Below are 72,089 nucleotides of genomic sequence, written 5' to 3' on the forward strand. Positions count from 1 at the left end.
ACCCAACCCTACTCTAAAACCCCCCCAATCCCCCCTTTAAAAAACCTAACACTACCCCCTTGAAGATCACTCTACCCTGAGCCATCTTCACCCATCCGGGCACAAGTGGACCTCCAGAGGGGCAGAAGTCTTCATCTGATCTGAGCAGAAGAGGTCCTCCAAGCAGCAGAAGTCTTCATCCAGATGGCATCTTCTATCTTCATCCATCCGGAGCGGAGCGGGTCCATCTTCAATCCAGCCAACGCAGAACATTCTCTTCAAACGAAGTCCAAGCAAAGAATGAAGGATTGAGGTTGCATTCTATTGGCTGATTGGAACAGCCAATAGAATGCAAGCTCAATCATATTGGCTGATTGGATCAGCCAATAGTATTGAACTTCAATCCTATTGGCTGATTGGATCAGCCAATAGGATTTTTCCTACCTTAATTCCGATTGGCTGATAGAATTTTATCAGCCAATCGGAATTCAAGGGACGCCATCTTGGATTACATCATTTAAAGGAACCTTCATTCTTTGCTTGGATTTCGCTTGAAGAGGATGCTCCGTGTCGGCTGGATTAAAGATGGACCCGCTCCGCTCCGGATGGATGAAGATAGAAGATGCCGTCTGGATGAAGACTTCTGCCGCTTGGAGGACCTCTTCTGCCTAGATCGGATGAAGACTTCTGCCCCTCTGGAGGTCCACTTGTGCCCGGCTGGGTGAAGACGGCTCAAGGCAGGGTGATTTTCAAGGGGGTATTGTTAGTTTTTTTAAGGGGGGGTTGGGTGGGTTTTAGAGTAGGTTTGGGTGTGTGGGTGGTGGGTTTTAATGTTGGGGGGTATTGTAATTTTTTTCAGGTAAAAGAGCTGATTACTTTGGGGCAATGCCCCGCAAATGGCGCTTTTAAGGGCTATTTGTAATTTAGTATAGGGTAGGGAATTTTATTATTTTGGGGGGCTTTTTTTATTTTATTAGGGGGATTAGATTAGGTGTAATGAATTTTTTTATTTTCTGTAATTTAGTGTTTGTTGTTTTTTGTACTTTAGTTTATTTTATTTAATTGTATTTAATTGTAGGTAGTTTAGGTAATTTATTTAATGATAGTGTAGTGTTAGGTGTAATTGTAACTTAGGTTAGTATTTATTTTACAGGTAAATTTGTACTTATTTTAACTAGGTAGTTATTAAATAGTTAACAACTATTTAATAATTATTGTACCTAGTTAAAATAAATACAAAGTTGTCTGTAAAATAAATATAAATCCTAAAATAGCTACAAATGTAACTATTAGTTATATTGTAGCTAGCTTAGGGTTTATTTTATCGGTAAGTATTTAGTTTTAAATAGGATTAATTTATTTAATTGTAGTAATTTTATTTCGTTTGATTTAAATTATATTTAAGTTAGGGGGGTTAGACTTAGGGTTAGACTTAGGTTTAGAGGTTAATACATTTAATATAGTAGCGGCGACGTTGGGGGCGGCAGATTAAGGGTTAATAAATGTAGGTAGGTGTCGGCGATGTTAGGGATGGCAGATTAGGGGTTAATAAAATTTAACTAGTGTTTGCGAGGCAAACAAGTGTGGCGGTTTAGGGGTTAATATATTTATTAAAGTGGCGGCGATGTGGGGTCGGCAGATTAGGGGTTAAAAAATGTATTTAAGTGTTTGCGATGTGGGGGGGGGGCTCGGTTTAAGGGTTAATAGGTAGTTTATGGGTGTTAGTGTACTTTTTATCACTTTAGTTAAGACTTTTATGTTACGGCGTTAGCCCATAAAACTCTTAACTACTGACTTTTAAATGTGGTAGGAATCTTGACAGGAGAGGGTTTACGGCTCACTTCTTCCAAGACTCGTAATACCGGCGTTAGGCAAATCCCATTAAAAATATAGGATACGCAATTGACGTAAGTGGATTTGTGGTATGCTCGAGTCGCGGAAGAAAAATGAGTGGTACACCTTTACCTGCTAGACTCGTAATAAAAGCGGGCGTTAAAAAGCAGCGTTGGGACCTCTCTACGCTGCTTTTTAAGGCTAACGCAAGACTCATAATCTCGTTAATAAATGTATATAGGTGTTGGCGATGTTAGGGACAGCAGATTAGGGTTAATAAAATTTAACTAGTGTTTGCAAGGTGGGTTAATATATTTATTACAGTGGCGGCGATGTCCGGTCGGCAGATTAGGGGTTAAAAAGTTTATTTAAGTGTTTTCGATGTGGGGGGGGGGGCTCGGTTTAGGGGTTAATAAGTAGTTTATGGGTGTTAGTGTACTTTTTAGCACTTTAGTTAAGAGTTTTATGTTACGGCGTTAGTAACTCCTACCGCATTTAAAACTACTAATGCTGTTATGTTACGGCATTAGTAGTTTTAAATGCAGTAGGAGTGTTGACAGGAGAGGGTCTACCGCTCTCACTTCTTTCAAGACTCGTAATACCGGCATTAGGCAAATCCCAGTAAAAAGATAGGATACACAATTGATATAAAGGGATTTGCGGTAAGCTCGAGTCGCAGATGAAAAGTGAGCGGTACACCTGTACCTGCCAGACTCATAATACCAGCGGGTGTTAAAAAGCAGCATTGAGACCTCTCAACGCAGCTTTTTAAGGCTAACACAAGACTCGTAATCTAGCCGTTATTTTGTTAGGGGGATTAGGGGCGCGATCACATATACGGCGCATGTTTCAGCGCAAGCATGGGAACCTGCGCCGCCCATAATTTCACCTTGCACATCGGGGTATTACATATACTGCGCCGTTTTATGCTAAACTGGCGTAAGTAGGACAAACTGGTGATCTTCTGAAATGTGTGCAAATACACATTTTAGTCGTCGCAAATAACTTACCCCAGTATTTTGTCCATGGAAAGTGTCAATAAAGAGTAGTTTTATGCAAATTAGGCTAACACTCGTAAAAATAAACCGCAATTTCATCTAAAAATGAGACACGTAATTAAGCTTTTCAAAATTCATATATAAACCCATGCGTAGCCGACATTTTCTTCAGTGTGCTTGGATGGTTCGTAGAGATACAGCACACTACACTGGAGTGGAGGATTAGTCAGAGTAGAGAGAGCGGCGCAAGTTAGTTAGGTCGCATTGTTGTTTGATTAAGCTTGTACACTTACACATATTTTTACATATTGCACACATTTTTCATACATACATATACAAATACACCACACTTTTTTTTCTAACACCTCACACATTTTATTTGAATTTCACAGTGTGATAGGCTGAGTGTTTGGTTGTGATTGTGTGTGATTGAACTGGGAGTGAGTGTGAGTGTGTGTAGTGTGATTTAGTTTGAGGATGGCAGGGAGAGGTAGGGAGGAGGGGAGGAGGGGAGAGGAGTGGCAGGGAGAGGAGTATTGGAGAGGACAGGAGGAGTGGGGAGAGGGAGAGCTAGAAGGGATGATTAGATGGGAGATGCCCGAGAGCCCCAGAGAGCAGGCACATCTAGGAGAGGGACAGAGGGTGCACATGTGGACAGAAGGGGGGAGGAGGGAGAGGATAGGGAGAAACCCACACTAGGGACATCACAGGGAGGAAGCCAGGTGTCCATGGAGGATGAGAGTCTGAGATGTCCCAACTTCTCATTTAAGGAAAATGTTGCCCTAGTCCAGGCCATCATGGACAATTATAGTGCCCTCTTCAGGCAGGAGAAGGGCAAAGGCATTGCCAAAAGGAGAAAAACGGCATGGTTGGCGGTAGAGGATGCCGTCAACAGTGTGGCCCTGCAGAGGAGGACTGTTGAGGGCCTGAAAAAGCGGTGGAATGACTGCAAGAGGCGGGTCAAAGAAAAGATGGGGCAGGAAGCTATGCACCAGAGGGGAACAGACGGTGGTCCATCCCTGGATATTGAGTATAACACCTGGCAGGAGATGATACGCAGGTCCCTGAGTATCACAGCAGTCCGTGGACTTCCAGGGGCTCGTGACTCAGGGGCTGCAACCACAGCACATCATGCTGGTGAGTAACATCACACACACCAGTATTATATGTATTTGAGATATAACATCCTTTAATATCACACATTCATGTACACAATGAGGAGCATGGTATTTGGCCTACTAACAAAAACATCTACAATTATATTTGTCATTAATGCTACTTAACACAATGCAATTCATGATATGAGGTGGAATAGTGCAATACTAACATGTCTCAGATTAACACAGGACACATGTTATAGAGTTTGACATGAGAATCAGTATAGTTCCTAGCATGTATCAATGTATATTGTATGCCCACGTGGACATATATCTGACTTTACTAATCTCATCCTTTGACTCCTTCACAGAACCTCCTGTCACAAGGATGCAAACATCCATGCCACCACCACCACCACCCTTCAGGCAACCGCAAGAACAGTATGCTCCCAGTCATGAGCATGGTTGGATGGCTTCAGTTGAGGACCCGGGAATGATGCCGCCACTATTGCCATATGACCCCTGGCAAGATTCCTGGCCAGAGGAATATCCTCCCTTTGGCTTTGAGGGGGAGCCAAGACAGCCACAAAGGGTCCATGTATTTACCCCCCCCCCCACGACACAATCTCATGGCAGTCAGGGATTTTACCCACACACAATGTCACAGTAAGTTGCAATTGGACAGGCTGAGTGGTCACACACTCGTCATCATTGGGACTATCAACCAACCATACAAGCTCCACCATCCTCAGCAATTGGACGAGCTCCACCATCCTCAGCAATTGGACGAGCTCCACCATTGGCAGATGGAAATAGAGCAGATTCTACAGCTGCCCCACATGAACCATCAGTTGAAGCTGCCCTGCCCCACATGAACCAGCAGTTGAAGCTGTCCCACCACCACATGAACCAGCAGTTGAGGCTGGCCCTGCACCACATGAACCAGCAGTTGAAGCTGGCCCTGCATCACATGAACCAGCAGTTGAAGCTGGCCCTGCATCACATGAACCAGCAGTTGAAATTGGCCCTGCACCTCAAGCAACAGCAGATGCAGGTGACCCTGCCCCACAAGCACCTAGAAGCCCTGCTGCTCAAGAGCCTGTGGATGCATTGTATTCACCCCTGGGTGAGGAATACATTGCACTCCAGAGGAGGCTCATAGCAAGCACGGAGAACATACAAAGAGGCCAAGAGAGGTTCTTCAGGAACCATGAAAGGTTCATCGGGAACCGAGAGAGGAAACAACAACGTAGCATAGAGCTACAGAGGGACATGGCAGCATCGTTAAGTACAAGTGTTCATAACCAATCACAGATGATGCGAATTCTGTCTGATATGCCGATGCAAATGACAATAGATGGAGAGAACAAAATCAACTCTTGGGTGTGTTGGTTGAGCACTTTACACACCAGCAGGACACTGCCTCCAGCCTATCATCTGTGGCCAGCACACCAGCAGAAACAGCAGAATCTTCACAAACCAGGAGAACAAGGCAATCCACTACAGTCACCTCAGCTCCCTCATCCAAGAAGCCAAAAAAGAAATAAATATTCTTATAGTTCACCATAAATCTTATCCTCTGTTATTTACCATATACTTGTCATCCACATCCATGTGAGGTGTGTTTTACAACACTAATATTGTTAAAACATATAATAAGGCCTGTGTGGAAATGGCAAAAAAAAGGTAATGTTATCATGTTTATGACATATTCTTGTACTATAACTCACATCCACAATAGTTGTTTATGAAGGGTACATATAGTAATATTCACTTCTAAGATGTAAATCAATGTATCTCACATCCAATATAAATTGACACATTGGTATATATAGTAGTGATGTTACTGATAGGGTGGGCATTATCAGGTGTTTTAAGGCTGCAGGTGTGAGGTTGTGGTGTCTGTGATTGGTTTGACACAATTGCAAAGAGGCAGCCTTCAAGAAGGTCTTAGAAATTATCATATGAGCCATCCTAGGTTTTGCTTTCAACTAAGAATACCAAGAGAACAAAGCAAGTGTTCTAATTAAATCTGAAAGTAGTTTGAAATAACATGCCCTAGTTAAAACAGGAAGGTTTTCTTTGGACTTGACTGTCCCTTTATATATTTTTGCATCAATGCCAAGCTGTGTTAGCATTAGAATAAATTACACTCCAGTGGGTTCTAAAGAGATGACGGTAATACAATTATGATTTCCCATTGTTCTCGCCTCCAAGTATTGTTGATTGTTTTGAGAAGAAATTTAAAGTGAATAAGCAAGTATATGTCCGCAATGTGATAAAGTACCTACAAGCTCAATCCATTTGATTATGTTGTGGCTTCAAACTATTTCAAATACACAAATAAAACTTAAAAAACAATATCATGGTATACTGTCCCTTTAACATTGCGATGCTGCTTCAATGTATGTGTTTGTTAAGGCTTCCAGGGAGTTACATTGCTTTTTTAGTCAGTGCAAGGGTTGCTGCGCCTGCAATATGTGGCGAGATGAGAATGGAGTAGATTTTCTGAATTCTGCGCGCATAAGTCCTTACGCTGTATATTGGATACCAAATTGCGCAGCTGTTCTATGTTAGTCTATGGGTAAAAAAAATAAGTCCGAAGGGTGAAATATATACGCGTATAACTTGTATGCTACGCGGTATATGTAATACCAAAATCGCATAAAATCTGGCGGCAGATGATTTTGCGGGCGACGCTGCATATGTAATGGAGGCCTACATTATGTGTAATTAGTTTAAAAATCTTGTAATTTCTTTATTATTTTCTGTAATTTAGTGTTTGTTTTTTTTCTTCTTTAGATAAATGTATTTAATTGTAATTAATTGTATTTAATTTAGGTAATTAATTTAATTATAGTGTAGTGTTAGGTGTAATTGTAACTTAGGTAAGGTTTTATTTTACAGGTAAATTTGTCTTCATTTTAACTAGGTAGTTATTAAATAATTAATAACTATTTAATAACTATTGTACATATTTAAAATAAATACAAACTTGCCTGTAAAATAAAAATAGAACATAAGATAGCTACAATGTAACTATTAGTTATATTGTAGCTAGCTTAGGGTTTATTTTACAAGTAAGTATTTAGTTTTAAATAGGAATTATTTAGTTAATGATAGTAATTTTATTTAGATGTATTTAAATTATATTTAAGTTAGGGGTGTTAGGGTTAGGGTTAGACTTCGGTTTAGGGGTTAATAACTTTATTATAGTGGTGGCGACATTGGGTGGGGCAGATTAAGGGTTAATAAATGTACACCGAGATTACGATTTTTGTGGTAACAGGGTTGCGTGGCATTTTTTTTTTTCACCGCTCACTTAAGACAACGCTGGTATTACAGGTTTTTTTAAAAAAAGGTGAGCGTAGAGCAAAATTTAGCTCCACATCTCACCTCAATACCAGCATTGCTTATGGTAGCAGTGAGCTGGTTAAACGTGCTCGTGCACAATTTCCCCATAGGAATCAATGGGGCAGAATCGGCTGAAAAAAAACCTAACACCTGCAAAAAAGCAGCGTTAAGCTTCTAACGCAGCCCCATTGATTCCTATGGGAAAACAAAAGGTATGTCTACACCTAACACCCTAACATGAACCCTGAGTCTAAACACCCCTAATCTTACGCTTATTAACCTCTAATCTGCCGCCCCCGACATCGCCGACACCTGCATAATATTATTAACCCCTAATCTGCCGCTCCGGACACCGCCGCCACCTACATTATACCTATGAACCCTTAATCTGCTGCCCCCAACATCGCCGACAACTACCTTTTATTTATTAACCCCTACTCTGCCGCCCCTAATGTTGCCGCCACCTAACTACACTTATTAACCCTTAATCTGCCGCCCACAACATCGACGCCACTATAATAAAGTTATTAACCCCTAAATCTAAGTTTAACCCTTACCCCACCTAAATTAAATATAATTTAAAATAATCTAAATAAAATTACTACAATTAAATAAATAATTCCTATTTAAAACTAAATACTTACCTATAAAATAAACCCTAAGCTAGCTACAATATAACTAATAGTTATATTGTATCTATCTTAGGTTTTATTTTTATTTTACAGGCAAGTTTGTATTTATTTTAACTAGGTACAATAGTTATTAAATAGTTATTAACTATTTAATAACTTCCTAGTTAAAACAAGTACAAATTTACCTGTAAAATAAACTATAACCTAAGTTACAATTACACCTAACACTGCACTATCATTAAATAAATTAACTAAATTACCTACAATTAATTATAATTAAATAAAATGATCTAAAATACAAAAAAAAAACTACTAAATTATGTAAAAAAATTAAATAATTACAAGAATTTTAAACTAATTACACCTAATCTAATCCCCCTAATAAAATAAAAAAGTCCCCCAAAATAATAAAAATCCCTACCCTATACTAAATTACAAATAGCCCTTAAAAGGGCTTTTTGCGGGGCATTGCCCCAAAGTAATCATCTCTTTTACCTGTAAAAAAAAAATACAATACCCCCGAACATTAAAACCCACCACCCACACACCCAACCCTACTCTAAAACCCACCCAATCACCCCTTAATAAAACCTAACACTAACCCCTTGAAGATCACCCTGCCGTGAGATGTCTTCACCCAGCCGGGCTCAAGTGGTCCTCCAGAGGGGCAGAAGTCTTCATCCGATCCGGGCAGAAGAGGACCTCCAGATGGGCAGAAGTCTTTATCCAGGCAGCATCTTCATCCATCTGGAGCGGAGCGGGTCCATCTTGAAGCCAGCTGACATGGAGCATCCATCCAGACTGACGAGTACACGACGAATGACGGTTCCTTTAAATGAAGTCATCCAAGATGGCGTCCCTTGAATTCCGATTGGCTGATATGATTCTATCAGCCAATCGGAATTAAGGTAGGAAAAATCATATTGGCTGATCCAATCAGCCAATAGAATTGAGCTCACATTCTATTGGCTGATTGGATCAGCCAAATAGAATTTTTCCTACCTTAATTCCGATTGGCTGATAGAATCCTATCAGCCAATTGGAATTCAAGGGACGCCATCTTGGATGGATGAAGATAGAAGATTCCGCCTGGATGAAGACTTCTGCCCGTCTGGAAGTCCTCTTCTGCCAGGATCGGATAAAGACTTCTGCCCCTATGGAGGACCACTTGTGCCCGACTGGGTGAAGACGGCTGAAGGTAGGGTGATCTTCAAGGGGTTAGTGTTAGGTTTTATTAAGGGGGGATTGGGTGGGTTTTAGAGTAGGTTTGGGTGTGTGGGTGGTGGGTTTTAATGTTGGGGGTATTGTATTTTTTATTTACAGGTAAAAGAGCTGATTACTTTGGGGCAATGCCCCGCAAAAGGCCCTTTTAAGGGCTATTTGTAATTTAGTATAGGGTAGGGATTTTTATTATTTTGGGGGGCTTTTTTATTTTATTAGGGCGATTAGATGAGGTGTAATTAGTTTAAAATTCTTGTAATTATTTTTTATTTTCTGTAATTTAGTGGAGGTTTTTTTGTACTTTAGTTTATTTAATTTAATTGTATTTAATTGTAGTTAGTTTAGGTAATTCATTTAATGATAGTGTAGTGTTAGGTGTAATTGTAATTTAGGTTATGATTTATTTTACAGGTATAATTGTCTTTATTTTAACTAGGTAGTTATTATATAGTTAATAACTATTTAATAACTATTGTACCTAGTTAAAATAAATACAAAGTTGCCTGTAAAATAAATATAAACCCTAAGATAGATACAAATGTAACTATTATTTATATTGTAGCTATCTTATGGTTTATTTTATAGGTATTTAGTTTTAAATAGGATTAATTTATTTAATTGTAGTAATTTTATTTTGTTTTATTTAAATTATATTTAAGTTAGGGGGGTGTTAGACTTCGGTTTAGACTTATGTTTAGGGGTTAATAAATTTAATATAGTAGCGGCGACGTTGGGGGCGGCAGATTAGGGGTTAATAAATGTAGGTAGGTGTCGGCGATGTTAGGGACGGCAGATTAGGGGTTAATAAAATTTAACTAGTGTTTGCGAGGCAAACGAGTGTGGCGGTTTAGGGGTTAATATATTTATTAAAGTGGCGGCGATGTGCGGTCGGCAGATAAGGGGTTAAAAAATGTATTTAAGTGTTTGCGATGTGGGGGGGGGCTCGGTTTAAGGGTTAATAGGTAGTTTATGGGTGTTAGTGTACTTTTTATCACTTTAGTTAAGACTTTTATGTTACGGCGTTAGCCCATAAAACTCTTAACTACTGACTTTTAAATGTAGTAGGAATCTTGACAGGAGAGGGTTTACGGCTCACTTCTTCCAAGACTCGTAATACCGGCGTTAGGAAAATCCCATTAAAAATATAGGATACGCAATTGACGTAAGTGGATTTGTGGTATGCTCGAGTCGCGGAAGAAAAATGAGTGGTACACCTTTACCTGCTAGACTCGTAATAAAAGCGGGCGTTAAAAAGCAGCGTTGGGACCTCTCTACGCTGCTTTTTAAGGCTAACGCAAGACTCGTAATCTCGTCGGTGGTTAGGTTGCGTGACATTGGGGGCGGCAGATTAGGGGTTAATAAATATAATGTATGTGTCGGAGATGTTGGGGGCAGCAGATTAGGGGTTCATAAATATAATGTAGGTGGCGGCAATGTCCGTAGCGGCAGATTAGGGTTTCATAATATAATGTAGGTGTCGGCGATGTTGAGGGCGGCAGATTAGGGGTTAATAAGTGTAATATTAGGGGTGTTTAGACTCGGGGTTCATGTTAGGGTGTTAGGTGTAGACATAACTTTTATTTCCCCATAGGAATCAATGGGGCTGCGTTAGGAGCTAAACCCTGCTTTTTTTCAGGTGTTCGTTTTTTTTTTTCAGCCGGCTCTCCCCCATTGATTCCTATGGGGAAATTGTGCACAAGCACGTTTAGCCAGCTCACCGCTAACATAAGCAGCGCTGGTATTGAGGTGAGATGTGGAGCAAAATTTTGCTCTTGGCTCACTTTTTTGCGGTTAATGCCGGGTTTCTAAAACCCGTAATACCAGCGCTGTCTGTAAGTGAGCGGTGAGCATAAACTGCTCGTTAGCACCGCACAGCTTCTAACGCAAAACTCGTAATCTAGGTGTGTATTTCTTTCTCTTTATATATTCCCTCAGTATACAATAATTTATATACTGCCTGAATGCCACTTGTGTGTTTTATGTAAGTGTACAAGCTGGAAACTTCCATTGTAAATAGAATACATTTCTTACTTTGTAGATCTATTTCTTCCAATTTCTTTTAAAATCATAGGTATCTTTGATATAAGAAGAAGACTTTGTAACAAAGGGTTGTAACACTTTATCCAAGAATGTGGCCATATTAGTTAATATTGACCCCGATCCAGCAACTATGGGCCTACCAGGGGGTTTCTGTTAATGTTTATGTATTTTAGGAAGACAATATATGACTGGTCTAATAGGACAATCTACCTTCAAACATTCCTTCAAATCATTAGATATTATTTTATCTTTAACTGCCTTTTGTAGGCTATTGTTAATTTCTTTACAGATTTTAATAGTTGGATCATATGACAATGCTTCATATACATCTGTATCGTTTAATTGTGACTCAATTTCATTTACTTACTCCTTCTGATCTAAGATAACAAAGGCTCCACCTTTATCCGCCCCTTTGAAAATTACATTTTTTATTTTTCAATAAAGGCAAGTGTAACATATCAGTCTTGTGTTGATAGTATTTTTTTTTAACTCAAAATCTTTACATTGAAACATTTTTTTCTATATCACTCAAAACAAGATTGCTAAAAGTATTAATTTAACACTGTGTTCATTGACATTAGGGTTAAATGAGCTTTTTTGTCTCAAACCCATTTTCAGGTGAAAAATAAGTAAAATGTCATTTTCAAAGGGGCAGATGTTAAATTTTGTCCTGTATATTGTATAATAATTTTGAATATTTTTAATATGATTTTTATTTTTTTTAAATGAATTATGTAATAGAGCATATCTAATATGATATATTTTCACTAGAATTTATATTTTTCTGCACAATTATATATATATACACTTTATTTAAAAAAAAAATCATATTTAAAAAAAAATGTCTGCACTTGAAATTGTAAAGGGATGAACGATAATCATGTATACCACTAGAGGGAGTGTATGTTACAAAATGTCTACTCTACGAAATACTATTCATGACTATTTATAAGTATTTATAAGTATATTTTTTACATACCCACTAGGTGACAGCATTGTTTTGCCACATTTTGGAGTTTTAATATTCAAATGCTCTATTTAAGGCATTGTGTCAGTAATGTTTGTTTAAGCATGAATAAGGGCTGATTTATGGGACCCTGCATTGTTAAATAAAGGTCTTTTTATTATACTAGCAGCTGGAGGATCTTTTCTTCTTTTAAATATTTTGGGCATGGTAAACTCACTCCGTGGACTGCTTAATTGAGCTGTGCGTTTTCCTCATATCCACATTTGTAAGTGCTATTTAGCACCCAGGGCTGTGCATTTTGCAGGGTCATCAAATGTGTACACGGTCCAGTCTGAGAGTGCAGTCCACATCCGTGTTATATATATATATATATATATATATATATATATATATATATATATATTATATAAAAGGCCAAGTGTGTTTGTCCGAAGCTGTCAAGCGCAGTAGAGACCACACAAGGACAAACACACCTGGCCTTTGAGTCCTACTCCCTAGCTGATCTCATCTGAGGCAGAAGTGGGCATGAGCGGGGACGTGGCCGGCGTGAATGGGGCGTGGCCGGGGCATGAATGGCCGTGAAAGGGCGTGGTCGGACGTTAAGGGGCGTGGCCGGGCGCAGTCGCGAGATAGAGAAGGTAGAGAGACAGAGAGGAGGGGAGAGAGGGCGGGAGAGAGAGAGAGGAGAGGGGGGAGAGAGAGAGAGGAGAGGGGGGAGAGAGAGAGGAGGGGGGGAGAGAGAGAGAGAGGAGAGGGGGAGAGAGAGGAGGGGAGAGAGAGAGGGGGAGAGAGGAGAGGGGAGAGAGGGGGAGAGAGAGGAGAGGGGGAGAGAGCGCAAAAGAGATGGGGGAGAGAGAGAGAGCAAAAGAGAGGGGGGAGAGAGATCAAAAGAGGGGGAGAGAGAGCACAAAAGAGAAGGGGGAGAGAGAGCAAAAGATAGGGGGGGAGAGAGCGCAAAGGAGAGGGGGAGAGAGAGAGCACAAAAGAGAGGGGGAGAGAGAGAGAGCACAAAAGAGAGAGGGGAGAGAGGAGGGAGAGAGAGAGGGGAGGGGGGGAGAGAGAGAGAGGAGGTGGGGGAGAGAGAGAGGAGGGAGAGAGAGAAAGGAGGGGGGAGAGAGAGAGAGAGAGGAGGGGGGAGAGATAGAGAGGAGGGGGGAGAGAGAGAGAGGAGGGGGGATAGAGAGAGAGGAAGGGGGAGAGAGAGAGAGAGAGAGAGATAGATGGGAGGAAGAGAGAGAAGAGAGGAGGGGGGAGAGAGAGAGAGAGAGGAGGGGGAGAAAGGGGAGGGAGAGAGAGAGAGAGAGAGAGAGAGAGGGGGAGAGAGAGTGCAAAAGAGATGGGGGAGAGAGAGGGGGAGAGAGAGAGCTCAAAAGAGAGGGGGATAGAGAGCGCAAAAGAGATGGGGGAAAGAGAGAGCTCAAAAGAGAGGGGGAGAGCGAGCGCAAAAGAGATGGGGGAGAGAGAGAGAAAGAGGGGGGAAAGCGTGCAAAGAGAGGGGAGAGAGAGTGCAAAAGAGAGGGGAGACAGAGAGGGCAAAAGAGAGGGGGGAAGAGAGAGAGAGCAAAAGAGGGGAGAGAGAGAGCACAAAAGAGAGGGGGGAGAGAGAGAGAGAGCAAAAGAGAGGGGGGGTAAGCGCAAAAGAGAGGGAGGGAGAGAGCGCAAAAGAGATGGGGAGAGAGAGAGCGCAAAAGAGAGGGGGAGAGAGAGAGCATAAAAGAGAGGGGGAGAGAGAGAGCAAAAGAGGGGGGGGAGAGAGAGAGCAAAAGAGGGGGGAGAGAGAGAACACAAAAGAGAGGGGGAGAGAGAGAGGGGGAGAGAGAGAGAGAGAGGAGGGGAGAGAGAGGAGAGGGGGAGAGAGAGAGGGGGGGGAGAGAGCTCAAAAGAGAGGGGGAGAGCGTAAAGGAGATGGGGAAGAGAGAGAGCTCAAAAGAGAGGGGGAGAGAGAGCTCAAAAGAGATGGGGGAGAGAGAGCGCAAAAGAGATGGGGGAGAGAGCACAAAAGAGAGGGGGGAGAGAGAGAGAGCAAAAGAGAGGGGGAGGGAGAGAGCGCAAGGGGTGGGACACCTGTACTGCAAAAAATGGCCCGTGTGAACGGGCTTTAGGACTAGTATATATATAAATATATATATATAAATATATATATATATTTATATATATATACTGTATATATAATGTATTTGATAATGTTAGTGAAAATTATGAGTTCTTTCACACACAGCACAGGCCATGATGCACCTAATTAAAATTGTTTTTGTGTGTTCAATATCGGTCTTTTTAAACCTTGCATGTCTTATTGTCTTGGTTCACATCACTAGATTTCTTCTGAAATGTTTTTTATAAGAAAGTATTTAAATCAAGAAGGGTTTTGCTTTGATAAGCTCTAAGTCTGCATGGGACACAGATATCATAAGTTCAAGTCATCTACTTCTCCTTTTATCTTTTTTAAGAACAGTTACTGACTTGGTTTTATACATATTGATAATAATAGTGGTTAAGATGATGAATGTCTCTAAAGTTCTTTAAAATTCAAGAGGTAAAAGCAAAGAATGAGTGAATAGTTACTATTCCATTTCTTATAAAAATGAAAGCACAGCAACAGTAATTAGATCTTTTCACTTGCATATTGCAAAGGATCTTTTTATATATATATTTTATGTCACAGATTTTATACCTGGAACACTAGTGTCCATGACATTTAGGTAATGCATTTAAAGGGGATTCATAAAAAAAAAAATTATATAAAGGAAAGTATACTTTTTTTATGAAAGGGGATTCACATAAAGATAAAATTTATATATGTAAACTTTTGTGGCATTAGCCAGTAATATGTTGCTTTTTAGTGACAAAAAAATGTTCAAATGATTTAGGCATTGCATTAATATGTGATAAAATAGGATACAAGAAAGAAGGCGAGGACTCAGGAACTTGAAGCCAGGTGACTTTATTCGATATACAGGGTGAGTAGCACTAACACAGGTGTGCTAGATTTGACGCGTTTCGCGCATGCTCACATGCGCTTCATCAGAGATCTCTGTGATAAAATAGCTATATATATATATATATATATATATATATATATATATATATATATATATATAGTAAATAGAAACATAAAACAAATAAAACATAACTGAATATACAGGTATTCTAAAGATTTTAAATCAATACGAATATTTTATATTTTATATTAATAAAATAAAATTGATGACTATTTATACATTGCATTTGGAAAATGTAACCCCCAACTTACATTTTAACTTCATTTGATAACAGGTTGTGTGATAATAGTAACAAACGGCTAGATTACGCTGCTTTTTTACTACCGCTGCTATTACGAGTCTTGTAGGTACAGCTGTCCCGCACACTTTTTTTGCCTTACCGCAAATCAACTTATAGTCTTTTTTCAATGGGACTTCCATTGCGCCAGTATTACAAGCTTTTTTTGAGGCCAAAAAGTGAGCGGTACAGCCTAACCCGCAAGATTTGTAACGCATTCTAAAGTCAGTATTTATGAGTTTTACACTACAAAGCTGTAGCATAAAACTCATAACTAAAGTGCTAAAAAGTACACTAACACCCATAAACTACCTATTAACCCCTGAACCAAGGCCCTCCCGCATCGCAAACACTAAAATAAAATCATTAACCCCTAATCTGCCGCTCTGGACATTCTGCCCGTCTGGAGGACCACTTCTCCCGGCTTCGATGAAGACTTCTCCCGGCTTCGTTGAGGACTTCTTGCCGATTCGATGAGGACTTCTCCTGGCTTCATTGAGGATGGATGTCGGATCTTCAAAACTGTAAGTGGATCTTGAGGGGATTAGTGTTAGGTTTTTTTAATGGTTTATTGTGTAGGTTTTATTTTTAGGTTAGGACTTTGTGCTGCAATAGAGCTAAATGCCCTTTTAAGGGCAATGGGGAGCTTAGGTTTTTTTAGTTAGGGTTTTATTTGGGGGTTGGTTGTGTGGAGTTTACTGTTGGGGGGGTTGTTTGTATTTTTTTTACAGGTAAAAGAGTTGATTTCTTTGGGGCAATGCCCCGCAAAAGGCCCTTTTAAGGGCTATTGGTAGTTTAATTTAGGCTAGGTTTTTTTTTTATTTTGGGGGGGGCTTTTTTATTTTTATAGGGCTATTATATTAGGTGTAATTAGTTTAAATATCTTGTAATTTGTTTTTTATTTTGTGTAATTTAGTGTTTGTTTGTTTATTATTTTTTGTAATTTTAGTTGGTGGGGTTGTTTTTTTTTTGTAGTGTTAGGTTTTATTAAATTTGTAATTTAGGTTTTTTATTTTTTCGTAGTATTAGGTTTTTTTTAAATTGTAACTTAGGAATTTTAATTGGTATTTTTTTTTTTAATTTTATTAGAATAGTTATGTTAGGTTAATTTATAGTTTAATCTTAGATTTTTTTTATTTCTCAGGTAAGTTTTTATTTATTTTAAGATAGTTATATTGTAACTTTTAATTTAAAGTTACGGGGAATGTTAAGTTTAGGGGTTAATAGTTTAATTGTTTTGCAATGTGGGGGCCGGCGGTTTAGGAGTTAATATGTTTATTTTATTAGTTACAATGTAAGGAGCTGGCATCTTAGAGGTTAATAGGTTTATTTAGAGTCAACGATGTCGGGAGTGGCGGATTAGGGGTTAATCGGTATATTTAATATTCGCAATGTGGATAGGCGGCAGATTAAGGGTTAATAGGTCTTATATATTTTTTTGCGATGCGGGAGGGTTGCGGTTTAGGGGTCAATAGGTAGTTTATGGGTGTTAGTGTATTTTGTAACATTTTAGTTATGAGTTTTGTGAAAAAATTTGATTCGCAAAATCCCTAACTACTGGTCTCAGATGGCAAAATGGCTCATGTCGGTATAGGCTACAATGCAAGCATATTAGCCATACCCCACAACCTGTAATACGGCGCTATGGAAATTCATGCACTCAAATTTTTTGAGTGCAGAATGGACGTTGCATTACAGGCTAAAATGCTTACAGTATAGCTATACCACCACGACTCGTAATATGCATTACCGGCCATTCCTGCGCAATGGCCAATTTTAATAGCCGTGCCGCACTGTAAAGCAAAACTCGTAATCTAAGCCAATATGCTTTAATGTTGATAACATGGAGAAAATCATAGGATCTACTAGTTCTTTGTTTAGTTTCGCAAGCATTTTTTTTATCATGTTTTTTGTTCTAAGTAGAGTGTAATGAGTGAGACTGAAATCTAAGATTACCATTTTTAAAAACATCATACCTATGTAAAATATATGTGGAACATTGTAGCCTTTGAACATTATATTGATTCAGGAAGAATTTCACGTGACATGAAGTAGATATAGTTAATGAATGGAACATTTCATTAACAACATCCTCACAAGCTTTAGAATACTAATTAAGGATAAACAGTTTAAAAGGGACAAATAAAAATAATCAATGCTGAGAAATTTAAGTTGATTTTTATTTGTAAATCTGATAATAATTATGCGCTTTTAAAATCTGAAATGAAAGATAAATTGAAAAAAGTAGATCATGATATAACAGAGAGGGATCTAAATTGAAGATGGACCACCAAGATTATGAGACCAATAAGGTCTATAATTGGTCCAGATTTTATATTAGACAAAGTCATTCATATAATAACAACAGAAAACAAAGACAGAAAAAGAAATCAATAGAGTATGTTGCTGGCTTATTGTATCTAACCACCTGTTCGGTGGAGGCCATTTGGGAGAAGGTCTGAGAGGCGTCACTTAGGCTCAAGAGATACGTTCCTGAGAGGAAATCCTCCATCAACTTACTTGTTTTGGGCACTCAACGCCCCTTTTGTACTGATTATATCAAAGAAACATAATATAGAAACGGACACTAATACTTCACTTCTCATATCTTCTGTGTACACCTGTGAACTGGTGGATTGCTATATATATATATATATATCTATATATATATATATATCTATATATATATATATATATATATATATATATATATATATATGTGGGGTAACTCAGTGAGTTAGAAATACCCCCTGTATAGTTATTTGTTCACCACCTGCTTCAGCAGGCAGCAGTCCCACCCCTTGTGATGTCACAACTAGTGCTCCTTTTCTTTTGGATAAAACCATATATGAAGTTAGAATCATACAGGTAGAGATAGGTTATCATGTTTTTGGGATTAACCTATTATTTTTAGCACTAGATATACCCCACAATATTGTACCAAATGAAAATCATAAAGAAGAATCCTAGGGAGCTAGAAGCTGTTAAGATTTCAGCAACAATAATTAATGCATGTAACTTTGTATCAGTTACTTTAAGAACTAGACTTTCTCCCAGCTTAGTCACTGAGTCTGAACTTGGTACAGTGACAGATATAGCATTTCAATTGAATCATTATGTCAAATGTAGGATGAAATGGATGATTTACTTATTGCATCTTCATGTGCTTTTTGTGGAAAAACACTTTTAGGGAGTTCAGAAATAGTGTACATGAGCCTCAAAATGATGTTGAAAACTATAAAAAAAAATCTGCTGTTGCACGATATTTCAGTAATGTTCATCTGACTCATATTTCTTTGTTTTAAGTTTGTGTGATTGAGACCTTGTAGAGCAGGGAATATACAGTTTATGAAAAGTTATCAAAGAGGGAACTCTTTTAGATTTATAAAATACTAAATGACCTTAATCAGGAATGGGAAATATTATACTTTGAGTAATGAGTCCATCTAAAATATTCTGGTGGCACTGCCATACACCTAGATTACAAGTTTTGAGCACCATAGGGAAAGTAAAGAATACAACAAAAGTTGCGTTATTTAACCCCCTATAGCGCTGACATTACAAGTTTATAAAAACAGCTTGGGCGGGCGATATGGCTGCGTTGAGCTCCATACCGCACCAAAAACAAGCGGTGTTTTGACATGCTCCTGCACGCTTTCCCCATAGACATCAATGGGGAGAGCCAGCAAAAAAAAAGTCTCACCTTCGATTGCGAAAACAAAAGCTCCATAACGCAACCCCATTGCTGTCTATGGGGAAAAAGAAAATACAGTTTAAACCTAACACCCTAACATAAACCCCAAGTCTAAACACCCCTAATCTGCTGCCCCTAACATCGCCGACGCCTGCCTACAGTTATTAACCCCTAATATGCCACTCCCGATATCACCACCACCTAAATAAAATTATTTACCCCTAATGTGCAGCTCCCGATATCGCCGCCACTATACTAAAGTTATTAACCCCTATTAAGCTGCACCCCAACATTGCCACAACTATATTAAAGTTATTAACCCCTATTCCACCACTCTTCAACATCACTGCAACTAAATAAATTTATTAACCACTAAAACTCTGGCCTCCCACATCACTACCTCTAAATAAACCTTTTAACCCCTAAACCACCAGCCCCCCACATCGCAACAACCTAAATTAAACTATATTAACGCCTAAACCTAACCCTAACATAGCCTTAACCCTAACCCTAAACCAAACCCTAACACCCTCTAACGTTAACATAATGAAATTATTAGGTAGCTTTCTGATTAAGTTTTGCATGAGAGTTTTCCATATGTATACAATAAGAAGTATGATAATTTATTCTAATGTTTCTACCAGTGTATAATGGAAAAGGAGAGAAAGATTAGGGGGTTTGTTTATGTGTATTTGTGTTTACATGTGTACATGTATGTGTATTTATGTTATAAGTAATTGATACATTTAAACAATAGATAACAGATAATAACTAAAATATGTGTAGGTTTGCCTTCCTTTGCCTCTTGATCTATGTCTTTATAGTCCTCTTTCTGGTATTTTCTAACACTGTTTTGTTGGTCTAGCACTGCATATGTACTTGGGTTGAATACTGTTAGGCTATTTCAGGTGTATTAAGAACATTTGTGTGCATAATCAAGAAACAGAGTGCATTTAATCTAAATCTTATAGTTCAGAAGGTGTAATTGCATACATATTCTAAGAACTCTAGTTGTAACAGTTAGATATGTGCATGGCGAAAAAATTCGGTTCGGTTCGGATCGATTCAGAATTTTTCGAAGTTCGGTTCGGATCGATTCGAATTTGGAAAATTTCAAATCGATTCGTTTTGGATTCGTTTCGGATTCATTCGGATTAGAAGAAATTCGGCTGGATTCGGTTCGATTCGGTTCGATTTGGTTCGGAAATTCGGCAATTCGGTAAGTGTTAGGTGGGATTAGACTAGTATTATACTGTATATTAGGTATTAACCTAACATACTGTGTAATACTAGTGTAATCCCAATGGCCATCCGAATTTACGAATCGATTCCATTCGGTTCGATTCGGAAAATTCGGCAACATTTTAATTCGGAAATTCGGTTCGATCCGAATCGCCGAATTTTCCGAATTTCCGAATCGAACCAAACCGAATCGCACATGTCTAGTAACAGTCTGAAACCAAATTTAAGAGCATAATGAGACATGCTAAATTATAGTTAATTAATAATGATAAAAATAGATTTAGGTTAGTTTATTATTTTATTTTTATTAATAGTTTATTATTTAGTTTATTATTAAAATATATAATGTGGGATTATATATAACCTTGTAAATTCTGTGAAGATCAAAGTCCATTTAAAGCAATGTTAATATAAAGATAGGTATATATACAAGGTTAATTGAACCAGTGTCCATTCAGGGTATCTAGAGGACAAAGCATGTGAAGAAACAGAATACATGCAGAGTCAGTCTAGATTAAGAAATTATAGTCTAGTCAAGGGTTCAAGAGTGAGTGGATGGTATAAAAAGTTAAGGAATTTCCCACATATATTTTTGAAAACAAGGTACTTTTTTAGGGATGAATTTATTAAACCAGCAAAGTGAAAAGGTCAGCATGGCAAGCAAATGTACATAGACTTATGACTTGCTGCAAATAGGAAGGCTACACAACCCCTATTATTAGGCAAAAATCAGCAGACCTTGTGGAGTTATAAAATCATGATTAGAATAAAATATACTATTTCAAAGAAGAATTACATATTAAATATATTCTTCATAGATAAAACATTTAGATATAAAATAAACTAATAAATCTATCACTAATTCATTATTTCTTTAAGTTTATGATGTGTATTTATAAAATATAGAATATGGAATAAAGAGCTATAAATGAAATTAACTTAGATAGGATTAGTCAGAATTTAGTTAGTAATAGGTTAATGCTTTTTTAAGGACACTGCATTTAGGACTGTGACATGTACATTCAGTTGCTGTTGTCAATCAAAACACCTTTACTGCTAGACACTTACTATTATTAACACCCTATAGATTGCGCATGAACAAGTTAAAATAGTATTTTCTATATGTCATCCAAAATTATAAAGTCTTTTAAGGAAGTTAAAATATATAAATATAGCCTTTCATTTATGGTATGCTTTAATTTGATTGGCTTAAAATGTGTATATACTAGACATGTGCATGGCGAAAAAATTCGGTTCGGATCGATTCGTATTTTTTTTTATTTCGGTTCGGAGCGATTCGAATTCGTAAAAATTTTAATAGATTCAGTTTGGATTTGTTTCGGATTCATTCGGATTCGAATAAATTCGGTTCGGTTTTGTTTCGGATTCATTCGGATTCGAATAAATTTGGCTGGATTCGGTTCGATTCGGTTCGGTTCGGAAATTCGGAATTTCGGTAAGTGTTAGGATTAGACTAGTATTATGTACTAAATTCGTCTGAATTCGGTTCGATTCGGTTCGGTTCGGAATTTCGATAAGTGTTAGGTGGGATTATACTTATACTGTACAATACTAGTGTAATCCATGGCCATCCGAATTTACCGAATAAATCCGAAGTAATTCGGACTTATTCGGTAATTCGGCAGTATTTTAATTTGGAAATTCGGTTCGATTCGAATCGCAGAATTTTCCGAATTTTCATTTTTTCCGAATCGATCCGAAACGAATCGCACATATCTAGTATATACTGTAAGCTTTGAATTTGTATGAAGCTATTCCTATCTGTTACCTTCAGATCTAATCTTGTTGTGATTAATATATTATTTATGTCAACTAATATTTGATAGATATGAGTATTAATTTAATCTGTTAGATAACCCAGATTAAATATTTGTCTATATTTAGTTTTTTTTTTCTAAACAAGGCAAATAATATTTATATTAAATAATAATTCTTACAGCATCTCTTTTTCTATCCTCTTGCAAGAATCATCACCTGTTGCTAAATACTCATTTAGTGACAGTCCTAGATTGATACAACACTTTGTGGGATCGGCTTCCTGGAGTTCGACCCTTGGACCACAGTGCTTTATTAAAGCTGGACCTTTACACGCTGTGTGTGTCTGCTGCTGTTACATAAGTATTTTTTTCTTTTTATCAAATAGAGTTAAATTATGGCTGTGCACACCATAAATTTTGGCTTTATTGACATAGATCAGAGATCAACCCCTGTTTTGCATCATCTCTATCATGTGTTTCTGGATTGTGTAATTGCTAGTATAAAAAAACACGGTGGTCCATTTAAAATGCAAGATGCTTCAGAGCCTGCTTTGCATTAATGGTTGAATTCTTTAAGTGATATTGTAGATATCAAAGACAAGAGGATTAAGAAAGGAAAAATGCTACAGGGTCTGTTAGATACCTTACTGACATCCTTGTGTTTAAATGAGCAATTACATATCAATTATAATATGCAGGCATCTCTTTTAGATTCCTTACATTTACAGTTAGAAGATAGTAGGAAACAAATGGCTAGATTACGAGTTGTGCGTTAGGGTTAAAAAGCAGCGTTGAGAGGTCCCAACACTGCTTTTTAATGCCCGCTGGTATTACAAGTCTTGAAGGTACAGGTGTACCACTCACTTTTTTGGCCAGACTCGGAAATACCGCAAATCCACTTACGTCAATTGCATATCCTATATTTTCAAAGGGACTTGCATAGCGCCGGTATTATGAGTCTGACCAAAAGTGAGCGGTAGACCCTCTCCTGTCAAGACTGGTACCGCATTTAAAAGTCAGTAGTTAAGAGTTTTACACTACAACGCCGTAGCATAAAACTCTTAACTAAAGTGCTAAAAAGTACACTAACACCCATAAACTACCTATTAACTCCTAAACTGAGGCCCCCCACATCGCAAACACTAAAATAAATTTTTTAACCCCTAATCTGCCGAACCGGACATCACCGCCACTATAATAAACATATTAACCCCTAAACCGCCGCACTCCCGCCTCGCAAACACTATTTAAATATTATTAACCCCCAACGTCGCCACCACTATATTAAATGTATTAACCCCTAAACCTAAGTCTAACCCTAAACCTAACACCCCTTAACTTAAATATAATTTAAATAAATCTAAAATAAATTAATACAATTTAGTAAATTATTCCTATTTAAAACTAAATACCTATAAAATAAAACCTAAGATACCTACAATATAACTAATAGTTACATTGTATCTATCTTAGAGTTTATCTTTATTTTACAGGCAACTTTGTATTTATTTTAACTATGTAGAATAGTTATTAAATAGTTATTAACTATTTAATATCTACCTAGTTAAAATAAAGACAAATTTACCTGTAAAATAAAACCTAACCTATGTTACAATTACACCTAACACTACACTATAATTAAATGAATTACCTAAGCATAATAAAACAATTACAAGATTTTAAAACTAATTACACCTACTATAATGCCCCTAACAAAATAAAAAAGCCCCGCAAAATAAAAAAGCCCTACCCTACACTAAATTACAAATAGCCCTTAAAAGGGCCTTTTGCGGGGCATTGCCCCAAAGTAATCAGCTCTTTTACCTGTAAAAAAAAGTACAAATACCCCCCAACATTAAAACCCACCACCCAAACAACCAACCCTACTCTAAAACCCACCCAATCCCCCTTTAAAAAATCCTAACACTAACCCCTTGAAGATTACCCTACTGTGAGACGTCTTCACCCAACCAGGCAGAAGTGGTTCTCCAGACGGGCAGAAGTCTTCATCCAAGTCGGGCAGAAGAGGTCCTCCAGACGGGCAGAAGTCTTCATCCAGACGGCATCTTCTATTTTCATCCATCCGGCACAAAGCGGGTCCATCTTCAAGACATCTGACGCAGAGCATCCTCTTTAAACAACGGACGACTGAAGAATGAAGGTTCCTTTAAATGACGTCATCCAATCGGAATTAAGGTAGACAAAAATCCTATTGGCTGATGCAATCAGCCAGTAGGATTGAGCTTGCATTCTATTGGCTGATAGAATTATATCAGCCAATCGGAATTGAAGGGACGCCATCTTGGATTACATCATTTAAAAGAACCTTCATTCTTCAGTCGGCCGTCGTTTGAAGAGGATGCTCCGCTTCGGATGTCTTGAAGATGGACCCGCTCTGCGCCGGATAGACGAAGAAAGAAGATGCAGTCTGGATGAAGACTTCTGCCCGTCTGCAGGATCTCTTCTGCCCGGCTTGGATGAAGACTTCTGCCCATCTGGAGGACCACTTCTGCCCGGTTGGGTGAAGACGTCTCACGGTAGGGTGATCTTCAAGGGGTTAGTGTTAGGTTTTTTAAGGGGGGATTGGGTGGGATTTAGTGTAGGGTTGGTTGTGTGGGTGGCGGGTTCTAAAGTTGGGGGGGTATTTGTACTTTTTTTTACAGGTTAAAGAGCTGATTGCTTTGGGGCAATGCCCCGCAAAAGGCCCTTTTATTTTTTTATTTTGGGGGCTTTTTTATTTTTTTAGGGGGATTAGAGTAGGTGTAATTAGTTTAAAAATCTTGTAATTATTTTATTATTTTCTGTAATTTAGTGTTTGTTTTTCGTACTTTAGATATTTTATTTTAATTGTAATTAATTGTATTTAGTTTAGGTAATTAATTTAATTATAGTGTAGTGTTAGGTGTAATTGTAACATAGGTTAGGTTTTATTTTACAGGTAAATTTGTCTTTATTTTAACTAGGTAGTTATTAAATAGTTAATAATTATTTAATAGCTATTGTACCTAGTTAAAATAAATACAAACTTGCCTGTAAAATAAAAAAAACCCTAAGCTAGCTATAATGTAACTATTAGTTATATTGTAGCTAGCTTAGGGTTTATTTTACATGTAAGTATTTAGTTTTAAATAGGAATAATTTAGTTAATGATAGTAATTTTATTTAGATTTATTAAATTTATATTTAAGTTAGGGGGGGTTGGGTTAGGGTTAGACTTAGGTTTAGGGGTTAATAACTTTAATATAGTGGTGGCGACGTTGTGGGCGGCAGATTAGCAGTTAATAAATGTAGTTAGGTTGTGGCGACCTAGGGGTGCGGCAGATTAGGGGTTAATAAATATAATGTAGGGTTCGGCGTTGTTGGGGGCAGCAGATTAGGGGTTCATAAGTATAATGTAGGTGGCGGCGGTGTCCGGAGCGGCAGATTAGGGGTTAATAATATAATGCAGGTGTTGGCGATGTTGGGGATGGCAGATTAGGGGTTAATAAGTGTAATATTAGGGGTGTTTAGACTCGTGATTTATGTTAGGGTGTTAGGTGTAGACATTAAAAGTATTTTCCCATAGGAATCAATGGGGCTGCGTTAGGAGCTGAACGCTGCTTTTTTGCAGGTGTTAGTTTTTTTTCAGCCGGCTCTCCCCCATTGATTCCTATGGGGAAATCGTGCACGAGCACATTTTATCAGCTCACCGCTACCATAAACAGTGCAGGTATTGAGGTGAGATGTGGAGCAAATTTTTGCTCTTCGCTCACTTTTTTGCGGCTAACGCCGGGGTTTGTAAAAACCCGTAATGCCAGCGCTGTCTGCATGTGAGCGGTGAGGATAAACTGCTCGTTAGCACCTCACCCCTGTTAACGAAAAACTCGTAATCTAGGTGAAAGTATGTTATCAGCACATACATGTGGTCTTTTAAATGATACACTTTACATTAGAAAATAATAATACTTTACTTGAGGAAGTTGTTGAATCTTTGCAAAATTTGCGAAAAACCTCTGCAAATGTTAAAGGACCAGTCAACATTGTAGATTTGCATAATTAACAAATGCATGATAAGAAGACAATGCAATTGCACTTAGTCTGAACTTCAAATGAGTAGTAGATTTTTGTTAAATAAATTGCAAAGTTATGTCTATTTCCACTCCCCCTGTATCATGTGACAGCCATCAGCCAATCACAAATGCATATACGTATATGCTGTGAATTCTTGCACATGCTCTGTAGGAGTTGGTGACTCAAAAAGTGTAAATATTAAAATTTTAATTTTGACTTGAGTGTCCCTTTAAATTCTCTAATAGCACATATGGCAGTGGTATTTTTATGTATTGTACTAAACAAAATGGTTTTATTAAAATTGGCACTTTAAATACTGACCTTCCCCATAGTTTACTACAAAATGAGAATGTATTCTTAGACAATTTGGATGCATGTGTTACACCATCTGCTCCTCCCCTGTATAAAAACACTTATTCAGACTTTCCATGCTCTGAGAATATTCCAGTATTTCCTCTGGCACGCCCACCTGCTTTGTCAGAAAATGAGGTAATCTCAGCTGAAAAGTTAAAATCTCTAATGGCCCATTATGATAAAATATCTAAAGAATTTGGTGATATGGAGATTGCTTTGCATAAGTCAAAAAATTAATTTGGTTCAGGAAATTAATGTTAATTTAGATTTAGAGCGTAAATTAAAATCGCAGAAAATGACTTCAGTTTTCTAACCTGAAAAATGTTTCTGATGCTAAAATAGGAAGGACTGACCGATTTGTAAAGGAAATAATTGATGATAATGCACAGCTGCTCTTAGCTCCCTTTTCACAGTTGACAGATTGACAGATACTGTAAAAAGCAGTGTGCTGTGACATAGTTTTAAGTTACAAACTATTTAATTTACTTCTCTTCCTAATAATTTTTGTTCTCTATTTAAGGAACAACAAAGTGATTTTCACATATTTTTTCTTAGACTACAGTGGTTTGTATATAAATGTAAATATGCATGCTGTGCTATATAAGTTGTGTGAATAATAAGAAAGCACAAATAATGAAAAACAACACATACGGCTAGATTACGAGTTTTGCGGTAGCTGAAAAAGCAGTGTTGCTTTTTTCCTACCGCTGGTATTACGAGTCTTGCAGGTACAGGTGTAACGCTCACTTTTTTGGCCAGACTTGGAAATACCGCAAATCCACTTACATAAATTGCGTATCCTATTTTTTCAATGGGACTTGCATAGTGCCAGTATTACGAGTCTGCCAAAAAGTGAGCGGTAGACCCTCTCCTGTCAAGAATGGTACTGCATTTTAAAGTCAGTAGTTAAGAGTTTTACACTACAACGCCGTAGCATAAAACTCTTAACTAAAGTGCTAAAAAGTACTCTAACACCCATAAATTACCTATTAACCCCTAAACCGAGGCCCTCCCGCAACACTAAAAAAATGTTTTAAACCCTAATCTGCTGAACCGGACATCGCTGCCACTATAATAAATATATTACCCCTAAACCGCCTCACTCCCGCCTTGCAAACACTAGTTAAATATCATGAACCCCTAATCTGCTGCCCCTAACATTGCCGACACCTACCTACATTTATTAACCCCTAATCTGCCACCCCCATCGCCGCAACTATATTAAAGTGATTAACCCCTAAATCTAACCCTAACCCTAACACCCCCTAAATTAAGTATAATTTAAATAAATCTAAATAAATATAACTCATTAACTCATAAATCATTAACTAAATTATTCCTATTTAAAACTAAATACTTACCTGTAAAATAAACCCTAAGCTAGCTACAATATAACTAATAGTTACATTGTATCTAGCTGCTTTTTTGCATGTGTTAGACTTTTTTTAGCCTGCTCTCCCCGTTAATTCCTATGGGGAAATCGTGCATGAGCACTTTACACCAGCTCATCGCTGACTTAAGCAGCGCTGGTATTGGAGTGAGATTTGGAGCATTACTGGGCTAAAAGAAGCTGCACCCAGGTGGTAAATCGCCATAGAACAGGCAAACAATAGTATTGAGCCATTTCATTTGTTCATTCCTGTGAAGGTGCTTCTCTCTGTGTGTATTTAGTCTCCCTATGGGATAAAGGGGAAACCAGACGTGGACTCCTTGCTCAGTGTGCTTACAGAAATATGGCTACACCTCACTGACGAGGCCCAATGAAGGCGAAATGATCATCTGGGGTTGACTTATATAATGTATCTTATATACCTGCTACTTAATTAGTTAATCATTTGAATACTTTTGATTCTGTAGGATTATGGCAGTGTATGGACCATGGTATTCCCCAATTTTCTGTTCATATTAGTTTGTTTGTACATACTACTACTTCACTTCCTATGTCTGAACCTATACCTACCTCCTTGGATAAACCTTTTCATGAAGGTGATCCAATTCGGGTACGTTTAGATTCTGTGACACAAGTTGCTTATGATGTTGAATATCGTTTAGTTACTTGGCATCTTCAATTGTCAAGGTGGATGGTTTCTACACAATATTCAAATTGTACTCCCTTTGTGTCTGTACAAGAAAAATCATTTCAATGGTGGTTTCATGAAAATTTACTGCAAAATGTTTCTCTTCAATCTAATCATAGCCCTAGGAGAGATGTACTTGTGACTGGCTTGGGAGCATATGGTACTATGATTGGCTCTACTGCACAAATAAATTCTGAAAAATTAAGATATAAATTAGCAAATCTTGCCTCTCATGCAGCTACAGGCTTAGATACTCAATATGGAATTAACAATAATATTGCTAATCTCCAGCAATATCAAATTTATGTTATGGTGGATATTACTAATATTATTAAAGATAAATTTAATGTTTTAGTAAATTAATTATATCATTTTACACATGAAACAGCCTGGGCTATTTTAGGCTCTCAAGTACAATCTGATCTATCTACTGACTTAAAGATTCAGCTTCAAAGTTTATGGTCTGGAAAGTGGCCAACTTTTTTAAGTTTAGCTACATCTAAGTCAGTCACTAATTTTGCCATGACACATCTTTTATGGTGGGAAGTCATTTTATCTGACTGCACCACTGAATTTTGTATGATTCATGCATTAATTCCTTGGTCTGGTAAAGATACTATTATTTATCGCTTATCGACAATTGGTTTTCCTGCTAATGGTTCATTATTGTTTCCAGTATTGTCACATCAATGGGTGTCACATAACATTGATAAGTCAAAATTGACACTTGTTGATGTATCATTATGTCATTCCAATGAAAATGTATTTATCTGTTCCCTTTCACAATTCCATACATCTAATGAAACATGTTGGGAAAATCAAAAGTCTTGTACCTTACAAATTCATTTTAATATACTTAGACCAGTATTTTGTTTAGGATCTGACAGAGTTTGTTTTCATTTATTTAATTTTGATACTATTATATTCCAAACACAGGATCATTTATTTGCTAGTTCTCATTTATTACCTGGTACATGGTGTAATATTATTCCACTTAATTATATTGCATCATCTAATTGGAATTTTGCCATGCCCCAAACTCTTAATATTACTTTAAATTTAACATGGGACCATGTTATGATTTTTTTCTGTTTATAATTTACCTTTGGGTATGGGATCACAAATGAAGAAATGGTTAACTGATTCTACTCTAATTTCTTCCTTGTTACAAAATCTACAACCTGTTTCTGTAGATACTAAAATTGCATTTGAACATGAACAAGGAATTTTGATACCAGCTACATCTAGTGTTTTACAGGATGCAAATATATCTTGGTGGGAATCTGTATTTGGAAATAGTCGTACAGCTACTCAATATTTTAAATATTATGTTGCACCCTGTTATTGTTTTAACTCTTGTTCAAATATTATTTTCATGCTTATGTGTGGTTGTGTTTGTTATCAAAAGCATTTAAACAAAAAATTAGTTAGACAACTTACAACCCTGGAACATCTTAATTCACAACAAAAACGTTATGTACCTTTATATTCTGCTTATTCAGTTTCGCTTGATACAACTAGGCTTCCTAATCCAATTTGACTGACAAATAGAATAATTTGATATCAATATTGTATACTTATACTTTCTTTTAATTTTCTAGGATACTCCTATCTCTCTATACTTGGTGTCTGGATATAATTCTTTTGATTAGCACTTGAGCTCTTCTGAATTGATCTGCCTGACTACTACTGGACATGCTGAGGCCTTGTGACAAGTTTACCTATGGTTGCTGAACTCGTTACCTGCAACCAACTGTGTCATCTACTTGTTTCACCCTATGGTTCTTCCTTGGCCTTTTCAGTGGTTATATACACTATTGTACCTGTTTGTAAGCACTATGAAGATTACACATGTTGTTTTTCTTGCCAGAACTGCTCCTACAGACTTTATTGCTTTCATTTCTGCAACAAATGTATCTTACTACTAAGGTAGTTGTGAACTGAACTTTCTCTGCAATGACGCTGCTATGGATCTGATTCCTTCAATCAAGACTTGGACATCTTTACTTATAAACTATGTAATTGTTGGAACATTCTTTATTTTAGTGTATGACGTCAAATTCACTGTATTTTGTTTAAAATATGTCTGGTATAAGTCTGGTAGTTTCTACTGTGTTGGCCCTTAGTGTTTAATCATTGGGATTGTGTCTGACAAAAAAGAAAAGAAAGTGGGGGAATGTGGAGTTATGAAATCATGATTAGAATAAAATATTCTATTTAAAAGAAGAATTACACATTAAATATGTTCTTCATAGATAAAACATTTAGATATAAAATAAATCAATCGCCAAATCATTATTTCTTTAAGTTTATGACGTGTATTTATAAAATATAGAATATGGAATAAAGAGCTATAAATGAAAATAACTTAGATAGGATTAGTCAGAATTTAGTTAGTAATGGGTTAATGCTTTATTAAGGACACCGCATTTAGGACTGTGACATGTACATTCAGTTGCTGTTGTCAATCAAAACACCTTTACTGCTAGCTAGACACGTATTATTATTAACACCCTATAGATTGCGCATGAACAAGTTAAAATAGTATTTTCTATATGTCAGCCAAAATTATAAAGTCTTTTAAGGAAGTTAAAATATATTAAGTTAGCCTTTCATTTATGGTATGCTTTAATTTGATTGGCTTAAAATGTGTATATAAGCTTTGAATTTGTATGAAACTATTGTTATCTGTAACCTTCAGATCTCAAGATATGTATTAATCTTGTTCGGCTAGATTTAGAGTTTTGTCGGTAAGGACCCGCGTAGCTAACGCCGGCTTTTTTCTGGCCGCACCATAAAAATAACTCTGGTATTGAGAGTCCACATAAAGGCTGCGTTAGGCTCCAAAAAAGGAGCGTAGAGCATATTTAACGCAGCTTCAACTCTCGATACCAGAGTTGCTTACGCAAGCGGCCAGCCTCAAAACGTGCTCGTGCACGATTCCCCCATAGAAAACAATGGGGCTGTTTGAGCTGAAAAAAAACCTAACACCTGCAAAAAAGCCGCGTTCAGCTCCTAACGCAGCCCCATTGTTTGCTATGCGGAAACACTTCCTACGTCTGCACCTAACACTCTAACATGTACCCAGAGTCTAAACACCCCTAACCTTACACTTATTAACCCCTAATCTTCCGCCCCCGCTATCGCTGACCCCTGCATATTATTATTAACCCCTAATCTGCCGCTCCGTAAACCGCCGCTACTTACATTATCCCTATGTACCCCTAATCTGCTGCCCTAACATCGCCGACCCCTATATTATATTTATTAACCCCTAATCTGCCCCCCACAACGTCGCCTCCACCTGCCTACACTTATTAACCCCTAATCTGCCGACCGGACCTGAGTGCTACTATAATAAAGTTATTAACCCCTAATCCGCCTCACTAACCCTATAATAAATAGTATTAGCCCCTAATCTGCCCTCCCTAACATCGCCGACACCTAACTTCAATTATTAACCCCTAATCTGCCGACTGGAGCTCACCGCTATTCTAATAAATGTATTAACCCCTAAAGCTAAGTCTAACCCTAACACTAACACCCCCCTAAGTTAAATATAATTTACATCTAACGAAATTAATTAACTCTTATTAAATAAATTATTCCTATTTAAAGCTAAATACTTACCTGTAAAATGAATCCTAATATAGCTACAATATAAATTATATTTATATTATAGCTATTTTAGGATTAATATTTATTTTACAGGTAACTTTGTATTTATTTTAACCAGGTACAATAGCTATTAAATAGTTAAGAACTATTTAATAGCTAAAATAGTTAAAATAATTACAAAATTACCTGTAAAATAAATCCTAACCTAAGTTACAATTAAACCTAACACTACACTATAAATAAATTAATTAAATAAAATACCTATAATTATCTACAATTAAACCTAACACTACACTATCAATAAATGCATTAAATACAATACCTACAAATAACTACAATGAAATAAACTATCTAAAGTACAAAAAATAAAAAAGAACTAAGTTACAAAAAATAAAAAAATATTTACAAACATAAGAAAAATATTACAACAATTTTAAACTAATTACACCTACTCTAAGCCCCCTAATAAAATAACAAAGCCCCCCAAAATAAAAAAATGCCCTACCCTATTCTAAATTACTAAAGTTCAAAGCTCTTTTACCTTACCAGCCCTGAACAGGGCCCTTTGCGGGGCATGCCCCAAGAAGTTCAGCTCTTTTGCCTGTAAAAAAAAACATACAATACCCCCCCCCAACATTACAACCCACCACCCACATACCCCTAATATAACCCAATTCCCCCTTAAATAAACCTAACACTAAGCCCCTGAAGATCTTCCTACCTTATCTTCACCATACCAGGTTCACCGATCGATCCAGAAGAGCTCCTCCGATGTCCTGATCCAAGCCCAAGCGGGGGGCTGAAGAGGTCCATGATCCGGCTGAAGTCTTCATCCAAGCGGGGCAGAAGAGGTCTTCCATCTGATTGAAGTCTTCATCCAAGCGGGATCTTCTATGGTCATCCATCCGGAGCGGAGCGGCAGGATCCTGAAGACCTCCGACACGGAACATCCATCCTGGCCGACGACTGAACGACGAATGACGGTTCCTTTAAATGACGTCATCCAAGATGGCGTCCCTCGAATTCCGATTGGCTGATAGGATTCTATCAGCAAATCGGAATTAAGGTAGGAATATTCTGATTGGCTGATTCCATCAGCCAATCAGAATCAAGTTCAATCCGATTGGCTGATCCAATCAGCCAATTGGATTGAACTTGATTCTGATTGGCTGATTCCATCAGCCAATCAGAATATTCCTACCTTAATTCCGATTGGCTGATAGAATCCTATCAGCCAATCGTAATTCGAGGGACGCCATCTTGGATGACGCCATTTAAAGGAACCGTCATTCATCGTTCAGTCGTCGGCCAGGATGGATGTTCCGCGTCGGAGGTCTTCAGGATCCTGTCACTCCGCTCCGGATGGATGACCATAGAAGATCCCGCTTGGATGAAGACTTCAATCGGATGGAAGACCTCTTCTGCCCCGCTTGGATGAAGACTTCAGCCTGATCATGGACCTCTTCAGCCCCCCGCTTGGGCTTGGATCAGGACATCGGAGGAGCTCTTCTGGATCGATCGGTGAACCTGGTATGGTGAAGATAAGGTAGGAAGATCTTCAGGGGCTTAGTGATAGGTTTATTTAAGGGGGAATTGGGTTAGATTAGGGGTATGTGGGTGGTGGGTTGTAATGTTGGGGGGGGGTATTGTATGTTTTTTTTTACAGGCAAAAGAGCTGAACTTCTTGGGGCATGCCCCGCAAAGGGCCCTGTTCAGGGCTGGTAAGGTAAAAGAGCTTTGAACTTTAGTAATTTAGAATAGGGTAGGGCATTTTTTTATTTTGGGGGGCTTTGTTATTTTATTAGGGGGCTTAGAGTAGGTGTAATTAGTTTAAAATTGTTGTAATATTTTTCTTATGTTTGTAAATATTTTTTTATTTTTTGTAACTTAGTTCTTTTTTATTTTTTGTACTTTAGATAGTTTATTTCATTGTAGTTATTTGTAGGTATTGTATTTAATGTATTTATTGATAGTGTAGTGTTAGGTTTAATTGTAGATAATTATAGGTATTTTATTTAATTAATTTATTGATAGTGTAGTGTTAGGTTTAATTGTAACTTAGGTTAGGATTTATTTTACAGGTAATTTTGTAATTATTTTAACTATTTTAGCTATTAAATAGTTCTTAACTATTTAATAGCTATTGTACCTGGTTAAAATAAATACAAAGTTACCTGTAAAATAAATATTAATCCTAAAATAGCTATAATATAATTATAATTTATATTGTAGCTATATTAGGATTTATTTTACAGGTAAGTATTTAGCTTTAAATAGGAATAATTTATTTAATAAGAGTTAATTTATTTCGTTAGATTAAAATTATATTTAACTTAGGGGGGTGTTAGTGTTAGGGTTAGACTTAGCTTTAGGGGTTAATACATTTATTAGAATAGCGGTGAGCTCCAGTCGGCAGATTAGGGGTTAATAATTGAAGTTAGGTGTCGGCGATGTTAGGGAGGGCAGATTAGGGGTTAATACTATTTATTATAGGGTTAGTGAGGGGGATTAGGGGTTAATAACTTTATAATAATAGCAGTGCGGTCCGCTCGGCAGATTAGGGGTTAATAAGTGTAGGCAGGTGGAGGCGACGTTGAGGGGGGCAGATTAGGGGTTAATAAATATAATATAGGGGTCGGCGGTGTTAGGGGCAGCAGATTAGGGGTACATAAGTATAACGTAGGTGGCGGCGCTTTGCGGTCGGCAGATTAGGGGTTAATTATTGTAGGTAGCTGGCTGCGACGTTGTGGGGGGCAGGTTAGGGGTTAATAAATATAATATAGGGGTCGGCGGTGTTAGGGGCAGCAGATTATTGGTACATAAGTATAACGTAGGTGGCGGCGCTTTGCGGTCGGCAGATTAGGGGTTAAAAAAATTTAATCGAGTGGCGGCGATGTGGGGGGACCTCGGTTTAGGGGTACATAGGTAGTTTATGGGTGTTAGTGTACTTTAGAGTACAGTAGTTAAGAGCTTTATGAACCGGCGTTAGCCCAGAAAGCTCTTAACTACTGACTTTTTTCCTGCGGCTGGAGTTTTGTCGTTAGATGTCTAACGCTCACTTCAGACACGACTCTAAATACCGGAGTTAGAAAAATCCCATTGAAAAGATAGGATACGCAATTTACGTAAGGGGATCTGCGGTATGGAAAAGTCGCGGCTGAAAAGTGAGCGTTAGACCCTTTTTTGAGTGACTCCAAATACCGGAGGTAGCCTAAAACCAGCGTTAGGAGCCTCTAACGCTGGTTTTCACGGCTAACGCCAAACTCTAAATCTAGGCCGTTGTGATTAATAAATTATTTATGTCAACTAATATTTGATAGATATGAGTATTAATTTAATCTGTTAGATAACCCAGATTAAATATTTCTCTATATTTAGGGTTTTTTGTCTAAACAAGGCAAATAATATTTATATTAAAGAATAATTCTTACAGCATCTCTTTTTCTATCCTCTTGCGAGAATCATCACCTGTTGCTAAATACTCATTTAGTGACAGACCTTACATGTGGTATCCTGTAGAAAAGTTAATATTAGTGATCCTATAAAGATGGTTATTGTTTTGGTGTGGGTATTTGCAGTAGGAGCATCATGTTGTGATTTATTTTGATGTAAGGAGGATTTTGAAAGGAGGAAAGGTCAGCTGTATATTGAGGTCTGATTGCATTTATGGTAACTTGCTGTGGGAAAAGGCAGCTAGGGTTAATCTAAGTGGTATAGGATCAAAGTTAAGGTTAATTGGAGTGGAGCATGGTCATGGTTTAAATTTATTGCTATGGATCACTGCCATGGTAAGTGTGAATGGCTAAAACATTGGCAATTTTGTAATATGTTTACCACAGTTATTTTATGCTGAACTGATGCATGTCTATTAAAATATGGTTTGCTAATAAAGGATATAAACAGATGAACGATTCACCACATAATCGGTAAAATAAAATCAAAAACTTTATTTTGTTTTCATACAAGACAGCATACGATAAAATCTAAATTCTTGATAATAGCACAAAACATCAATCTTTCATACAGAAAAGTGGTGTGGCACTAATGGCTTACGCGTTTCAGCCCGAAAGCCGTAATCATAGCCTATAGTACCTAGAGACACACCTGTTAAAATAGTCACAAAGCTGTTACAATTGGTTAAAAGAATGAAAAACACACCCTTCCACTGTGCGAAAGAAATTAACCCTTTCAAGCTATACATGCTAAATACAAATGCTCCTATATTAATAGCTAACAGAAAGGATACATATTATCAAAAGAGAAATATATGATAGTACAATATAATATATACTAGATCAAGCGCAAGATAGAGGACAGAAATATTTTACATAATTGTTGTCAACGACTATGAGACTCTGGCAAGTGAGCTGGAACATAGGCTCACATAGAGAAAATATCCATCTAAGGCAGTTAAGAGAGCGAAGCAAGCTGTCTCTTCTAGGTCTAGAAGTAACCTGTTGGATGATACTACTTGTAAAAAAACTACTGATCAGTTTGAAGGAGTCACCTTTGTCACGAATCACAGCAGTCAATTTACAGCTGTGTGTTCGATTATTCATAAGCACTTTTCACATACTCGGATAGGCGGATGATAAATTGGTGTCAACAGTGGAGAAAGGACTTAGATGTTCCTACCAAAAAAGCTCCACCTTGGGGAATGTTTTGTCTCCTACTATGTTACCTAGTGTACAGAGTATGACCAGCTCATGACTAAAACATTCTGGCATGTTTAGATGTGGACATTCAAAATGTAAACCCTGCGATTACGTTAAAATTTCAGCTACCTTTAGTAGCTATGTCACAGGTAAAACATATGAAATTAAATCATGTTTGAATTGCACATCTAAATATGTCATATACCTCACTGAATGTACGCTATGTAGGGTGCAATACGTAGGACTCACCTCAAGGGATGTCAACACTAGAATTAGGGAACATCTATCCTCCTTAAAGACCACCAGGTCTTCTACACCTATTGTACAACATTTTGGTTTACATCATGGAGGGGATCTTTCCTCTTTCTCTTGGTGTGCTATTGACAAAATCATTAGACCAAAAAGAGGTGGTAATATTGATATGATCCTACAAAAAAGAGAGGCTTACTGGATTTTTACCTTGGGGACTAGGGTCCCCAAAGGTCTCAATTCAAAGTATGATATAATGAATGTTTGGGAATAGGACCACTAGGATTATACCCCATTAAAACTTATGATGTTTTTGGTATATAATATATTAACATTATGCCTGAGATTGTCGTGTTTTGCGCCTTTTTACTCTCTTCATAACATGATGACTTTGTGACACTGTGACATTCAGATATTGGTACTGCAGGAGCTTCAATGACAGTAAACTAGTATTTCTATATAATGACATGATTCTTTTCTTATGCCTTTATACATTAGCTTATTGAGTATCTTAATATATGCTTTCGGTTTACTCTTTACTTTTTAGCTTGTGATAACCAGTTGTTATGCTGCATACACTATTTGGGCTGCTTCCATGCCGTCAAATATATATTAAATATATACAGGTTTGTCTTATGCCCCTAATTAGTATGCCAATGATTTAAATATAATTTATTAACTACATCAAATTTTTTACCTACTCTTAGCAGTGTTGGTGCTGTCATATAACAATAATCATATAACAATAATTATATACATAGTAATTTTGCTAACTTTTATTAGTTTTTGTCATTATGTTGCTATTCTGTTATTTTGTCTCCTTCACATGTACCTTATTGCTAATTGCCAACAATTATGTAAAATATTTCTGTCCTCTATCTTGCGCTTGATCTAGTATATATTATATTGTATTATCATATATTTCTCTTTTGATAATATGTATCCTTTCTGTTAGCTATTAATATAGGAGCATTTGTATTTAGCATGTATAGCTTGAAAGGGTTAATTTCTTTCGCAAAGCGGAAGGGTGTGTTTTTTATTCTTTTAACCAATTGTAACAGCTTTGTGACTATTTTAACAGGTGTGTCTAGTCCCCAAGGTAAAAATCCAGTAAGCCTCTCTTTTTTGTAGGATCATATCAATATTACCACCTCTTTTTGGTCTAATGATTTTGTCAATAGCACACCAAGAGAAAGAGGAAAGATCCCCTCCATGATGTAAACCAAAATGTTGTACAATAGGTGTAGAAGACCTGGTGGTCTTTAAGGAGGATAGATGTTCCCTAATTCTAGTGTTGACATCCCTTGAGGTGAGTCCTACGTATTGCACCCTACATAGCGTACATTCAGTGAGGTATATGACATATTTAGATGTGCAATTCAAACATGATTTAATTTCATATGTTTTACCTGTGACATAGCTACTAAAGGTAGCTGAAATTTTAACGTAATCGCAGGGTTTACATTTTGAATGTCCACATCTAAACATGCCAGAATGTTTTAGTCATGAGCTGGTCATACTCTGTACACTAGGTAACATAGTAGGAGACAAAACATTCCCCAAGGTGGGGCTTTTTTGGTAGGAACATCTAAGTCCTTTCTCCACTGTTGACACCAATTTATCATCCGCCTATCCGAGTATGTGAAAAGTGCTTATGAATAATCGAACACACAGCTGTAAATTGACTGCTGTGATTCGTGACAAAGGTGACTCCTTCAAACTGATCAGTAGTTTTTTTACAAGTAGTATCATCCAACAGGTTACTTCTAGACCTAGAAGAGACAGCTTGCTTCGCTCTCTTAACTGCCTTAGATGGATATTTTCTCTATGTGAGCCTATGTTCCAGCTCACTTGCCAGAGTCTCATAGTCGTTGACAACAATTATGTAAAATATTTCTGTCCTCTATCTTGCGCTTGATCTAGTATATATTATATTGTACTATCATATATTTCTCTTTTGATAATATGTATCCTTTCTGTTAGCTATTAATATAGGAGCATTTGTATTTAGCATGTATAGCTTGAAAGGGTTAATTTCTTTCGCACAGTGGAAGGGTGTGTTTTTCATTCTTTTAACCAATTGTAACAGCTTTGTGACTATTTTAACAGGTGTGTCTCTAGGTACTATAGGCTATGATTACGGCTTTCGGGCTGAAACGCGTAAGCCATTAGTGCCACACCACTTTTCTGTATGAAAGATTGATGTTTTGTGCTATTATCAAGAATTTGGATTTTATTGTATGCTGTCTTGTATGAAGACGAAATAAAGTTTTGGATTTTATCTTACCGATTATGTGGTGAATCGTTCATCTGTTTATATGCTTGCTTATGCCGGTTCATTCATCACTAACGGTGCTGGAGTAGGTGTGAGCGGGAGTGGTGCTGTAATTGGATCAGAGGAACTGAGGACGTCACTGGGCGTAACCTGGAACAGCGTGGATTTCCCCTACGAGGACGCTAAGCCTTAACCGGTGAAGAAGCAAGAGCATTTCTACAGGTATTAGGATTTACCGATGCCCGCTGTGAAGTCCGGTAAGATTAGGCTGGAGAGTGAGTGGGGTGTATGTAACAGCCGTGGGATGCCCTGTATCTGATAGAGACTATATTGATTGCGCCTTCACTTCATTGAGGATTCAGTCTGTATATAACGGATGTTTTCACTATTGCAGAGTTTGCTCTTTGTATGTTGCTAATAAAAGACCAGATTACAAGTGGTGCTCTGTTTTGCGCATGAGATATTGAGTTTATAGCGGCTGTTTGCGTGCGTCATAAGGAGTGCTTGAATTACAAGTTGAAAGTAAATGTGAACACGTGAACGCAATCGCGATTTACGCTAGAATGATTACCACACCCTCAAAGCTCTGGTTAACTCTTATGCAAAAAAAGGGTTGCAAAACACATATATATATATACATACATATATAAACGTGTATTTATATATTTACAGACATATATACACATATATGCACTTAAATACATATGTATGTATATGTATATATATATATATATATATATATATATATATATATATATATATGTGTGTGTGTGTGCATTGGAGCCAAGTAGATGAAAACATGTTAAGCATATTAATGCAATATTCATTATTAATAAAGTGTTATATATACTGTGTATTTACCATAAATATTTCACATTCCAATGTGTTCTGCACATATCAGAATATTTTCTATGTATTTTGAAACACATATTCATATATATATATATATATATATATATATAAATATATATAGATAAAGATATACTGTATAATTTACCAAAATATCATTATATATATATATATATATATATATATATATATATATAATTTATGAATAATTAGAATATATTCTGCTATTTGAAGAACATTGAAAATATTATAATATTTTCATGTTGAGTTAGTGCACTTGAGAAAATGTGACCGTGTTTGCGTGCGAGTAGGTTATTAGTTTTTTTCCCCTCACTTTTCTTGCTCAATTGACTTCTATGGGGGGAATATGTTAATTTGATATTCTAACTTAGGCTTTTAGCTTGCGGAAGGCAAGCGGTCATGCAAAAACATTTTACTTTCAACTTGTAATACATGCAGTAACCCACGTGTGCAAAACGCTTACATATGGGGCAGTTATATCACAAGCTTGAGCAATATTATTTTTTTACTAGCTAAAAAAGGTTCTGTATTATAGATAATAGAACTGTATATCTTAAGTACATATAATAAGGGTTTTTAGGTAAAATAGTGTAATTGTTAACTCACATTTTTAGATTTTGGTTGACAAAAGGTTATACAATATACATTCCTTTGCTATTCAATCAACATTTGACAGTCATAGACAGTTACAATACACAGCAAAGTTCATAGACAGACTGTACATTTTGTAGCTGTGGGGAATAAATAATAAAAAATTATTCCAAACTATAGAAAAAATAATGTCCACCAAATCTGTCTGGGAATGTGTCTTAGTTCCTCTATATTTAGTTAAGTTGGAGCCTTTTGTTTGGGAAGGAAAATAGAAAGGCTACTTTTAGGGATACAATCTCACTTCTCAACATAAAACACCCCATGCTCTTGCATTCTTTTGCCATTGTGCTTCATAAATGCCCCTGAAGTATAGCTGGGATTGAACAAAGAGTAGGGGAAATAGTCTTAATCACAAGTAGGCTGGCCTATATCTTTATATTCTTAAAACCCAACTTAAAGACAAACTACATTCCCCCGCAGTTCAATATACTTTCCTCACATGGTGAATATTATGTTGCTTCCAGTTCCTACTGGGGTTCCAAAGTGGGCTCACACAGGAGAGCTGTTTTGTCCTATTCTGTGAAAAATCTGCTTGTAAAATCCTTACATCTTTTAATGCTAAATTAATTAATTGAACCTTTGTGTGCTTGTTAAGTACTAAATTATTTAAGCAACTAACCTGTTCCAATGTCACTGTCACATGTGTTACCTTTGTAGTAGCAATTGTTTTTTATCATCCAAATGACATGAATCGATGCTTCTTACTCTCATAACCTAAAAGGTGCATTATTTGGGCATCTGTTTCTGTCATGCAAAATGCAAACAACATGCTATTGTTTTCTTTTTACCACTAGCCAACAGAATTTGTTAAACCATGTGATGTAAATACCAGATGCTCAGTTCTTTTGTTGATGGTCTATTATTACTGGAGAGGATGAGAATTCCCTTGCACAAACATGTCTGACTGGCAGCAATACAAGATTTGTTTTTTAGAGACTTATCTTTACAAATGGAAATCTATAGTTGACAGTTACTGCATTAAGTAAATCCTGCTTGATTCAATGAACAATTCAGGCAAGATGATCTGCATTATGTGCTCTACTCTACGGGATATTAAAGTACTATCTGTTGTGCAGAAGATCTGGGTATGTTTTTAGTACTTACTGTTGCCAACTGAGCAAAGTTAACTTGTATCACTCAGATGGTATGAACACACAGCCTATAAATATCATTGGGATTATGAATGTAAATATTTATTGATTCTAATACGCCTTTGAAAAGTAATATCTTGGTTTTGACCTCAACACCGCCCACATAATGAAGGTAGAAAACTATTTTATGGACTTGTTCTTTGGCATCAACAATAGACATTTTAACTAAAAAGTAATAAAGATGGAGATTGAGAGCAGATGACGGGGCCGATTTATCAAGGGCCAAAAGGCTCCTGATGCCCCTGATTCAGCGCAAGCTTTCAGGCTTGATGGAAACAGCAGTTAAGAAGCATTGGTCTTAAGACCGCTGCTCCTTAACTTGTCCACCACATCTGAGGCTGCGGACATCAATCCGCCCAATCTCATACAACCGAGTTGATTGACAACCCCTGCTACCGGCCGATTGGCTGCGAATCTGCAAGGGCCGGCATTGCACAAGCAGTTCACCAGAAGTGCTTGTGCAATGTTAAATGCTGACAGCGTATACTGTCGACATTCAGCAATGTCTGTCGGACATGATCCACTGAGCGGATCATGTTGGACAGACATTTGATAAATCGGCCCTGATGTGTTATTTTGCAGTTGCCCCCCCCACAATAAATAACACAATATGATATTACACGTTTGTGTGTTATTTTGCAGTTGCCCCACACAATAAATAACATAATATGATATTACAAGTTGTTGGTTAAATAGTTTAACCAAAGCATTTTAATAAACATAAAACAAATAAAGTATGCAATATATTTTCAACGGAAAGCATACAGTGGTATTACTATCTATCAATATTGTGGGCCCATGCTAAAAATAGCCTGCAATCGGATATTACAAGTCCATGGTAGAAATAAATAACCAGAGAATATTTTAGTGGTGCAAACAAGTTTTTGGTGCACCCTATACTTAAAATGGATAGCATGGCCAAACTCAAACTCAACATAGCTCAAATTGGTGAGTTCTGTGTCATGCTTTAGTGCAATGTATAACAGTGCTTAAAGGGATATAGCACCAAACATATTTCTTTCATGATTCAGATAGAGCATGCAATTTTAAAAAACTTTCTAATTTACTTATATTATATGTCTTCATTCTCTTGGTATCTTTTGTTTAAAAAAGCAGGGCTGTATACTTAGGAGCCAGAGCATTTCTGGAGCACTATATGGCAGATGTTTTGCAAGAATGTTATACATTTGCAAGAGCACTATTTACTGCCATGTTGTTGCCTAGATCCCTACCTAGGTATCTCTTTAACACAGAATATGATGGGAACAAAGCAAATATTGATAATAGAAGTAAACTGGACATTTTTTTTTAAAAGGTTATGATCTGTCTGAATCCCAAAATACTTAATGCTAAAATAAAAGTATAACCAAACACTTGAACAATATATTAAGGTGTTGGACTGTGAATGGCTCAAAGGTGTAAATTTATATATATATATACTGTATATGGAAAGAGTGCAGAGATTTATTTTCTTACTTTATATATATACATAACAAGAACAGTTAAGGTTAGATAGGAAAAAAACACACTTATCTTAGGAGACCAAGCGCCGTCGTCCACACGGCGTAAAGCTAACACACTGATTCGAACTTCCTGCACTCGGCATGGAGAGTATCGGGTTAGGGAGCAGCTGAAAATAAGGTTCAAATAAAAGCAGGAATCCCAAGAAAGACTTGTAGTTAAAGCTCGTTAGTAAGAGCAAACATTTCCAACAGCATTTGCTATCTGGTATAGACACTATGCACTCAGCACTTGTTATAAAATTCACATGAAAATGTTATTGAATGAAAGATTAAAAGTTCACACAGGAGCTGCGATAAACACAGTCACTCACGGTAAGTAGAAAGACAGGGAGGCAAATGACGTCATCTGACGCTTTTCACGCTGGTTGGCGCTTTTTCAAAGATAGTTTGGGAGGTGACCATACTGGGGTTCAGTACCCAATACTGCCTTAGGTCACTCCCTCAAACCAAACGTCATTGTATTGTTGTTGCAGCAAGTGAGTATATGTATGAGCCGATTCTAAAAGCCAACAGCTCTTAGTAATTTATTACAGCTAGGTTTAGACGCCACTCCAAACATCTTAAGACAGGTATCCCAAAGGGACAACTAATTAGAATAAGACGAATATGTACAGACATACACAACTATGACAAACATTCCTTAGATCTAACTAAAAGATTGGAACAAAGAGGTTACAAAAGAGACATGTTGCAGTTACTTAGACAACAAGTTAGAGAAATGGATAGGGATAAATTGCTTAAAAATAAAAACAAAAAAAGGAGAAAAAACAAGCAGATTGTGGCAGAAGATGTAAAATTCATTACCCAATTTAGCAACCAGTTTGGCAGTATTAAAAATATAATAAATAAAAATCTTGAAATTTTAACCCTTGACTAGGACTGCAAAGCCATCCTGGACAGGGGTATAAAATTTATCTCTAAAAAAGAACATACAATTGGAAGCCGCTTGATCAACTATGTCTACAACTCTGAATCAAAAACTAAAGAGACTTGGTTGGCAAGAAAATACACAACAATACAATGACGTTTGGTTTGAGGGAGTGACCTAAGGCAGTATTGGGTACTGAACCCCAGTATGGTCACCTCCCAAACTATCTTTGAAAAAGTGCCAACCGGCGTGAAATTCGTCAGATGACGTCATTTGCCTCCCTGTCTTTCTACTTACCGTGAGTGACTGTGTTTATCGCAGCTCCTGTGTGAACTTTTAATCTTTCATTCAATAAAATTTTCATGTGAATTTTATAACAAGTGCTGAGTGCATAGTGTCTATACCAGATAGCATATGCTGTTGGAAATGTTTGTTCTTACTAACGAGCTTTAACTACAAGTCTTTCTTGGGATTCCTGCTTTTATTTGAACCCTATATATATATATATATATATATAAATATATATATATAAATATATATATATAAATATATATATATATATATACACTTTTTTGAACAACAGTTTCAGTGACATACAATGTAAAAAATGTGTTTACGTAACTTCCGGATACATACACGTTATAGAAATGTATAATACTAATACTTTATTGATGCAGTAATCACTTTCTTATATTTCTATATTCCAAACGACGATGATCATATGTTGAATTATTGGATTATTGGATTAATGGAAAGTTGATGGACTCTAACAAATAACAAATGATAAAATAGTAGGATTAAATATATACATATACAGTTAGGTTCATAAATAATTGTAAAGTGGAAGAATTTTTCAGAATTCTTGCTCTGTGCACCACAACATTGGATTTGAAATTAAACAACCAAGATGCAATTGAAGTGCAGACTTGCATCTTTAATTCAAGGCATTGAACAGAAATATTGTATGAAAGGTTTAGGAATTGCAACCATTTTCATACACTGTCCCCTTATTTCAGGGGCTCAAATATAATTGGACAAATTAACACAATTTAAAATAAAATGTTATTTTTTAATACTTTGTCAAGAATCCTTTGCAGGCAATGACTTCTTGAAGTCTAAAATGCATAGACATCACCAAACCCTGGGTTTCCTCCTTTGTGATGCCTTTACTGCATCTGTCTTCAGCAAGTGAAATGAATGCTTGATGGGGCTGAGATCAGCTGATTGACTCAGCCATTGCAGAATATTCCACTTCTTTGCTTTAAAATAAACTCCTGGGTTGCTTTTGCAGTATGTTTTGGGTCATTGTCAATCTGTAAAGTGAAGCACCATTCAATCAACTTTGTTGAATTTGGCTGAATCTGAGCAGACAATATATCCCTATAGACTTCAGAATTCACCAGATGCTTTTGTCTTCTGTTACATCATCAATAAACACTAGTGACCATTGGAAGCCATGCATGCCCATTCCATCACACTGCCTTACCGTGTTTTGCAGATGATGTGGTATGCTTCGAATCATGAGCCATTCCAAACCACCTACATACTTTTTTCTTCTTATCATTCTGGTACAGGCTGATCTTAGTTTGTGATAATCCTCTAGAAATAGACAGCCATTTTTTGCAGTTACCATATCTATCTCACCTTGAATTATAACTCCTGACCTTATTGCTGCTAAAGAAAAGCCAGATGATTATATCCTAAAATCAGGTCTTGGACTTGTCCATGTTTTTACAAATATTACAAATTTTGAGTGGTAGGTAAAAAAAACCACTCACATATATAAACATGAAGCTCCCCTTTCTGAAACACTGAGAGCTATCCATGGATATACAACCAACAGCAGATGAAATTCAGTATGCTTATGATTTTTTATTTTTTTTAAAGCCAATAACAATATTTGCAAAAGAGAAGCCACCATATTATAGTGAAAGATATTAATTTCAATCACTTATGATACTTTTTCATTGTGTCCCAGTCCTGTCACTATCAATTCCTGACTGCCATTAAGCTTTCCTTATATGAATTTTAACTGCAGCATTTAGTAGTAGTGCAAATACTATATTGTCCTTGCAATTCTAAGCATAAAAACAAAAGCCTATAGCCGGCATTTACCAAGCACCAGGGGGACAAGGCTTGCTCCATCGTACCTGTCTTCCGTGTATCAGTATATATCATTGTATGGTTTTTTTTGTTCTTTTTAATAGCTGCTCCCTCTTGCTCTCTTATGTGTGTAAACACCAACACATCTATTGAGCGGTCTATAATTCTGCAGTTAGAGTTTATGTGCATAATGTATGCATAAATGTATCACTATGGACGGTAAGTTGCATACAAAGATTATGTATAAACATATTTTTTTTGTTTCTAAGATGGCACAGATGACTAGCTGTCTGTGAGCATTCAATTTTACAGAATTTATCAAGAAATGCTGTATATTTGGATGCTTTGCTCCTACTTTATGTATTGCTGGTTCAGATTATGGAAATACTTTAAACCTCCGTAAATGTATATATATATAAACTAAGGAGTGTGTGTGTGCACTCTCACCATCCGTGTCATCTGCCAGGGTGCTGTAGCGTAGTTGATAAATTTGAAGTGAAATAAGCACTCACTGGTCTTCTGTCAACTGTGTTAAATTTTCTTTATTTCAAACTTGTGACGTTTCGGGACAAACAGCGTCAGAGGAAGGGACGCTGTTTGTCCCGAAACGTCACAAGTTATATATACTTCATGCAAATAAGACCTGAGTTACATGGCTTCTTTTGACAATGTTCTTTGTTTAGATCCCTTTAAACACTTGGCTGCAATGAAATTCCAAACAAGATTTGAGCACCTTTCTAATAACCATAAATAAATCTTTATATATAATATATTGAAATTCTATTAAAATTTGAAATATTAATGGAAAAGGGCAACAATGTATCGAGTCTACCAGGTCAAAGACATTTTTAAAAAATGTTAAGTCCTAAATCAAATAACAAAAGTATAGAAGTATAAAAGTAATGGCGATACACATCTAATCTGGATAGATGATACATTTCCCTCAAAGCCATTTACCTTCTTTAAAAGCTCTGACTATGGAAAAACCCATCAGACTACCAGGTCTTCTTTGGTGTGTCAAAGTTACATTTATTAGAATTAGGTCTGATGATCATTGCATTATTACCACAACTCCAGGAGTCTGAATTTATTGTGCGCACAGTTACTATGAAATATTACAGGCAGCTGCTAAGTATCTTAGGCATAGAGTGGAAAACAGCCAGCATAGTTACTGTAGAGGCAAAGAGTATCTACACAGCTGACAAAATCAAGAACTGTGCTCCAGTTGCCAATATATTATATTCCGAAAGGAAGAAATCCGGGGAAAGTAATTGTAGGTTGTTGTAGTTTAAGTTTAGATTTTCCTATAAACAAGCAATTAAAACCAGGACATTTTCATATTCAGGTGAGAGCTTGCATTAATGTATTTTTTTGCCACTGCTTTATCTATAAGTACAGTGTGTATAATTCTATAGTAAATAATTGTTATTTTAATCTTATAATATGCAACATTTCTTAATATTTAACGAGAAATATTTACGATAGCACTACTTAGAGGGCTGTATAAATAATACAAAAGAATGAGATGACTATGTGGCATAAATGCACTATAAGATTTTAAGTCATTAATCATTGAGGCAGATGTTACGAGCTAATTTCCAAGGTGTCTTTGACTTCTAAGGCAAATGTATTAGTGATTCATGTTTTTTTTAAGTGACTTCTTCCCCATTAAAGGAAACTCAGACTTTGAAAAAACAAACCACGATAAGAATTATTGCCCATAAAGTAGGCAATTAACATGGCACTAAATGTCCTTTTAATTCACTTTCTAATACTAAGATGCAGAGTAAATTGGGCCAATTTGCTTCTTCCTGCTAATAAGTTTAATGTGATCAGATGGAATGCAGATTTATGCAAATGTTGGCTATTAAAAACAAAAAATAAATGACTTGTTTTCAAATCGCATGTCTCCTCAATTTAATCAGCTTGGTGCTTTGACAACATCACAGAAAATAGGTTAAAAAAATAAAAATAGCATAAGTATCTGAAAATAGCAAACTTTAACATTTAGCTAATATGTAGTATTATCACATGTAATATTGATCTGAAAAGATATGAACTTTATAATGTAACAATAGGTAAAATTATTAGAAGTGTTTGTCTAGATTCGATGAACTGCAGAGAATGTAAAATAATTTTTAAGTTGTACTTTAATAACATTTATTTGACCTCAGAAAATAAATTGCCAGTTTTAGTATGATCTCATGAAGGCCAAGAGTTTCATTTTGGAGTTTACATTACGTCAGCACATAAACCAGTATTTCTACACTCCTGTGAGTTTGAGTTGGAATTAACTCCTTGAATACGATAAACAAAAATGTGTTATGCTCTGCATTCGTTGCTCTGTGTGAAGGACAACATTGGGATTCCTTTCTAATTAGAATTCCATTGACATGTATATCCCATGACATTTAATGCTGTGTTCTGATAAAGCTCATATGTAATCTTACCAATATAAAGCTCACATATAATCTTAAAGTGAATGTAAATCCAAGCATTCAAAAAACGCTAGGATTTATCATCAATAAAAAAGTGGACTTTCAGTGATCACTTAATAAAAAAAGATGCTAAACTCACCCTTTCTGTGTTGTGTCGGTTCCTCACTAAAATCAGAGGATCCCTCCACCCACGTTACAGTGCCCTTTACCAATGAGGTGACGTTTCCACCACTAAACCAATAGCAATGCTAGCATACACAAGAAAGTTCAGAGTGTTCCAGCACCAAGATAACCCCCGATTAATGGTTTGCAAATATGCAGGTGTGCACGGTGCCCAAGACCAGCACCTCAGTCTCCAGTAAATACAATTTCCAAAGAAGGGGGATAGCAGCAGCACCAATATTAAAATAAAAAATATTTATTTAAGCCGACATAGTTAAGTGACAACGTTTCGGATTTGCATCCTTAGTCATGTCCATTTTACAATCAATTAAAATAAGCCTGAATAGGCTCAAAGCCACACCTACCTACCTACACCTGGGTTAACCCCTTCTTTATATCATTAGATTATAACATAGTAACAGTTCCGACTAGTGGAGACACAATGGTATATCTCATAATAGTATAACAGCTTTTCAAGGCACACATAATCATACAATAATAGCTCCCCCTAGTGGTTTCACAGTATTATCACCCATCTAATATATATATTTTTTCTACTTAGGATTTCAAAAACATATATTCCAATCCATATCTCTATTCATCCCACCTGGGGTCATAGTCCCTAATTCATGTATCCAATGCAACTCTATATACTGTAAGATTTTAACCCTATCACCACCCCTTCTTGGGGTTTTTACCTGTTCCAGAATTTGAAACCTAAGTTGGTTTATTTGACAACCTGCTGTAATGAAATGATTTAAATCTGAAGCCTCTAAGTCCCCTGTCCTTATATTACTTTTATGTTGGTTTATTCGCTCACGGGCCCTGTGGGTGGTCTCACCAACATACCCCAACCCACAAGGGCACTTAATGAGGTAAACCACAACATTTGTATTACATGTGTAGTGACCTTTCAGCTTGCATTTTTTACCTGAGTTTTATCCGCCTTTGGTTTTGTTTTCAACAAAGTATCTCTAGGGGTCTCTAATACAGTTGCCATTTCACTTTTAATCGGGTCTACAGGGTATCCTCTCTTTACGAAGCATTCACCCATCTCCTTAAGCCTCTCCTCAATTAAATTTTCATCAGAGACAATCCGTCTCATTCGCATAAATTGGCTTTTGGGTAAACTCTTCACCAGAGAAAGAGGATGTGCACTAGTAAAATGCAATAAATTCTTACAATCAGTTTCTTTTTTAAAAAGATCAACCGCCAGCACATTACCTTCCTTGTATACCGTAGTATGCAAGAAGTCAATTCTCTCTTCACTTATATTTAGCTTAATTTTTTTTTTTAGTTTTAAACAAGCTTTATTAAGTTTAGCAAGAGATACAGACAATAGCAAACAGTGTACATTGAATAATCAAACAAAGTGTAGGAGTCCTGCCCACAGCACTAGGCAGCGAGCACCACCCCAACATTGTTATCAAGTAAAGTTTTGTACAGTTTATGCAGAGAGAAAGTATTGTGAGTATAATAGTCCAACAGGTTTATTATTTTCTTGCTTTCTTCTTTTTGAGAGCAGTGTGAAAGTCTTGAGCTTGTATCCACGAGCAATGAGCTTGCGGTGTTAAATTACTATAGTCAGTTAGAACATAAACTTAGGGATTTGACATCAGATATTAAGGCAAAGTTATACAAATCTATTTTCAGCACGCTTGATTCATGCTGCTGAATATGACCCCAGGTCTGACGTCTTCACTCGTGTAGAAAGGTATAAAAAGAGTTGAGGATAGAACAAGAAGAGTAAGATTAGAGAAAAGGGGGAGAAAGAAGAAAAGGAGAGAGAGAAAAGAGGGAAAAGAAAAAAAAAGAAAAAGAAAAAAAGAAAGGTGGGGGGAAGGGGTGCAGGGAAGTGGTAAAGGAGACTGTGCAGAGGAAGTTCTCTGAATGGTGCTTCAAAGCTATTTGAGTGGTAGTTATAGCCGTTTGCCCCCCCCAGGCTAGAGTCATCATCTCATGTGTGGCAAGCCTCCCAGTTTTAAGAAAGTGAAATCGCTCCAGTCTAAGGAGGTCCCCCACCATATGTCTCCACTCCTGTACAGTCAGAATCTGAGGGCTCCTCCTTTCGCGCTGCCCAGCATTATAAGAAAGAGTATGTGCCTATCCGCTCCCACTACCTTAGGCAAATCATGAAAAATCAGATACGTTGGTTTGTGGGGTATGATGATTGCCAAAATTTTGCTCATTTCTACCAGCACCCTCTCCCAGAATGGCGTTATTCGTGGACAGTTCCACCAGATGTGGAGAAGAGAACCCTCCTCTCCGCAGCCCCTCCAGCACTTCCCGTCAGTGTTAGGATAAATTGTCTGCAGTCTCTGAGGCGTTAGGTACCACCTACTAATTAATTTGTAGTGCATTTCCAAGATTCTCGCGGAAACAGAGGCCTTCTTAATCTTTCGAAAGATCTTAAGCCAGTCCCCATTAGATATATCCACTCCCAGATCAGTTTGCCATTGGGATGTATAAGTCGGGAGGACAGCAATGCCTTTGCTCAGCAAAAGCTCGTACAGATGAGAGATGAGGTGAGTCGGCGTTTGCTGCATTGTGCATAGAGCCTCAAAAGGTGTTCTGTTCCTCGCCAACACACCCCGATCCCTGCAAGTGTTGTAAAAATGTGTGACTTGTGCCATCCTGTACCAGGATGCGAAGATCGCCTGATCCCACTCAGCTAGCTCTGCGTGTGTTTTGAGTTTATCGTTCTGGAGGGCATTAGAAAAAACAGTTTCAACTAAGGCGTAGCCTGCCCCCATAGAACATCTCGGAGCTCCATTCCCAGATCAGGTTTTTCCCGTAAGGGGATGTTTGGTGAGATGCGAGTGGACACATAAGTGCCTTCATCCAGCACCCTATCCCACACCCTCAGGGTTTCGTTAATCAATGGGTACGAAGCAAGGGCTAGTGGGTGCCTCCGAGCAGAGATCCAGGCCAGGGCTCCAGAGTTAACACGCTGTAAGATTTCGTTGTCAATCTGTATCCAATGTTTATCATGGGAGTTTCGACTCCACTCCACAATCCTCTGAAGGAATATCGCTTTTTGATATTCTCTTAAGAGCGGGACTCCCAGTCCGCCCCTTTCTCTGGGGATGTATATTGTGGATCTTCTGATCCTAGGCCTAATACCATTCCAGATATATGCTTCAACGCCCGTTTGTAAGCGTTGAAGATAGTGGGAGGCCGCAGCCGCAGGGATAGTCTGCATTATATAAAGAATCCGTGGGAGAACATTCATCTTAACGATTCCTATTCTACCCATCCAAGAGAGCGACTTTTTTTCCAATTGGATAAGTCCCCAAGGATCTCGTCACTGATTTTTTTATAGTTAAGGTCAATGATTTCAGGGGTGGTAGGCGTGACAACAACACCTAAGTATGTGATACTATGTGTTGCGACTCTTATCGGGCAATTTGCGGTAGATGTAGCAAATTTGTCCGGGGATTCAGTGATGTTCAAGATTTCAGACTTCAGGGGATTAAGAAGGAAGTTAGACATGACTCCATATTCTTTGAAATCCCCTAAAGCTTTGTTCAGTGACGTGGCCGAGTCTGCTAAAGTTAGCAGGACGTCGTCAGCATACATCGAGAGCTTGTGTTCAGAGCTGCCCACCCTCAGACCCTTCACCGCCGGATTGGCCCTGATCTTGTTTGCAAGAACCTCAATCACAAGAGCGTAGAGAAGGGGTGACAGGGGACACCCCTGTCTCGTCCCATTTCTGATCAAGAATGTCTCCGAAAGGGTGCCATTAACTCTCATGCGAGCGTTCGGAGTTGAGTACAGAGACATGACCACATTGATAAACCCGGGTCCGAAGCCGAATCTGTCCAGCGTCAACCGGATAAATTTCCAGCCAACCCGGTCAAACGCTTTCTCTGCGTCTACCCTCAGGGTCCTTATAACTGCTTGTAAGCTGGAAGGGTACCCCTGCACTGAAGATAATCCCAACTCCATTCTTTTTTTTTGCAGCCGAGGCAAAGTAAGCTAGAGGGTATTGTCGACTAGACCATTTTGGTTCATGCGCTATCTCAAAATGTGTTTCCTGAATGAAAACCAAGTCCCCCCCCATTCTATGTAGATCTCTCAATGCTATAGCGCGCTTGGAAGGGCTATTAAGTCCTTTTGCATTGATCGTTATAAGTTCAAGCGGAAGCGGCTTACTCCTAACAGCCTGACTCACCATGATCTCCTAGGAGAAGTTATGTGAGGGGAGCGCCGGAAGGAGGTCCTCAGGGGAGGGAAGGGGTGGGTGAGGAGGGAGAGAAAGAAGGGGGGGAAGGGAAGAGAGAAATAAAAAAAAAAAGGGGAGGGGAGAGAAATTGAGAAGAAAAAGAGAAGGAAGATAGGTCAGGGAAAACAATAAAAGAGTAAGAATGAAAAATCTTGCCTAGCAAGACTAAAAGAGAGAAGAATGAGTATCATTTACTATGAACTGTGCAACGTATTAAAGAGCAACAAAAACAATTAAGAACAGCTCTATCACTAAAAAATACTAAAACTACTACAAAAAATCAGGGGTAGTTGTCCATCGCATGGTAACATAAACATTTGATATGATTTGTAGAAACCTTACTGAACCTTGGTTTCAACTTAAATTCGTTAGAGCAATCTCCCTATGGCATACAAATTTAAATTGTTGGAGTGTAAGCGCTAAACAAATAGACCACCATCTAGTCGTGCGCCTAGTTAAATTCTGGATAGTCCCTTGTAGTAATTTTGTGAAATTGCGGGGTGGTTTTGGGTTGTAAAAACCCTATGAGTATTCTATGATTATTCTAATTACGATTAATGTAGAAAGCAATGGGGAGGGAGGCACTCAGGGGGCTATTCATAGAGTGCAGTTTGACCCAATGATACGCATTTGCCCTGGGTGTCTAAAATGGGCCAATTCTATCATAGTATTACCAGTACCCACACTAGGGGTTCGCAAGTTTGCTTCATCATCCTTTATTGTAAGCTCAGGAAAAGCTAGTGATCTAAAGCTACCCCGTTGTACGCTATAAAGTCCCCTGCCCCCTGTAGGTGTGGATGCTAATGCAACAAACAGATATCAGAGAGACTAGGGGCAATGATAGATATCATGAGTGTACTAGTGAAATCAGGTGAACAGAAAGCATATAGGGCCACCATGACAATAAGATAAGTACATAAATCAAAATAAGGTGGTGTGGGCTATGATCAAGTAATAAATACATCAAACAGACATTTTAAACAATGAAAACATTTTGTGATATATAAGACCTGAGAGCTCAGTAGAGGTGCAACGGGGTTCCATCCTAGACACCAGTCCAGTAAATGTCCAGATCCATTCAGCTCCAACATGAGCAACCTAGAGAAGGGAGAGAGCAGAAACAACATACGAAAATGAACAACAAGCTCTGAGCTTCTGAGTCTGCATCAGCCACGGTGCTGCTGGGCCACCTCGTGCTCATCGCCAGCAGGGGCCCTGCGGGGTAAATCCTCATGGCGTGGAAGTTCAAGTTCCAGGCCCAGGGCCTGGCTGAAACAAGGAAGATCTTCAGAACATCTGAGGGTGTGAGAAACATTATTTTTTGTAGCGATCAAGCCGGTAGGGAATCCCCATCTGTATGTGATGTTTTTCTCTTTCAACGCTGAGGTAATGTGTCTCATGTCTCTCCGCTTTTGCAGTGTTGTAGGACACAAGTCTGAAAACACTTGGACCTCAGTGCCTCTAAAGGTAATTGGGTGCTTTGCCCTTTCTAATTTAAGCACTTCTTCCTTGTCCCGGAATGATAAGAATTTGATTATTATATCCATAGGGGGAGCCCTGTTGGGTGGCTTAGGGCGCAAGGCTCTATGTGCCCACTCTATTTGTATGTCCTGTGCTGCAGCGTTGTTTTTCAGATACCTGATGAAGTCTTGAATGTAGGGCTGTAGTGCTGGGGGGTCAACCATCTCTGGTATGCCCCGGAGGCGCAGGTTACTCCTCCTGCTCCGGTTTTCTAGATCCTCTATACGGTCCATAAGAGAATGAACCGTTCCCTCTTGCGCTTGCAAAAGGCTAGCTTGATGCTGCACATCTCAATTAAGTGACTCCTGCTTCTTCTCTATTTGTATGACACAATGGTTTAAGGCTCCTATGTCCCTTTTAAGCTCCCCAAACATACTTTTGAAATCCTGCATAGCATTTTTAATGTCCTCCTTGGAGGAATGAGTAATGCCATCCTTTGTAAGATAGCTGTGAGAGTTCATAGTAGATCTGTGCTCGTGGATATGGACAGCTGGTGAGGGACCTGTTGTGTCTTGAGCTGACTTGGTAGATGACTGAGCAGGGTCAGCAGGTATAAGATAATTCTCCATTATAGAGGGCTGTAAGGTCTTAGGAGGTTTAGAGTTCCTTTTGCTAGTCATTGCAATTATGAGGCCTAGATTTTCAAAAGGCAAAAAAGCCCTGCTTCGTAAACCAGATGAGGTAGGCTTGGCAGGTGTAAGCTTAGTCGTGTGGTTAATGGGAGTTAGGCTGCAGTAGTGTGGCTGCACTTTGTCTTATGTCTGCAGGATTACCGTGTGTCTGCAAGGCTAAGGGAAATGTTGTTTAGGGTTCTTACAGGGCCTATCTGCTTCTTTTCCAACAAGTGCTTTAATGGGCCCCACTATATATTTGTCTGTCCGTTTGGGGGCAGGTGATTCCTCCGTTACCAGAGTTATAGTGCCCAGTTGTAATTACTCCCCCAAATCTAGTAAGTGTTCCCCCAGGACAAGGCCGTGATTAGTTAGTGATGTGTGGGCCAACGGCCGGACTCACCCTCAGGGCACAGCTGCTCTCAGCACAGAACCGCGAGGACTCCTCATCCGCAAATAGACAATTTTCCCCTGCACACAGCACGAGTGTTGATCACGGAGAGAAGAGGGCCTCACATGTACCCGGTGCCAGGATTATGCACACCAGTATCCGCGGTGGGCCACGTGGTCGCAGCTCTGTTACCGCTGATGAAGAAGATGGCGCAGCACAGCCGCCAAGGCTCAGGGAGTGTTTCAAGGAGCTTGGAGAGGTATATGACCAGCCGTGCAGCCCTCCGTTTACCTCTGATGAGTGTGCACCCGGGCTCCGTGCAGTTAGGTGCTTCGTGGCTAAGTTCGGCGCTCAATCTGCGTGGCTCACAGTTTCAGGACAGCCAAGTGAGGGAAAGCGCTCCATTGTAGTAGGTGTCCGTTAGCTGAGGAAGCCCGTGACACCCAAGGCTCAAAGGAGCAGGACCAGTGCTTGTCGTAGCCTGAATGATTGGCGGTTCAGCTAGTTTATAGGCGATAACACACAAGGGACTACGGAGATCTGTTAGTTAGCAGCCATCTCTGATCGTGGCTAGACTCCGCCCCCTTAGCTTAATTTTTTTATAAAATTTAAGCTAAATGTATTTGTTTTTGATTAAGTTATGTACGAATATATTAATGCCTCTATTTGTTTTTTTGTTATTCTTAAATGTCTATATGCCATATTTTTTCTGTAAGATATTTCTATTATCTTGAAAAATATAGTAAATATACAAATTTAAACAAAGCCATTTTAGAGACAAAATAAAGCATATTTCTATTATTGCATGATTTGTCTTCTTGCACATATTAGTACTGGTCCCTGAAACTGTGTACAATACAAAGCTCAAATACAAATATCATGTTCAATGAAGAAAATTAAAAAAATTCTATCATATCACATTATGGCCTTGATCCTATGCAAACTGCCATTGACAGAGAATGTGACTGAACTGCTCCAAAGTGGTGGATCAGCTAACCAATTCAAGAAATGTAGTCACTCTCAACTTACAACTGTTACTTTCTATTAGATCCCTATAACATAATAGCACCAATACCATATGACTATTAGAAATTATTTGCAACATCTTGCAATGTCCCTGCTAACAAATGTCCAAAAGTTAATCATTAAAAGATGGATGGGTCAACTGTCCAAATTAATCCTGTCTACTTTTTTGATTGGTTGATCACATTACATCTTTAGCCTATTATTTACTATTATTGGTTAACTTGGATTATAACACTTTTGTCTTAAATTTTACTTTAAAGATTTTTTTTATTTTGTGTAATTTGTAGTGTTTGGTTACAACAAAAGTTCATAGTCCTAGTGGCCGCATTGATTGTGCGGGAAAATTTCTTGCCAGCTGTGAGTACAAGCAAAGGAAATTCACCATGTGGGTGCATGTGATTAGAGGTCAGTGTGTTAACAATATATTGAGCAGAAAAGCAGCCTGTGGTTTGGGCCTAGTAGCCAGAGTGAATGAAATCTCAGAAGATATGTTTGTTGAATTGGGCCTACTGAATTGCAACCCAGTCCGCATATCAGTTAAAGGTGACGCAGTCCCATACAGCATTACCACTCCCCGTAGAATTAAGTTCCTGCTCATGCCTCAAGTGGAGAAGGAGCTTCTGCGTATGAAGAATATGGGGGTTATAAAAGAGGTTGTTGAAGCAACTGACTGGTGTGCCCCCATTGTGCCCATTGCAAAGAAAAACGGGAAAGTACGCATCTGCGTAGACTTGAAAAGGCTGAATGAGGCGGTGAAGAGAGATATGTGCTGCCGACACTTGAAGACATAGCTCCAAAATTGGCTGGGGTGAAGTTCTTCTCTACATTGGATGCTTCTAGCGGCTTCTGGCAGCTAACTCTAGATTCAAAGTGCTGCAAACTGACTACCTTCATCACAATGGTAGGTCGGTTTTGCTTCTGCAGACTCCCCTTTGGGTTATCCTCTGCTCCTGAAATATTTCAAAGAGAAATGAGTTCTCTCCTAAGAGACCATGTGGGCACGGCAGTCGTCATGGATGACATCTTGGTGTATGGGTCTACATTGGAGGAACATGCTCAGCGACTGAGCTGCATGCTGCAGACTATTAGAGAGTCTGGGCTGAAGTTAAATAAAGAGAAATGCCATTTTAGGAAAGCTGTGTGTTACTTTGGGCATCTCATCAATGGGGATGGCATCAAGCCAGACCCCGAGAAAATTTGTGCTATTGAACAGATGAAAAGTCCTTCTGATGTACATGAGCTGAGATAAATATTGGGCCTTGTAAATTATGTGGGCAGGTTCCTCCCGGATTTGTCCACTATACTACACCCTATCACAGAGTTGCTAAAGAAAGATGTTCCCTGGGTCTGGGGACCTTCACAGGAATAATCTCATATGCAGGTCAAGTCCCTGCTGGGGTCTTCCCCAGTGTTGGGGTTCTACAACCCTTCCAAAAAGACTGTGGTTAGTGCAGATGCGAGCAGTTATGGGTTAGGGGCTTCCCTCCTGCAGTTGAATGAAAACAAACTACAGCCCATCGCCTACTGTTCCTGTACACTGACGGCTGCTGAGTCAAAATACGCCCAAATTGAGAAAGAGTGGCTGGCAGCAGTTTGGGCCTCTGAACGCTTTCAGCATTACCTAGTGGGTTTAGAGGAGTTTAGTCTGGAGACTGACCATAAACCGCTAGTCCCTCTAATCAACTCCTATGATATTGACAAAACACTCCTAAGATGCCAGAGACTTCTAATGAGGCTGCTCAGGTTCAACGTTCAGGCAGTGCATGTCTCGGGGAAACAACTGGTTGTGGCAGATACACTATCCAGGTTCCTGCTGGCTGCTGCTGAAGAGTCTTCAACAGAATCAGATGTGAAAGTGTATGGGCTCCAAATCCATTTCTTCAGGGAAGCTAGAACAAATGAAGAAAGAGACATATTTAGATACAGACCTTCAAGAAGTTATAAAGTACATAAAAGAAAGTTGGCCCGAGAGTCGGGCAGCCTGGATGTCTTTAAGTTCTTGCCAGTCAGAAAGGTTGCAGCTAACAGAGCTGGATGGGTTGGTGCTATTCCAGGACCGCATTGTTATTCCTGTTATCATGTGGCAGGAGATGTAAGCCATGTGTCTAAATGTGCCTTTTGCAGGGAACGCCGGTCTACTCAGAGAAGAGAGCCCTTGATTTCTTCTCCGCTGCCTGCAGGCCCGTGGCAGAAAATAGCTGCTGATTTGTGCGAACTGCACGGGAAAAAGTTCCTAGTCGTGATCCACTACTATTCCAGGTATTTGGAAATTGCACCTTTGAATGAAATCACAAGTCAAGCTGTTATCACTTGTCTCAAGAGCTTATTCGCCCGGTGGGGCATACCAATGGAGTTGGTGAGTGATAACGGAATGCAGTTTGCTTCAACAGAGTTCAGTTCTTTCAGCAGAGAATATGATTTTATACATTCCACGTCAAGTCCACATTACCCGATGGCTAACTGAATGGCTGAAAGGGCAGTTCAAACAACAAAATTCATTTTGAAGCAATCTGAGCCGTACCTGGCCCTCTTGTGTTATAGGGCGACTCCCATTCAAGACACGGGGTTTAGCCCGGCACAGCTGATGCTAGGATGCCAGATTCGCACCACCTTACCCTCTGTGGGTGTCTTCCAGCCAACTAGCTCTATTCCTCAGGGCGAAGTCCTTAGGAGGGATGAAGAGTTAAAAAGAGGCTATCGATTCTTCTATGACAGGAGACATTCTGTGAGGCCCTTGCAGGAGCTGAATGTGGGGCAAAGTGTCAGAATTAAACTGGATGATGAGAAGAAATGGAAGATGCCTGCTAAGGTAATTGGACGCTCTCCAGAACCAAGGTCTTATGTAGTCCTTACTGATGGAGGGACAGTTACACACCGTAATCGAAAACATTTTCAGTCTGTACTGATGCCTCAGTACAACCGCCGGGGGATCCCCTGTTTTAAAAGGGGTGCCTTCCCCTCAGCAAGATCACAGCAGGGATATGTCTTTGCCTCCAGCAGACTCTCAATCACCTTCTTCTGTATCAGAGGACAGTTCATGTAGAGTTACATCAAGCGGAAGAGTGGTGAAACTTCCGGCTCGATATAGGGATTAAATTTAGTTAGAACATTGACTGGAAGTATGGGCAGAATAATCCCATGGTCACTGTGGACTAGGGTAGTCTACCCCGATGTTCAAGTCAGGATGTAATTCATGTTGTTTATATTTTCTGTAACTTGTTATTTGTTATATACTATACAAAACTGTTGTTGTATACCTTGTTATTTGTTATATTCAAATAAAAAAAATTGTATGCTTTTGTCCTTTGAAAAGTTGGAAGACGTGATGAGAGTGGGAAGTGACGACACCGAATTGGGGCGTGGCTTAGGTCCGTTTGTCTGTGTCGCAGTTACTTAGGAAGATCAATGCTAACAGATGTATATTTCCATGCTCTACAAAAGTATATTATGAACCTATGCAAAAATCTAACTGTACCAACATTCACAAATTTGAATCGAATATGTGCTGCAACATTATTTTATTAAGATAATCATTATATTCCATAACCGCCATCTTTGATCGGTCGGCCCACTGCAAATCTGTTTATTTTTTATGAGGTGACATTTCCACCTCTTTTTCAAAAGTCGTACTAGCAATATGGAATGCCATTTTAAAAAAAAAAAAGCCGCTTTAGAGATGTGCCATGCCATATGGCTAGCATGGCTTTTGAATAAGGAGTGGAAACATCACCTCATTGAAAACAAATTAAAAAAAAAAAACAGTTTTGCGGTAGGCGACTGGATGAGTGTTAACTAAAATAATAATGTTGAAGCACATCTTCAATTCAAATTCATGAATAAAGGTACAATTACATGTTTGCATAGCTTTTTAATATACTTTCATGCACTTTAAAATGTACCATCACTTTAAGCCAGTGTTTCTCAACCGCGGTCCTCAAGTACCCCCAACAGGCCAGATTTTCATTATAGCTGAACTTGAGCACAGGTGAAATAATCAGCTGATGGGTGAGAGCAGGTTAGTAACCATGGTTACTGATGAGCTGATTACTACACCTGTGCTCTAGATCAGCTATAATGAGAACCTTGCCTGTTGGAGGGAACTTGAGGACCGCGGTTGAGAAACACTACTTTAAAAGTTACTTCAGGGCAAATGATCATATCTGTACATTAAGGGCTTTTTGCTGAGAGGAAGTAAAAAGTTTCACAAGTCAAAAATCCTGATAAAATTATAAATATAAAGAAAAATACAAGAAAAACAAATAAATAAAGATAACATATCCATCACTAATAAACTACTTAAACTGCTATTCTCATAAATATAAGTAAAACATTGTTTAACTTGATTTATTTAAATAACTATTTCCCTTGTAATCTTTTCTCATTTTTAAGATTTTGCCAATTCAAAAATAAAAGTTTTTTTTTTGCAAAACACTGCCCAGACTTTTAAGGAAATTAATTTTTTGCTCAAGTTATTCAGGCCCATTTATGAAGGGCCCATTTGAAGGGCCATGTTTCTGGCGAGACTTCAGACTCGCCAGAAACACAACTTATGAAGCAGCGGTCTAAAGACCGCTGCTCCATAACCCTGTCCGCCTGCTCAGAGCAGGCGGACAGGAATCGCTGGAAATCAACCCGATCGAATACGACCGAGTTGATTGACACCTCCCTGCTGGCGGCCGATTGGCCGGGACTCAGCAGGGGGCGGCGTTGCACCAGCAGCTCTTGTGAGCTGCTGGTGCAATGTTAAATGCGGAGAGCGTATTGCTCTCTGCATTTAGCGAGGTCTTGCAGACCTGATCCACAGTGTCGGATCAGGTCCGCAAGCCCTTTGATTAATTGGGGCCTATGACTGTTTTTTTTCAGAACCATGTTTTATGTCAAACAATAGCAGTTTTAGCAGTTAAATCACAAAACATAGCAAACATTTAACAAGAATACACAGCAATAGGGTATCAAAGTGATAACAGAACCTTCACTGTATAGTTTGTGAGAAAATAAAAGAAAGAAAGAAAAGGAAAAATTAAACGTTTACCGCTCTCCTCAACTCTCTACTAACATATTAACCAACACAGTTCCCTAGCAGTACTCTTAAAGTGATACTGTAGTCAGAAAACAAAGAAAAAGATCTTAAAGGGACAGTAAACGTAAAAAATAATGTTATATAATTCTGCACATAGTGCAGAATTATATAACATTATATTAGCCTTATAGTTATAAAACCTTATTTGCCCTTTGAATTTTTTAAAAATATGACAGGTTTTCAGACCCGCTCTCTGCTGAGCGGGTCTGTTTTTTTTACACAGCGCATCGGGCCAGCTGTATAGTCACAGCCTGGCCCGACCGCGCCATAACACTAAGTGCAGCTCGCTCCTGCTGTCAGGAGCGAGCTGCACTTAGTGTTATGGCGCGGTCAGGCAGAATTATATAACATTATTTTTTATGTTTACTGACACTTTCATTAGTATTCTTGCAATATATATTCATCACATTATTTGCAATTAAAGTTGTTACAATTGAGAATGAACTTGCCTATGATGTAATTTCCTGCTATGAACTGTAAGGTACTAAAGTATTGTTTCTTCTTCACATAGCTTACTTTTTTTCTACGCTCCCTAGCCAGCTGAAGTTCATGTATAGAGCCAACTGCTCAGCTACAGGCACCACTGGCTGTGCAAAGCATGCTGTGTACAACAGTTTTCTGTCTTACTTTAGCAGAAATGAGGCAACTTGTAAGGATAAGTTAGTTTAGGCAGCTAAGACAACTTGTATAGGGAAAAGTGTAAGTAATACAAGTTTCAGCTGCCCTCGCTGCAGAGAATAGTTTGTTACCAAGGTAACCCAGGCTGCATAGAAATTGTAATTAAAGGGACATTCCAGTCAAAATATAAATGCACGGGGGGCGGAGCCGACCACAGAGGCAGCCAGACGTGTTTTCAAGGAGCTCCGGTCTTTTGGATATAAATATATGTCTTCAATTATATACAATTGATCTAACTGATTTCCATGTTTATTGTTTTTGATGTTATCTATCTGACCGCTCTATACTATAGGAACTAATTTTACTCTAAAAAAGATGTGATGATTATTCAGTAAGCCACGTGGTTTGGAGCTCTATACATTTAGTAACACTCACTTTTATACTGGGACCCATCTTAATGCACTTCATGTATACTAATTGAGAGAGACCATACCATAATAGACTGCTCTGCAGAAGACGAGTCACTGTTTCCTACACTGGGGAATTATACTGTTTTTTGTTTTTGTTTTTGTTTTTTGTATATGGCTAACCTATACTTGTGTGTTATGTGTGATGTGCTTCATATTAGTCTAACAATACCTGTTATCTTAATAGGCCTACATATGTTTTGAGGCCCTTTTTGTCTGTGTACATAGTAGTAGTTAAATATTTTCATATACCTTCATATACATAGCTATGCTGTCCTAGCTAAATCAATTTACACAATGTCCTAGTATAGAATGTTATACTATGGAAGGGATATGCACCAATATCTTAGGGCATAACGGTTTGACATATCTGATATGTATTATGTTTCATGTATGTGGTTTGCTCTAGAACTTCCTATGCTATTCAGAATGAGGACTCCTTCTTTCTAAGTCAAAGGATAATCTCTCTCACTGTTTTCCCCATTAATCCCTTCCTCTTAGTTACCCATTACCTACAAAACTAGACATAATTCTTGTTTTTGATCCACAATAGGTAACACCCCATTTTGGTTCTAGTATGAAGTAATGTATTACAAGCTTACAACGGCAATATTCTCTAGCTTCTGCTATGTCTAACATACCGCCCACAGTACTTATATATTCTGCAAACCAGGGGTCCTATGGGTACATTGTATCTTTCCCCTAGAGCCCCTTGCTAGACCTTTACTTATACTTCATGACAGCAGGCACTGTAGCAAGCATGGTGAATATGCAAAAGTTAGCATCCTGGACAAAGATATTCTTACGCAAAATGCTCCCGATGATATTTGTTGTTCATTAATTGAACCAAGGTTTGGAGCTTGTAAAGACTCATACTTGCATACAGCAGAGCGTCCTCATCATAGCAGGGACTTAAATACCATATTCTTCATTAATGGTAACTTGGAGTAGATATATGTATGTGACTGTCGACTCAGCCTATATTTACTGATTATATATATATATATATATATATATATATACTTATAAACTAGGCTCCTCAACTAGATAGATACCGACCCCTATTTAATATTTTAAGGAAATGTTCTGGATGTCATGGTGAATGCTACCTGTTACTAGGCTTTTACCAGATATTAAGCTCCCTACTAATAGTCCTTTTTAAACATATACATAGATAATATTACCATAAGCTTAGCCTATACATGTCCTTTAACTTGCTTCCCTATTAGAATAACTATATCCCCATACTACTATGCTCTTCACATGTAACAATGAAAGGCATTCATTGAGTATCCCATAGTCATCACTGTCAAACTCCCTTTTTGAGCTCTACGCCCAACCCTGGTCTCCATACCCATATTTGCAACTATATTTAAATATGGCCAATTAATATGTTAAACAAAACTGTACCTATAGTGGCCGTATCTGACTTTTAATGTCCCTATAGACTGTTTAACTACACAGTATACTAATTTCCTAATATGCCCATCACACTATAGTATATACTCCTACTCTACATAGGCAGGAATAAATTTGGCTGACTTCTCCGAAATAGGAACCTAATAACCCTAGTATTATCTTCAGTAGTAATCTAACAGTTGAGGAAACCATTTCATACTCAACTATATTATAAGCTCCACCGCCTCAGTTGGAAAGCTCCGTCCCTCCACCTTCCCCTTATACTTGAGGGGCTCTTGCCCACTGACCTTCCCTCCCCCCTATATACCTCGGCCCAAGAGTGGCCGATACATATGCTAATTCTCCACAGGCTGATACCTTTGACTCACATAATTTAAAGAGTGTTTTCTATTGCATTGTGGAGATCATCCGTCAATAATATAATATAAAATGAAGTTCTATTCTATCTCGCCTAAACTCTTGTCTATCACCATTTTAAGACTTGATATGTGATTTTATTCCTACATGTGCATTTTGTTTTGTTGACAATATTAGCTTATAGACAATGTATTACTTACTTTGATGTAACAATGGCTCAAGGGCGAATCTTGTTTGTTAATCTCTATTTCAACTTCTATAAAAAAATTAAATAAAAAAAAATATATATATATAAATGCACATAGATGTATTGGATTTTTGAATAGAAACATAGGAATTATAATTAAAGGGACATTCCAGTCAAAATATAAATGCACATAGATTTATTGGATTTTTGAATAGAAACATATTTCAATATACTTGTATATTGTTTTAGTGTTAACATTTTTCTCTGCACGTGAATGTGAAGCATAGATAGATATTTTTAGTGCACCCACATTTTAAATAATGCAGCTGCTCAGATCATCAGTGGGGCTTCTATCATGTCAGAAAATAACAAATTGAGTCATTACCAGATGGTACAAGCACCTAAGGCTCTCCAAACAAGTGTTGTGTTTAAAATTATGGTGCATGGGCATATTTAAAAATGCTTTTTAAACAGTTATAGCTTTTATTAGAAGCCTTTTTGCTAATGCATGTATATTACAAAATTGCTTCTGTTCAATACCAAAATGCACCCATGTGGTTTCAATGGCCCAGATTTAGAGTTGGGCGGTAGCCGTCAAAACCAGCGTTAGAGGCTCCTAACGCTGGTTTTTACCGCCCTCTGGTATTTGGAGCCAGTCATTAAAGGGTCTAACGCTCACTTTTCAGCCGTGACTTTTCCATACCGCAGATCCCCTTACGTCAATTGCGTATCCTATCTTTTCAATGGGATCTTTCTAACGCCGGTATTTAGAGTCGTGTCTGAAGTGAGCGTTAGAATTCTAACGACAAAACTCCAGCCGCAGAAAAAAGTCAGTAGTTAAGAGCTTTCTGGGCTAACGCCGGTTTATAAAGCTCTTAACTACTGTGCTCTAAAGTACACTAACACCCATAAACTACCTATGTACCCCTAAACCGAGGTCCCCCCACATCGCCGCCACTCAATAAAACATTTTTAACCCCTAATCTGCCGACCGCCACCTACTTTATACTTATGTACCCCTAATCTGCTGCCCCTAACATGCCGACCCCTATATTATATTTATTAACCCCTAACCTGCCCCCCACAACGTCGCCGCCAGCTACCTACAATAATTAACCCCTAATCTGCCAACCGCAAAGCGCCGCTACCTACGTTATCCTTATGTACCCCAATCTGCTGCCCCTAACACCGCCGACCCCTATATTATATTTATTAACCCCTAATCTACCCCCTCAACATCGCCTCCACCTGCCTACACTTATTAACCCCTAATCTGCCGAGCGGACCGCACCGCTACTATAATAAAGTTATTAACCCCTAATCCGCCTCACTCCCGTCTCAATAACCCTATAATAAATAGTATTAACCCCTAATCTGCCCTCCCTATCATCGCTGACACCTAACTTAAATTATTAACCCCTAATCTGCCGACCGAATATCGCCGCTACTGTAATAAATGGATTAACCCCTAAAGCTAAGTCTAACCCTATCACTAACACTCCCCTAAGTTAAATATAATTTAAATCTAACGAAATAAATTAACTCTTATTAAATAAATTATTCCTATTTAAAGCTAAATACTTACCTGTAAAATAAACCCTAATATAGCTACAATATAAATTATAATTATATTATAGCTATTTTAGGATTTATATTTATTTTACAGGTAACTTTGTATATTTTTTAACCAGGTACAATAGCTATTAAATAGTTAAGAATAATTACAAAATTACCTGTAAAATAAATCCTAACCTAAGTTACAATTAAACCTAACACACTACACTATCAATAAATTAATTAAATACAATATCTACAAATAAATACAATGAAATAAACTAACTAAAGTACAAAAAATAAAAAAGAACTAAGTTACAAAAAATAAAAAAATATTTACAAACATTAGAAAAATATTACAACAATTTTAAACTAATTACACCTACTCTAAGCCCCCTAATAAAATAACAAAGCCCCCCAAAATAAAAAAAATGCCCTAACCTATTCTAAATTAAAAAAGTTCAAAGCTCTTTTACCTTACCAGCCCTGAACAGGGCCCTTTGCGGGGCATGCCCCAAAGAATTCAGCTCTTTTGCCTGTCAAAAAAACACATACAATACCCCCCCCAACATTACAACCCACCACCCACATACCCCTAATCTAACCCAACCCCCCCTTAAATAAACCTAACACTAAGCCCCTGAAGATATTCCTACCTTATCTTCAGCATACCAGGTTCACCGATCCGTCCTCGGAAGTCTTGATCCAAGCCTCGGAAGTGTTGATCCAAGCCTAAGCGGGGGGCTGAAGAGTGACGTCCATCCTCGGGCTGAAGTCTGGATCCAAGCGGCGGCTGAAGAACTCCATCATCGGGCTGAAGTCGGAAGTCCATCATCGGGATGAAGTCTTCTATCAAGCCGCATCTTCAATCTTCTTTCTTCTGGAGCGGAGCCATCTTCTTTCCAACCGACGCGGATCCAACCTCTTCAACCGACGCTGATCAGAACAGCCAATAGAATGCGAGCTCAATCTGATTGGCTGATTGAATCATCCAATCGGATTGAACTTGATTCTGATTGGCTGATTCCATCAGCCAATCAGAATTTTCATACCTTAATTCCGATTGGCTGATAGAATCCTATCAGCCAATCGAAATTCGAGGGACGCCATCTTGGATGAAGTCCCTTAAAGGAACCGTCATTCGTCGGGAAGTCGTCGGAAGAAGAAGATGGGTCCGCGGTGGAGGTCTTCAAGATGGAGCCGGTCCTCATCGGATGAAGATAGAAGATGCCGCTTGGAAGAAGATGGTTGCCGGTCCGGATCTACTCTTCTTCCCGTATAGGATGAAGACTTTGGACCCTCTTCTGGACTTCTTCAGCCGTCGGATGATGGATGTCTAGCCCCCGCTTGGGCTTGGATGAAGATTTTGGAGTCAGGACGGATCGGTGTGATACCCGGCGAGGTGAAGATAAGGTAGGAAGATCTTCAGGGGCTTAGTGTTAGGTTTATTTAAGGGGGGTTTGGGTTAGATTAGGGGTATGTGGGTGGTGGGTTGTAATGTTGGGGGGGGTATTGTATGTGTTTTTTTTACAGGCAAAAGAGCTGAATTCTTTGGGGCATGCCCCACAAAAGGTCCTTTTAAGGGCTGGTAAGGTAAAAGAGCTTTGAACTTTTGTAATTTAGAATAGGGTAGGGCATTTTTTTATTTTGGGGGTCTTTGTTATTTTATTAGGGGGCTTAGAGTAGGTGTAATTAGTTTAAAATTTTTGTAATTTTTTTCTAATGTTTGTAAATATTTTTTATTTTTTGTAACTTAGTTCTTTTTTATTTTTTGTACTTTAGTTAGTTTATTTAATTGTATTTATTTTTAGGAATAGTATTTAATTTATTTATTGATAGTGTAGTGTTAGGTTTAATTGTAGATAATTGTAGGTAGTTTATTTAATTTATTTATTGATAGTGTAGTGTTAGGTTTAATTGTAACTTAGGTTAGGATTTATTTTACAGGTAATTTTGTAATTATTTTAACTATTTTAGCTATTAAATAGTTCTTAACTATTTAATAGCTATTGTACCTGGTTAAAATAAATACAAAGTTACCTGTAAAATAAATATAAATCCTAAAATAGCTATAATATAATTATAATTTATATTGTAGCTATATTAGGGTTTATTTTACAGGTAAGTATTTAGCTTTAAATAGGAATTATTTATTTAATAAGAGTTAATTTATTTCGTTAGATTTAAATTATATTTAATTTAGGGGGGTGTTAGGGTTAAAGTTAGACTTAGCTTTAGGGGTTAATAAATTTATTAGAGTAGCGGTTAGCTCCTGTCGGCAGATTAGGGGTTAATACTTGAAGTTAGGTGTCGGCAATGTTAGGGAGTGCAGATTAGGGGTTAATACTATTTATTATAGGGTTATTGAGGCGGGAGTGAGGCGGATTAGGGGTTAATACATTTATTATAGTAGCGCTCAGGTCCGGTCGGCAGATTAGGGGTTAATAAGTGTAGTTAGGTGGAGGCGACGTTGGGGGCGGCAGATTAGGGGTTAATAAATATAATATAGGGGTCGGCGATGTTAGGGCAGCAGATTAGGGGTACATAGGGATAATGTAGGTGGCGGGGGTGTACGGAGCGGCAGATTAGAGGTTAAAAATAATATGCAGGGGTCAGCGATAGCCGGGGCGGCAGATTAGGGGTTAATAAGTGTAAGGTTAGGGGTGTTTAGACTCGGGGTACATGTTAGAGTGTTAGGTGCAGACGTAGGAAGTGTTTCCACATAGAAAACAATGGGGCTGCGTTAGGAGCTGAACGCGGCTTTTTTGCAGGTGTTAGGTTTTTTTCCAGCTCAAACAGCCCCATTGTTTTCTATGGGGGAATCGTGCACAAGCACGTTTTTGAAGCTGGCCGTGTCCGTAAGCACCGCTGGTATCGAGAGTTGAAGTTGCGGTAAATATGCTATATGCTCCTTTTTTGGAGCCTAACGCAGCCATTCTGTGAACTCTAAATACCAGCGGTATTTAAAAGGTGCGGCCAGAAAAAAGCACACGTAGCTAACGCACCCCTTTGGCCGCAAAACTCTAAATCTAGCCGTAAGTTTGGCTGGAATATCCCTTTAACTACAGAGCACATCTATCAGGGCAGAGAGGCAGTTTCTGGTTTATTTTTCTAAGTCACTACTACTTTATTTCTGCTAATGTAAAAAGAAAACTGTTTCCTTCATTGCTATGTGCATTATAAACTGCACAGCTAGTACTATTACAGCCAGTAGTGCATGGAAGCTGAATAGGTGGCGCTGTAAATGTAATACAGATGTGCGTAGGAAAAAAAGAGGTGTGTGAGGAACGAACATTACTACAGTATCATGAAGTTCATAACAGGAAATGACAATGCAGGGAAGTTCAAACTCACTTTAACAACTTAAGCAGCAACATTTTTAATACATATATATTGCAAAAATGCTAATTTAAGAAATTTTTTTTTTCAAATATTGTACTTTGCTTTCTGACTACAATTTCCCTTTAACTGTTTCTTTGCTGAGTACTAAAAAAATGTGCTCTCCCCAACATCTACTGTTTTTAAAGTGATTACAATGTCTGGCACTGTATTTAGTTGATCAATGACAAATCCGGCTTCATCCAATCGTTGCGTGCCCCACGAGCTGGATGCCAAAGGGGACAATGATTAAATGATGCCGGATTCATCATTGATCAACTAAATATAGTATGAGATGCGGGCGGAGGAATGGCGAGATGTTTGCCATAACTAAATGGTAATTATTTTACAAAGGAACGGTCTTTAAAAAATTGAAACTACCCCTGTTTTTAAGATTATTTTTATATGCTATGTCTTAAAGTGCCAGACATTACAATCACTTTAAGTACTCTTCTTATTAATTTAATTTAGAATAAATTGCAAGCTATTTGTCTTGCAAATGACATACTTACCTGCAATGTGTAATAAAAGCATTACATGTATCTTATATTCAACATACTGTATATGTAAAGTTCTAGAGTATAATAGCGAGTAAATCCAAACAACATCACTAAGAAGTCCCTTGGCTCCTGACTGATAAACTGATTCTGAACTTTTGCTTTGTTACTGAGTATCCTTCTGGATATTCCTTAAAGGGACACTGAACTCAATGTTTTTCTTTCATGATTCAGATAGAACATTCAATTTTAAGCAACTTTTTAATTTACTCCTATTATCAAATTGCCTTCATTCTCTTGGTATCGTTATTTGAAAGCAAGAATGTAAATTTAGAAGCCGGTCCATTTTTGGTGAACAACCTGGGTTGTTCTTGCTGATTGGTGGATACATTCACCCACCAATAAACAAGTGATGTCCAGGGTACTGAGCCAAAAATTGGCTGGCTCCTTAGCTTAGATGCCTTCTTTTTCAAATAAAGATAGCAAGAGAAGAAAAATTGATAATATGAGTAAAAGAGAAAGTTGCTTTAAATTGCATGCTCTATCTGAATCATGAAATAAACAATTTGGATTCAGTGTCCCTTTAAGCTTTGATGTGTGGCACATTTTCCGCATTGACAATTACAACCTTTTTCTGTTTTTTCCTCTTCTACAAGCATTGGTTCCATTATTCAAGCAAAGTATTTAATATCTTAGAATTTTCAAGGCTGTACTGATTCTGCAGTAACAACATAGGTATGAAATGTGCTACAGAAATTGGCAGGCTGCATTTGACCTGTATGCTGGAATCTTTAAAATATTTTTTTTTCTACTTTTCATTGATGACCATTAAAGTTCTTAAAACATACGGACAATACTATGGGCCAGATTACAAGTGCAAAAATACAAGTGGTATGGAGTTTTAACATCACTGGAGCTTCAGAGATATAGAGGGAAAGAGAGAGAGAAAGAGAGAGATGGAACACTATGCATTATAGAGAGATAGAGGGAGAGAGAGAGAGAGAGAGAGAGAGAGAGAGAGATGGAACACTATGCATTATAGAGAGATAGAGGGAGAGAGAGAGAAAGAGAGAGTGAGATGGAACACTATGCATTATAGAGAGATAGAGGGAGAGAGAGAAAGAGAGAGATGGAACACTATGCCTTATAGAGAGATAGGGGGAAAGAGAGAGAAAGAGAGAGATGAAACACTATGCAATATAGAGATATAGGGGGAGAGAGAGAGAAAGAGAGAGTGAGATGGAACACTATGCATTATAGAGAGATAGAGGGAGGGAGAGAGAGAGAGAAAGAGATAGATGGAACACTATGCATTATAGAGAGATAGGGGGAGAGAGAGAGAAAGAGAGAGATGGAACACTATGCATTATAGAGAGATAGGGGGAGAGAGAGAGAAAGAGAGAGATGGAACACTATGCATTAAAGAGAGATAGAGGGAGAGAGAGAGAGAGAGAGAGAGAAAGAGAGAGATGGAACACTATGCATTATAAAGAGATAGAGGGAGAGAGAGAGAGAGAGAGAAAGAGAGAGATGGAACACTATGCATTATAGAGAGATAGGGGGAGAGAGAGAGAAAGAGAGAGATGGAACACTATGCATTAT

This window comes from Bombina bombina, chromosome 4 (genome assembly GCF_027579735.1).
Source record: "Bombina bombina isolate aBomBom1 chromosome 4, aBomBom1.pri, whole genome shotgun sequence".
Lineage (NCBI taxonomy): Eukaryota > Metazoa > Chordata > Amphibia > Anura > Bombinatoridae > Bombina > Bombina bombina.